Raw genomic sequence first — 72,089 nt, forward strand, 5'->3', positions numbered from 1 at the left:
AAATGATCTCAAGATTCAGATTTAGAATACAGCTTAACAATTCCTGCAGGCCAGAAGATTTTTGCTAAATCCCAAGGCATTCTTCTCCAGTTCCTTCCTTTTCCATTTAGGATAGACTTCAACTTGTTTTTGCAGACCTGCAAGCAGCAGCTCCTTTTAATTCCAGTGACTAATATCCTTCCTTCAGATCTCTGCCAAACCTCCTGTCTGCCAGATCTGAAGTATCTTTGGCCTTATTTTCTGCTTAACTAGATTGCACATTCTCAAGACAAGCACTCTCAAGTCCATTTGCTAAAGGTGTGATGTTGCCATGTTGCTGGTATGAAACACTGTAATTGAGCTTTATAGGTTTTTTAAACTGTTTTGTTTCTGTTAGGTAATGCATTTCTTGCATTTTTCCATCAAAAGTTTCTTAGTAGATACTAAACAACAGACCACAAGAAATCAAACTCAACAGCCTACACTGCTGCCATTTCAGCCAGGCAGTTTAGAGGAAGAACCAGGAGAAAATTACCAGATGAAAAAAAAAAACAAAACAAAAATGTTTGAGAGTCTTTTTTAGTTTCCTGCAAAGGGAGACATACAATTGCTTGACCACAGCAGGGTCAAGCACAGCATAGTAACAGCCTCTGCAGCTGCTATTTTGGAAGATGACAATCACTCTCTGGTGCTGGTTAAACCTGAGCAAGAATACATGTGCCCACCATAAACGGACTGCACCCCCAAACTGGGAACAGCTGCACCCAATCGACACCCGCCATAGTGACCAGCCTGGGAGCTGAATGGCTTAGGAGGAAAAACCCTTCATGTCTACAAGGGAAAAAATAAAAGTAACATGCACTGAGGAGGCCTAGTTAAGAGAGGGTCAGAAAGCAGATGCAGCAGAACTCACACAGGTATCCAGACTCCAAAGCACCTCACAACCCTTCCACCCAAGGAAGGCAAGCACTTAATTTGTTAATTCAGATTGTTAAACAGTGTTCCTCCTTACAGGAAACACAGAGCTGTATTTCTTTCCTACTTCCCAACATTCAACTGTGCCACATTATTTCAACCTTACATAAACAAGGGCTCAAAAATATGTTTGTGCAAAACGCAAATGACTTCCAATTCCAGGATGCATCAGTGGACGCATCCTCTCTCCTTAGCCCTTGCTGAGGGACACTCCTGCTGCGAGAGGCTTGCCTGTCACACAGGTCATAGCCCTGGTGACACAACTCTTGCTGCTGGGCCATGGTCTGTACCAGGAAAGGCAAGGCCTGACACCAGTGTAACCCTCCTGGCTGTCCATGAAGTGCCAGCACAGCTTGGGACTGTGTTCATTCAAGGCATGTCCCACCCACATCCAGCACTGGGGTCTGGCTCACAAGGAATTCTCTCCATTAAGAATCTTCTTAAACCAGTTGTGGAGTATTTTCTGCTTCCTAAATGAGCCATTTCCATGTGGAATTCAGGGCTGTGTGTGCTCTTCATCAATTGGTGTTGCTCCTTTTTTTTCATCTCTGCACTGACACAACCCCTGAGGACATCTTCCTTCCTTCCTAGACTCATGTCCAGTTCACCATATGGTTTCTGCTGCTCTAATACTCTAACCCAAATTCAATCTATTCAGATAAAATAATACTGAGGTAAGGGAAAATTCTCACTGCTTGCACTTGAATATTTTGTAGCTTCTGAGGTGCAAGATTCCAAATGAGTGAATGGAAGTTACCAGCTCCCTGCAGCTGATTTGGCAGCCAACTGCATCCCACCAAAGAGCAGATTAACACACTAACAAGGTCACTAGCCAGAAATATGGCCCCTGCTCAGATACACTATGATCAAGTATCTCTGGCATCAGTGATGAAAATTAAACAGCCATTAACTATATGGAAGAAAGCTGTCTCCTCTTATCACCTACTATTTCAAGAATAGCACATTACATGCAACTTGATGCATTTAACCAGGCCATTTTACAATGAGGTATGCACAGTATATCTGACCCTCTGTAAATAAAATCCATTATAAGAGTCCAACATTTGGCATGGGAGGTCCATCACAGTGACAAACAGCTGCCATGTGAAAGTTGAAAGAGTAAATTCCCCTTTGTATCATTTCAAGGTATTTGTGGGGTTCTTAAAATATTCAATTTTACTCATCTGCACAGATGAATAAAAGTTACTTCTAAGAATCAGGGAACATTTATAGTAATGCCTTCCCCTATGTCACTTCATTCATATACACTGTGACAGAGATTTGCTGTTGCTGTATTTCATTTCCTTCTTGGATTTCACTGGTGTCATTCCAATGGTCAAACTGCATCTTCCAAGGAAACCAAGGCCACTGCTTCAGAGCAGATGGAAAAGATATCTCACAGGCTGGTTTGTACTAAAAATACCATCAGGAACAGAGAAGTACAGGCTCACCACGAGAATCTGTTTCCCTGCCTGGCCAGTCCACTGGAATCCCTGAGATATTTCCCATACGAGGTCAAGAGCACAAGTCAGCATGAGCACAACTTTAACCTGTCTTTTAAACAAAGCTGTTAGAGGATCAGAAGAGGTTATGAGCGAACAACTGAAAACACACACTCATCCCAGGAGCCACTTAATACTGGCACATTATTGGTACTGCTTTAGAGAGAAAAAAAAATTACATGCAGGTGGCTTCAGTCTTCTTTGTATGTTCTGTCATATATGGAATTGCCTTTGGACAAAATAGTTATGAGGAACAGAGGAGAGGATACTAGCTCAGGTAACCAAGGGTTTGGTAAACTGGAACTTATGGCCCTCAAAACTGAGTAAAAATGTGCACCCCAAAGGCCAAGCTGAGTGACACCTCGGCAAGTCCTCCAGGGTACAAACACATTCTGCAGCTAACACCACAAGCTGTGTTTGAGGATGTGAAAGACCAGGTTCAGCTGGTTTTACAAAAGTATCCTCAGTCTGCTGGTAACAGACAACTGGAGGAACTCAGTGCTGCCCGCTACAGACTCCTCAGATTAGCACTTCTTAAGAATTAATAAAATGGTTTATTTTCTATATACATATGTTCAAAAAAAATTATACAGTTAAAATATCAAATTAGTGATCTGGTAACAATACTGTTCAAAATAATCTCTTTTGTATGAACATTAAAATACATGTTTTTAAAAGTGTTTCCTTTTAGTGCTTCCAAAGCACAGCGTGTGCCAAGGCCACCTGAAGAATCTCCGTCCTCCTCACAGGATGAAAGAGAACTGAAGTCGGGGACCTGGGAAGCCTCAGATGCACTTTCATAATGTCTGCAGACAAAACAGAAGAGAGTCTGAGGTAGATTGTTTAGTGACCATCAGGTGGTAACAGTCACAGGGCTGTCTTTAGCTTTCATTAACACAATAGCAGTTTCTTTACTCTCAATCTACACTGAATCTCAAGTTTAAAGGCATGGCTAGCAGTTCTCGGGAACAAGACCCTTGTCTCTGTGGTGGCAACATGCAATTTTACCAGTGCAGGTGTTTCTGGGAGGGTTTTTTTGGGAACACACAGGCTCTCTCCACGATGCAGACTGCGTGTGCATTTGACAGTGCCCCATTTTAGTGCAACCTGCTGCCTATAGCACGTAAATGTCTAATGACAGCGTTCAAATGAGTAAATTCTCATCACCTGCAGGAGGGGCAGCAATGGTTATTTTCTTCTGCCTGTTGAGCAAAGAGCACCCTCCACAGGAAAAAGCCACACCTTTCATAGCAAATCCTTAAGGTTATAGCCCAGCTTCTTCCGAATCAGGCTCTTAAAGTTAAAGCTCCACTGCTTCTTCTCAGACTGTGACAGTAAAATCACTTGACTGCTGAGATGGTGAGGGCAGCAGCTACATCCTCTTCCACTCTTCTGTGGCACAGCATACTCATCCCTGGTCCGCATTTGTCTGGCCAGTACATTATTATCTACTGTTGACATGATTAACTCTGTTGGGTGGGTTGGTGAAATCTAGTTCCTCTAGTATTGTCTCTAAGTGTTGTATTAAGACCCGCTTTTTAAACCTACAGAAGAGAGGGAGAGCAATATAAATTTCTTCTTCCAAAAATACAGTTGAACAACTCAAGAATATTCAGCCATGACAAATCGTATTACCAGAGGCTCTGTTTCCAGTAGGGAAGAGCTTTTTTTATTTCTGGCATTAGAATGGCTAGAAAATTTAATTTAATACATCTGCCCCATCCCAACCCACTCATATTTTGAGTTGGTCTTCAATAACAACCTGTTATCTCTCTAATTCATATTTAAACTTTAAGTAAGGACCATTTACTACATAAAAATGTAACAGTAATTTGACCACTAAAACAATTATAATTTAAATATATCAAAACAGAAAATCAAAATACTAGCACTGATAAAGTTTATTATTTACTACCATGATCTAAGTTAATATTTAATTTATGACTCCAAGTAATTTCTATCTATACAAACCTTGCCGCTTCCTTGATAGCAAATTCAATGAAATACTTCTGAATTTCCATAGGTCCTTGCACCTCCTCAAGAAGAGAAAATATTTTTTCATAATCTAAAAAAGAGATAAAAATTCAACCATGTATTAAAAATGAATGCTGCAGATGCAGTTTCAGAAAAGTTCAAGAGCCAAAAACGAAAAGTGAAGCCCAGTTTCATGTATCTCTGTACGATAAAACACATAAGGCAAGAAAAACACCTGCATTAGCTTCAAGAGCAGAACACAGGTGATAGAATAATTTAAAGTAATACTGATGATCTGGGAATTCAAATGTGGCACCAAAGATTAAGGTTCTCATTAAAGAGCAGCAGCTAGGAACATTTATCCTCAAAAAATGCAGGCTGGGTAGAGAGAAGCCTCCCATTTCCATGATCACAGTTAACATGCACAGGGCCACCAAACCCTGATCTGGCCTGGAGCCACTGTTTCTGAAAGTAGAGGTTGCCATTAGATCTCTAGAAAGACAAATTATCAACCCTTAGTGTGAACACAACATGACTGTCCCATTGGTACAAGGTAAATATGTCCACTGCAAAAAAAAAAAAAAAAAAAAAAAAAAAACCACAAAACAAAAAACTGGACATATTAAATTGGAAACAAATTTAAAACCAGCATTGTTTCACTATTTCCCATAACTGACCCCAGTATGAATACATTCATGGTGGTGTGACCAAGAGTCTGCTCTGAGTGATGCAGTAGGCAGAGGGAACAAATGGTCAGACCTCTGAACACATGTACATATTCAAGCCACTACAATTTAGCTTCTTTCTTTGATGGCTGCTTGAATTCTGCAGCAAGACAGGTGACTCACACTGAACACAATGTTTTACTCTACATGACCATTTACTAGGCATGAATTTGGAATAAAATTGGATGAGCCCACTTTGCAGAATGTCACTTTTAGTCTTTGGTTCTTACAAGTTTGCAACTTAGTCTTTCATCACTAATTAGTCTCACAAAATTAAAAGAAAAAAAAATCACTGCTAGAAACTGTTACTACTCCCTTTCAAGCATATTCCAAGATGCACCCTTACAGAGATGTGCCTTTGCCCTGCAAAGGGAGTTTTGATGGACACAGAGCAACAAATACACTTTGTGTACACAGGAGCAGCACAGCCTAAGGCAGAGCATTCAGTCTCATTAGATCACTGGTAACAAAACCAAAACCTCAGAAAGGTGCTGCTTTCACAAGGCACCTCTTACACCAGTTAACCTGTTTTCAAGGGCAAACAGGGTGACTTGGTACTCAGCCTCCCAAGCACAAGTCTAAACTTCAACTCACCTGCCCAGCATTTGCTCCTTTTTTGCCCCTCCATTGCTCATTTATGAGCAACCAGAAATTACTCAAAATCTGAAGTTGTGTTTATACTGAAAATAGCTCCTTCCTTCCAGGAAAAGTCTTCTCTCTCACATCACATATAATATATACTACTAAAATAAAGAAACCCAAATAACTTACTTCTTCCAGGCTTGCGAACCTCTTTCATCACTTTAATTTTGATGTCAGCATTGTTCCCCTCCAACATGGTAGGTGTTATTTTAAAGGAATTTGGCACAGATTCAGAAGTAGACTCCATGGCCCGCTTTTGGTCATCTCCACTTACACTGTAATTCACAGGCCCTCGAACAAGTGCATTGGTACAAGGTTTATGATCCAATCCATCTTCACTTAAACAATTGAATTCAACAGGTAAGGAGTCTAAGTCGTTGGGTAACATCTCATCCTCTCCCACAGCAGCTGGAACCACAGGAGCCATTTGCACAGGTAAGCCATCAATTTGCTTCTCCATTGACTGACAATTTTCTGCTTTCTTCTCTCTATTGCCATCTTGGACAACATTGTTACTGATATCTACAAGTGAAAAATACATATCTTACTGGTGCATAAGTGCAGCATCAAAAGAACCAAACAGAAGTAGTTCTGTATCCTTTTTATCTGAAGTGCTGTGTAGCAATCTGACAGCACTGGACAACACTAATACTTTTATTCAACTGTGGATGTGACCAAGAGAATATTTCCCCTTTGGACTGTTACATCTCCTATCACTATTGTGAAGTCACCATGTTCTGTATTCCTAGTGCAATGTCATGACTCCTAAGTAAACTCACATCTTCCTTCTCTTCCCCAAACCCAGCTAATGGAGTTTTCTTCTGACTCCATTTGCTGCAATAGGTGGGCATGAAAATTCCTGTTTGTGGGAAATGAAACAACCGTATTTTAATTTGCCTTCTTTGCCAGAGAATACACAAAGAAAAACTAAAAGCTGATCTGAGATACTTTCTATCTCCATACAGTTTTTTTCATTACATATTTCATCAGCTGTAGCAGCAGTCTGTTTATCTAGGCCAACAAAAGAAACCCACTCCTACATAACAGTGAAGCACAGATGTGCTGGTAGAACCTTTTCCCTTCCTCCCCAGACACCTCCACCACCCGAGCTGCTGTACCACAGGTCAGTATACCTTGATTTGCTGGGACACCCTTGAGGCTCAGGTAGGAGGGGGAGCCAGGAGCAGCAGGTGGCCCCTTGCCACCCACGTGGTTGGTGACGACAGGTGGTGACTGCGGCCGCTGCAGCAGGGGGGACATGCTGCGCCGCCTCTTCAGCGACGCCGGTGTGTTGGGCTCCCCGGGACGCTTGATCTTGTTCTGGGGCCCAGCCACAAATTCATCGGCTTCATCTATCATCATGCCCTGAAAAGGAAGGAATAATTTAAATAGCAGTACAAAACAGCAACTGTTTCACCAATCCACTGATGAGTCAAGTCCCTCTGTGTTCAGACTCAAGTGGCTTTCAGAACACTTGACAGCTCTCAGAACAGATATTCAATGTAACCAGAGAGAGCCCAGTGCCACTCTGTAAACCAGCACGATTCCATACACATTCCTCTTGGATCACATGGGAGACATCCCTCGTTTCCATAGGCTGCACAGGTTAGCAGGATATTGTAGTTGTGGGGGAGAAATTCTACTCACAAGCTATTTCAAGTTGTGTTAAATATAAAGGCACAGCAGGCAGCAAGGCACTTCCTACCTTCTTGTCCTGTTTAAATGGATTGCCAAATGTATGGAGTCTTTTTGGTTGATCTGGGTCAATTTCCCGAAGAGGTGAAGGCATCATTTTCAGGTATTCCTGGTAATTTCCCATCTGAGCAACAGGAACACTATGAAGGCAGTCTGCAACAGAAAAGATATTTTAATTTAAGTCTTAAAATTAAGGCAATACAAACTTCTCACCTCAATTTCAAGCGTTAGCATTTAAGAACTAGAACTGATTATTTCTTTTGACTACAGAGAATGAGCTGAAGACTACGATTGTGGAAATAAGCCTGGCAAGAGCTGAGCTTAATTGGCAGAAGAATAAAGAATAAGCAAGTTTAATGTCTATGCCAACAACTGCATCTTTAGACCACCAGCACCTCACAAAAAACAGAGAGCTCCTCTCTGCCTTAAGCCCCCATCACTTTATAACACTTCTACTAAACCCTGGTGAACGTGAAAGCTCTTGCATGAAACTTATTTTAAATTTCAAAGCAAGCATGACATCTTGCATGACAGAAGGCAGATTTCCTTCCTTCCCCTTCAGAGCCAAGAAAAGGACATTGTCTGACTCAGCAAGAGATGCAATGGCCACTTCTGCTCCCATACCAGAGACAAAACCCACTACCTTAAGGAAATAACAAAAATAGCTGTATTCTCTTAAAAATATTGATGAAGAACTGTGACTCCTTACCTTCATCCTGCCCCAAGATAAGCCTGTGTGTTTTCAGAAGATTGGTTCTCATTCTAGTTAGCTGGTCTAGAAGACTGCAACGAGGAATATCATATGCATTTCTGAATGCCTGTGGCTTCAAAGCCTAGTTTTGTAACAAAATAAGTAACTTTCAGTTAATCCATCAGTTTTCATACATGGAGAAATTCCACTATGAACTGTAATACCAATAACTTAAAAAATATATTCTTAAGTAACTTTAGAGCTTTATAGCTGGCGACAAGCAGCTCAGTGGCTATCTTTTCAACACAAGCTTGTTCAGCATTAGTGCTTTCAGTTCCATTAAGAGTAAGCACATTAATTCGTGGATGAACAACAATAGCTGTCTTCTGCAGAGATTAGCACTTAAAACAGTAATTTTCATTTACTACCGTGGGGTTTTTAAACAGTGTCCCAAAATCAAGTGCAAAAACATTGCATTTATTCTTCTCCCTCCTTATGTCTATGCTGTACTCATCACAGTTCAGCAAAGGTACTTCCTTCTACACTAAGTCCATAAAAGTTACCCATTTAAAACAGATGAGATTAACTGCTTAGTCATGCAAGATCACAGTGCTGTTTACCTTGTTTAAAAGTCCAACGTGGAATCCAGCAAATTCTTTAACATTCATTTCTGACAGTCTCAGAGGAGATTCCCCAGTGATCCCTTGCAGCAGTTGTTTAAAATCCCTACTGTGTACCAAGGAGAGGCCACTGGAGTGATTTTTCACTTTTATTCCAATTTCTTGTGGCACTTTCTTACCCACTGAACCTATTATCCGTTCCGATTCTATTTTTGTCTAAAATGGAATCACACCATGAGTTAAAGAATCAGCAGGCATTGCACATTCCCAGTACAAAACAAACAGTACATTAGCAGAATAAAACTACAAATTTAGTTCCCTACTACCTACCCAGGGATATATTGGATTACATAGATTAGATCAAGCATAAAGAAATACTAATGTGCTAGCACATGGAAAAATATTTAGCCAGTGTATCTAAATTTATATGCCAGTAGGAGATCTGTGAATATCCCTGATTTTGCTGCAAGTCTGTGACTCTCTTGTGTCCCTGAAGAACCATCTTTAAAGGGAAAGAAAAACCAAAATGGAAGGTAGGATGCCTTAGGTTACAATAAAGTTGCATCTAAAACAACAGTATTATTCAGGTATAATATCATTTCAGTTTTAATTTTGAAGCAACCTATGAACTAAGGTTTGCCCTATATGTTTGTAACAATATAAGGAAGAAAAGTTGCAAAAGAAATCAGTTTTACGAGTTCATTTCTAAAAACATATCACTTCTCCAATTAGCACAGATTTCTTATTACAGCTACAGAGAATTTTACTGTATTAAGCTCTAACTGTATTCAGAGTTAAGGATTTTTTACCCACTAGTAATACCTCCAAAGGAGAAAAAAAAAAAAAAAAAAAAAAAAAAAAAAAAAAAAAAAAGCACCCAACCAACCAAAACCCCAAAACCCACTCTGATTGCAAGCCACTTCCCCCAGATCTCCTCCTCTGCAGAGTTTGCTTCATTATCTGTGGGAAACTGAATTTAAGGACAGCAGGAACACAGCAGAATTCTGGAATCGCCTGTGCCTATATCGGAGCTTATAATGCATTCCATACATTCAAAATATTCCATAGGCTGAGAATGTCTATGAGAGCCACAGCAGCCATCTCAAGTCATTCCAACTCCACAGTGCAGATAAATCATATGAATTTGCATATCATTAGATTACCAAAATACCACATAAAGTTTTATGTCTAGTAGATGCTCAGTCATTTAGAGGCTCTGGGTTGTATTTTGTGCATTCTTTAAGGTGGAGGATTTTTTTCTTTGTAATTTTAAAGCCTGCACTGCTTCCCCACTGCCTTGTAGATATTGAACTGCTGTTTTAAGAGTCCCTCATGCTAAGGAAGAAGAACTTCCAGGCCCTTACACCTGGAATGGCAGTCTTGGCAAAGAGAAAAAAGATATGTGGGACTATTTCCCACCAGGTCACACTTAACACATAAAAAGACTTTGACCTGAAGGAAACAGGAAGCTCAGATATAAAGCTTGAACTGTGATTTTACTCCCCATGGACAAGAACACACTTTTTTTTTTTTTTTTTGGAAAATACACATTGCCAAGGGACACGTGGAAATAAACATGAGACTGAAGCAAGCTTCTGACTTCAGCTGTGAAGAACAATGGCAAGAGCAGCCACAAATCCAATTAGTGATTATCTTTGGAGTTTAAAGTCTAGTAGATATTTAAAGTACAGCTGAAGAGATTTCATTTGCATTCCTCTCCACCACTTACAGAAAGCACAATCACTGGCTACAGAACCATACTGGATCCATCCATATTTGCAGTGGAAATGCTCACCAATCTTCAGTTATAATATATGCTGCACACCCATATGAATTCCCACAGGGATTAACTGCTTTATAATGAGATTACCACAAACTAAATAATCAACACACTTCTAATTGCAAAGGTTTCATCAATACTACCTGTTGGCTGAGTTTTTTAAGGTAAGAGATAACACTGTAACTAAGTCCACAATCTAAATTATCTGATATCAGATTTGGAGCTCCCATCATCCTTAGGGCTTTCTTTAATGGCTATAAGGAAAACAAAATACACAATAGTAAGAGAATAAGTATTTAAAAAAGAAATTTAAAAGCTCAATTATAGGAAGCTAAGGCACATAGATTAGTGCTCTAGCTTTTCCACTTTTGGCCACTAAAATTCAAGTCTATTCAAATAACATGTGACATGAGTTTGGTGTCTAACTAGCTCACAATGGACATTATGCCACATCACCAAGACACCACACAGCGTGGTGCCACTGGCAATTTCCACTCAAAGGCTCAGGTCCAGAATAGCCGGGATGATGCAAGTCCATATTGAGGTGCATTGTCCAAGCTACACGTAAAAGGTGACACAGTGCCTCCCTCCACCCTTTATTTGGCCCAGTCAGCATCACCTTCCCAAGTCCTAGCACTGCACCCACATTAACAAATAACCTAATCTGCATTTTCCTTATCCAGTTACAAAAATAATACCAAATTCAGCTTCTCTGAATGTTCTGAAGTACTTTTGATCAAAATTCATTTAATATTTAATGATCAGAAAACACAATTATTAAACACTTAATATCTTAACATAGCTACTACTACTACAAAACTACTACAATTTTTTTTTCATTCTTAAAAACATTTGCTCTAATCTACATACCTCTGAAAGGCAGAATGTTAACTACCTAAAATGCCACCATAATTATGTAAAAAAAAATTACTAGGAAGAGGTATGATGCAAAGGACTCTGGTCACACCAGCCATTATACCCCACAGGATGAGATGTGAAGAGGAACATACCAGAAAGTAGTAAGGAGGCATTGTTTTTAAGTAGTTGTCAAAAGCCTGTCGCCACTTCAGATTTGGCTTAAGTTTGTGAACCTTAAACAAGTCATCTGCAACAAGGAAAACAAAAGAAGGTGTCATTTATACAGTCCCAGACCTTTAGCTTTGTCCAAAATCGTTTGTGCCAGCTTTCCCCTCCCATTTTCTCCCCTCACCCATCTCCCAATGGGGCTTCCCCCCAAAACTGCTCTTAACCAGAGGTGTGAAGGATTGGGTATCCCCAGTCCTAGCTGCAGTAGGCAATCCAGAGCAAGTCCCCATTACAAGCAAACTCACAAGGTACACCAGACTTAAACACTGCACACAACTACCAGCAGCATGGAAGGTGCAACAGATCCACCTGTTAAGAGTTTCACCTCCCTTGCCTCTTTCTTGCACATCAGGGAGTCCCTGTATCTGATTTAATCAAACAACATTAATTTGGTTCAATGTCCATTTTCAAACCAGCTTTCTTCTGTTTAACCTGTATGATGAATTCTGGTCTCCAGTAAAAATATTCTTTGGCATCAAAGGGAAAGAATAAAAAAAAAAGTCCAATCAGGGAATCCTTCTGATCAGCTTTGCTGGACTTGCTGCCAACAGCAGCAGCTGCATCCAGCAGACAAGGGGCTACCTCCAGCCACAACACCTGCCTCATGCCAGGGCAGCAAAGTCTCCCACAGGTATAGACAAGAGACAGAAATTAGCTACAAAAACTGCTGTCCTTCAAGAGAGGGGCAACCAGAGATTTCTTTCCTTTGGGTACTGTTTTAGAAGCACTTTACTCACTCCGGGTGTGCACCTGGCCATTTAGGAATGGCTGAGGTGAAGCATGGGCCTATTGTACACTATGAACTGTGACTGTGGTCTCTACACCAAACACAGCATCCTGCAATTTACTATTCGCAATCATGAATTACCCACTGAAATAAAGGTTCTTCTTAGTAGGATTGTAGCATGCTGGCAAAGTGAAGCTAATGGAAGGATATGCAGGTCTGGAGAAAGGGATGTCCAAAAATTAGCTGGGGAGAGCTGCAGGAGACAGAGATGCACAGAAGAGGGTGTGCAAAAGACAGATACAGCAAGGAAATTGTTTTATCCACATTGAGTTTTCAGGAAGATATATTTGGAGAAGAAAATTTGACTTGCATAGTATTATGCACAAATTGAACAGATGTTATGATACTACTTCCCAAGTTCTCATAGACAAACCACACTCAATTGCAAGTATTTTCCAATCTAAATGAATTCTGGATTACATATAAAAACCATACTACAGATGCTACTTCTTCCCTGGCCTGAAGAAAGTGGGCTGGAGTTGGAGAGGGCAAATCAAAATTCCATTTAAAAAATCTCAATATACTTCAAACTTAGCACTAGTATCCAAAAGAACCTGAGATTATATCATGACATATGGCAAATATAAGATAACATCCATTCTTATCTCATAGACCTAGTACCTTTTTGCAGCAAAACACAAGTTAAACTACACCTCTCCCAAAATTCAACATAAAAACAAAAAAAACTTAAAAATCAAGATGTTCAGTATTATAGTATGTCCTAATATTTTAGTCTATGAGCTGGTTGAGTACAGCTTGAACCTTAAACCCCTTATCAGCACTTGATTAGTGTCTCGCTGCACTGTGAGGTTGTACCAGTAAGAGCATGGCACTGTGACACGGCACAGCCACTCCTCAGCTCAGCCAGCTGGGGTCCTGATCCACAGCACAGTTCTACTCCCAGACATGAAATGCAAAAGCACCTCCCTGATCTCTGCTATCCTAGGAAAAAATTCTCAAACCTATGGAGAGCTTCAGCTTTTTAAAAATCAGTCTCCCCATAGCACAAACTCATTGCAGGAATTGCCACCCTCTCAAAAGGGTGGTAAACACAGCCACAAGTTTCAAAGAAAATTTCACCATCATCATCTTACCTGCCTCTATCTCAAGAGTTTGAGAGACACGCACTTTCTCCCCTGTGCCCTGGGCCGCACATGATGATTTATACAAATAAGCAAACTAACAATAATCCAGTTACCTGTCTTTCACAGATTAAACCCCAAACTTTTGCAGATAAAAATCAAAAAGTATTGAAAGAAATCCTTACATAATTTAGTTTTACTTTTACCTAATTATTTTCAGATACTCATTTCTGTATAGTCCACTTAATGCAGAATTCTTTTTACTTTTGAACTCAGAGGGAGTTAAAAGCACTGTATAATTTGGAACATGGTATTAAAAACCATTAAGAACAGGCTACAAGCTGCAACTCAAGGAATCAGATAAATCCACACAGACCAGTTAACTGAAAACTGTATTTCAAAGTCTTTATCCACTTCAAATTAATGCACAAAACAACCAAATTGTGACAAACAGGACAACAATACACACTTTTAACACTCAGTACTATAGAAGGGGGCTGGATGCACCTTTTAAGATCAGTGAACAGTTAAAAAAAAGAGCATGAGAGGAGAGTCAGCAGGTAATTTAAGTAGTTCAGCTGGAGCCTAAATTACAACAGTTCATGCACCATGTAACCCAAAGTATTTTTTTTTAATCACCACTCACATTAAATTCCACCTGAGCAAGTACACCACCATTCCCTGTTGACTCCTGTAATTCCCCTAATTATGCACTAATAGAGACACTCCTCTATTCTAGGTAGTAGATTAATGATTTTACATTCACAGAAAACAGTATCCTTCCCTGCAAACCATCTAGCCAAAATTAAGGCACTGCAATGGAAAACAGCATCCATCATTACCTAAGAAAGGTACTGTGTCACTGTTTCCCCATTGATACAAAACGTATCAAAATGTATTTGGCTGTCCCTCCCAGAGCCACTGCATGCTGTGTTCACACTGGTGAGAACATAGCCCTTAGTTTCCAAAATATAAAATGATTACTTGCAGGTTCTCTCACAGACCTTGTAAAAGCATCAAAGGAAACTGCTCATGCTGCAGTCCCTTCACAGGCAGACATTTTCTAAGTGCTCATTCTATTGCATATTTAGATCCACAGAAAAAGGGTATTGAACCACCTTCTCAATACATTTCCTGCATGGCTGTTTCACTGCTGCTTCTGCTGACACTCCCAATGAACAGTCATGCCTACTGCCCAGCAGTGCTTGCTCTCCCACCCATGCAGCTAAAAGGAGCTAAGAAAACATCTTAGGCAAGGCAGAAGCATTCAGAAGTATACCTCATCTTTACTTAGCTCTCCCTAAAACCCCTCCTTCAACTTCTGCTTCATGAAATTGGCTGTACAAATGTTTTTCAACAGAACAGCACCTGAAGTACAACAGCTTTGCAACAATCTTTCAAGAGGAAATTTCTATCATCTGTGGGCCAAGCATCCAGCATTGAAGCATGTCAGCATCTGCCTTCAGCAGCCTCTCCCTGAACAGAAAGAACTGCACCCTGCCTCCTCAGTTCTGAGAGCAAACCACCACCAAACTAGTCAGGGCTTCTCTAGCTTTCTGAACACAAACTGGAGCTGCTCATCCCAACATCCATCACCACTGGAAATGGACCAGAGACCATTTTTGTAAGACAACCAAACACAGTGCATGAGTCCATTAACACACAGACTGTGCAGCTCCACTGTTTCATCAAGTCCTATTAATTGGCTCCTTTCCCTTACAAAGCTTCTGAATGCAGGCTCTGAAAGTTAAAAGCCAGGAGAAGCTACAGCATTCCTAAATCCACTCTTGCAGAAACCAAGACATAAAATCACCAAAGCTATAGGATGTGGTACAATTTACCTCTTTCAGCCACGGACCATTACAACTTGTTTCAGTTTGCTTGAGTATCACATGCAAGCTGGCCTCATGCCTAACTATTTTACCTGTTTTTAGGACCGTCTTACACTATTTTTCAAAAAGAGAATTAAAACTTTGCCTGCTCAGGAATGCAGGAGGAAAACAAAAATGCAAGCAAAAAAATCCTGAAGTATCTTACTATCTGTTTATAAGGTTGAACACATTTGATAATACAGTACAAATATACAGCTGTAAAGTAGTTTTGTCTTTGAAAGAGTCACCAGAAGGAACAGAGGCAGATTATCCACAGTACTGTCCCAACCAGTCCTCCAACACAATATTCTACCAGTAGGGCAGGAGCCACTAGAACCATACTGATGCACCAATATGGGAGGTAGTAGCTGAATGGAGCAGACTTCTCCTGGTCTTGGGAGTTCTGGGTGAGAGTTGTTACTAATCTTCTCAAGGCAGGAAGTCATGATTTATATCAGAACTTTGAACTACCCTGACCTGAAGCCTGGCTGAGGCCTGACCTGAGGCCTTATTAGGGCCTTGAAGCCATGACGCAGTTAAAATTCCTTTAAGCTTGTAGTGCAGTTAGAAATAGCTATTAAAGTGTTTAGGAAAAGTATTAAAGTTTAAAAGTCACTGAGTGAAGTAGTTAATAAGCATGTGTTAAGCCACCTTAACTGTAAGTAAAATAATATATGTTTGCATTCTTTCCCTTGCTGTGTGCCAATAACTGAGCTATCCAAAGTGTAAACTATATAAAAATGTATAAATAACGCCATTTCAGTTAAAATAAAGGAGTTGCAGAGTTTTAATCACACTGATTGGACCTGTGCTGTCTCTGTCCAGTCCTCCCATTTTTTATCTTAGTTTCCCTAGCAAAAGAGAGTAATGAAAAACTGGTTTTACACACTCAAATCAGTCCTCTGCTGAACCATCAGTATCCACTACTAGCGTGTATGAAGGGAGACACAGGGGGAGTGTTCCTACCTACCTACAGCGCCAAATACAGAGTCAGTATTGCTAAAAGCATCTACAAATAATTTACCAGGTATGCTGCTTATCATCTCACTCATTTTCTATACTGCTGAATAAAAAAGGGCCCAGATCTACTTTTGTGTTGAAGGTATATTTCACAGAACTTAATTCTACCATGCCTTAGAGACCAAGGATAAACAAAGTCCTGGAAGGAGATCTGAAGGTAACACTGTGTGTGTTTGTATGAACAATATGGAATGCATGGGATTCATGCCCTCAAGAAAACATCCGCTTTACAACTCAGGCAATGTGGAAGCTCTGCACTGTCCTTTGAAGATCCTTCAGAAATGTAAGAAATGGATTACCAGGTGAGTAAACTGCAGAACAGCACTACACACACTGAAAAGTGCCTTTCTTTAATGAGAAGGAAGACCTTTACACCCCTGTAAAAAAAAAAGCAGGGGGAAGACAAGAGCTGCCAGGGAAGACATAGCAGAACTGTAAATGTCAATATCAAAATGAACAGGGAAGTTAATTTAGGATCAGTGATGGCTTTTCAGCTAGTGGATCTGCTGCAATATTTCAGGAACCACAAAGTCACCATAACTCTCATCCTCCTTGCACACTTTGGGACAATTATCAGGCTACATAGATAACTATAAAAGACACATCATCAGCAAGCACAAGTTTCTTCTTTTTTGGTTATGACCAGGATTATGAAAAAGCATTCCTGAATTGTGTTCTGATCTTTTTTTTTTCCCCTAGAAATTAATAGAAAAATCCTATGTAAGACAGTAAGACTCAATTCTCTTGGTCACTGTTCTTCTGTATCACTAAACACACCCACAAAAACTAGAACAAAAAAGCCTTACAGCATCTGCAACTGAAAGGGTTAGTGGCACCCTGGAAACTCCTCTCTGCCATTACCTTTATGCCAGATCCCTACCAACCACAATTACTGTGGCAGTTACACAGCACCTTTTCATCTTATCTTTCCTTAGAAAATAATTTCATTGTGGAAGTAAAACAACAAAACCAAAACCTGGTCCTTTGGGCAGGAAAGAAATGCAGACTGCTTCACTGCTCAATTCCTTCTTACTGCTCTAAACTGCATTAGGGAATTCCCTCTTCCCAACACCCGTGACAAACACTGCATCTCATCTTCCAGTAAAAAATAAGCTGCTACAAGAGCAACTGCAAAACCTGGATACACCACACCCTAAATGAGGGAAAAGAATGGAGGTTGAAGCTTACTCCAGGTTAAGGAAGAGGCTACGTGTCTAGGAGGTGAACAGCATCAAACATGCACTGGAAGCAGGTAGCTCTCCTCCTCTGCTGGAGAGAAAAAAAGGGAGAGGGGGTATGAAAATCCTCTCCTCCCAAAGTATGTTAAAAGAGTTTGCAACATTCTCTACTCTCTGATCTCCATTATTTTATAATGTCTTAAACTAAGGCAGAACACCAACCATTACTGTTTTGCTTTTACTCTGGAGCAGCTGCACTGGCAGTCCAATGCAGATGTGTTACCTACCTAACAGTGGAAGTAAAGCAGGGTAGTTGTAAGGCATCACAAAGAGGTTTACACAGGTTAAAGTAGTGCTTGCTTTTAAATACCCAAACGGGTGGCCAAGTTCGCTGTATTTTCCACTGCTACTCACAAATACCTGACAAAGAATAAGAGAGATCACTGTATTAGAATGAAGAATATTAAGCATGGGGCATTTAAAAATTCAAATCTGAATCCAACCACATTAAGACAGTAAATTATCAAGCACAGACAAATCTGAACACATCATGGTGAGTATGGACTTATATTCCCCAGTCACAAAACTGAGACATGCAACATTTAGTGTACACCCAGTAAGTGTGGAAATGCTCTTCACAGAGTAATCTTTACTGCTTTAGTGAAACTACTGTGAAGTGATACCCTGAAGAGTTTTTGAAATTATTTAAAATAGGATAGGGGACATCTGTTGGAGGAATGTTAATATAAAGAAGCTATTTGAAATCAGTCTTCTGACTCAAAAATAGCACAACTAATATTTACAACACTGATAAAAAGAAATGCAAAACGTTTTTAAGCACAGAAATTAAACAAAACAAACAACTATCCAAGAAATATCTTGATTATGCCCAGTGCCAACATTCTTAAAATTGACTTTATTTTTTTAAGTGCACATATATGAGGGTCTTAACCCTGAAAAGCAATACATGTAAACAATATTTGAACAGGATAAAAATGGTAGATGTTCTTGACTGAAGCAAGAAAAATAACCCACATGTAAGTCAAAAATAGTTTTCCTAGGAAAAAATAAACCTTGCAGCAAATAGCAAGTGGTTTTCCTTTGTTTTTTCAGGGCATAAGGAACTGGGTTTGTTACATGGTTTCTATGACAATGAGCCTATTTCTCTGATTTGTAAGGGTCTGATGTGTAGCTGAGAGAAAAGCAGTTTTTTAAAAACAGCAGAGTAATTTTAGTAACTCAGGCAAATAATGTACCTATGAATGTTTAAAGGACAATTTTGAAATTAGTTTTTTAAAAAGTAACTTTAATTTTTCTTCTGAATATGCATGTCATATTTTCAACTAAGTTGTAGTATTTATTAGGGGTACAAAAACAGACACCTCCAAATTTGCCTTTACAGCTGAAGTATCATACTAAGCATACTCCTGGTGTACACATTAGGCTAATATTTAAAAGAACACCACCAAGAAGAGAGCTTGATTTTACAGAGGACACAGAAACTTATAAAAAAATTACAAAAGGCACGTGACAAAGGATTTCAGCAACAGAATTTAGACCTCTTCAAGGCCAATCTAGCCAACAGGATCAACAGCTTCCATTCAATTCCCATTAGCAGCTTCAACCATCAAGTGAAAATGATTTGCAGCTGTTTGTTAGGTAACATGATGGAAACTAGTGTTGGGTTTTCCCTGTAAGCAAATGGAAGCCTGCAGAGAATTTCAATTTAGCCAGAAATAGAACCTGGGGGGCATATTTCTTAGCAAAATGAGATAGACCTAGAAAGAGAATTAAATGAGATTATAAAGCCTGTGGAAGTAACACTCAATTCTGACTCCTGATAATTCTCTTAGAAAGGAGGTAAGTGAAACCTTGACATGTTTCTATTATCTGCTGCAGAGTTTAAACCAGACCCCAATTCTCCAGGCTTGCAAAGACTGAAGTACCTCAGATTACCCACTACATTTCTAGAATCAAATAAAGGGCAAGTACCTGCCAGCAGGTATGGGGAGACTTTCGTTCCAGGATGTACTGGGTGAGGGGTGAAGGCTCAAGCTCATACTTGTCAAAAGGAAGCTTGTCTATGACCATGGGCTCACAATCCACACAAGAGAACCTCACCACAGGGTGAGCTGTGCGTGGAGGCTGAAAGGGAGGCAAAAGGGTATCAGTTTTCACATATTTATGGTAAACAAACCAATTCTCTTAAAAACATCCATAAGCAGGTTTTTCACCATCCTATAAGTCTTAAAACACTCAGTTTCCACAATATTCCTTTGAAGAGAATACAAGCTCCCATAACAGAATATAGATTAACTGTTTCTCTAACTGAAAAAAAAAATGCTCACACACTTATACATTCTTCCCACTAAGAGAAAAACATGGTTAATATACCACTATCTTTATATTTAAAAGCCTTCATGTCAATCAAGCTACAGCAACACTGACAGGTTTAAAGGAAAGTTCAACTTTTCTTCCCAGCTTGAAATTCACAGAAAAACAGATATGAGACAGCACTCAATTCACAAAGAATCTCTCAAAGAATTCTCTACAAATCTTTCTCTTTTTTTTTTTTCGTCTTTAATCAGGAGGTGGGAGCAAGGGGAATGGACAGACAGTACCTTGTGCACTTGCAAAGTGCAGGAACAGAACATGCCTAACAAAAGAGAGATGTTTAGAAAGGCTAGCGAGGCATGCCAAATGTATGATCATTTCAGTAAGAAAAGGAGAAATTAATACTGTTTTCTCCTCATTTTCTGCAGGGAGTAGCTCCTCTGTTTCAGTTTTAATTCTTCCTGCTAGTGAAAGAAGAGTCCACACATGAAGTAATACCAAGGGAAAAAAACCCATGGTTGATCTTCTTTCAAAAACAAATACTCCTTTTTCCATGTAAATTAATTTTATAAAGCTTTGATTAAAATTTAATAGGCTTACTATGATTCACAGTACATGAAGTAATTTACAGTTCAATTTTATAACCTTTAAAAACCATTCAGCAAACTAACTAACCATATACATGGAAGTGAATTTTCTAGATACAAGAAATGTCAGGTTACAGTATCTATATTAGATTATACCACTCTGTTAAAAACAGTTTTAACCTTTTAAAGCAAAGTCACATCATATTATAAATAGAGAAAGTAAAAACTACTCTATCCATTATCTATATTCAGTCTGTTCAACTATTAGTGTAGAATCCTTTTTTCAGTTCTTATTTTACTTACCAGTGTTGGTGAATTCTGATCAGGCCAAAAAGATTCTGGGATTGGCCAATGCCCCACAGGAACACCCGTTTTAGGGTTAGGCCGTACATAAATGAGTTTATGACAACTATGCCACGGTTGAGAAGCAAATGAATTGATGGGCCTGGATGAATCAACAAGTCCATCTAAAATTTAAACAAAGCAAAATAACAAACAAAAAGAAAATGAAAAGCTACACGCATGCATTTGTCTGCTAGCAAAATTTCTGTATTGGCAGCCAATAAGGCATTTCATTACTACTGTTCCAAAGACATACAGATCTTTACGTCAGAGGCTGAAATAACCTATGCATCCAAGTGTATCACAGAATCATCTGAGAAACAATTACAATATTTGCCCTGATCTCCCTTCTGCTCCTGTGGCACAGCCATTACACAGTGAGTGCAGCAAGGCATACTCACATATTATGGAAAATGTATTTGCTTAAGCTCAGTGTCTGACACAGCTCCCACAGGCAGCACCAGCAAAGGCTGAGAATTGGCATTTTCATTTTTACATGGGTTGAAACACTCACTGACTGATGCTGCTACTAGTGGAAACTCAAAGAGGAGCAAAGTTTCTTGGAGAAGTTGGATCCATCTTGCAGGAGGCAGCTTTTGCCACATTTTTAATTATAACAATTCACAGATCACTTAACCTCACAGCCTGCTACAAAGGCCAGCATTCCCTGCCAGTCCACTGCAGTGCACCAGCACAGACACCCCTGCATGCTGAGGACAAAGAATTTTGTAGCACTACAGATGTAACCAGTAGTTTTCAAAGACTGCTCTTCAAAGCAAACAGCACAGCAGAGATCACCCACTTAACCAATCTTCCTTGTTTTAAAAAGATTTTACATTACTAGTTTTCCTTTCTTTGCAGAATTGGGCAGTAATACTGTGGAAACCATGTTTCAGTGACACATCAGTTTGGTTTCTCTGCATTATAAAAACAGTGATTTTTACAGCTTGGGTAAATCCTATTGCATTTCTCTCTAGTTTAGGACTTTCTCAATTCCCATAGAGATGAAAAGTCTTGGCATTTTTATACATTCATAGCCACAGTCCATCACCATTCAAATGTGACAAAATGAAGTAAACAAAAAAAAAAAAAAAAAACACCCACAACACACAAAAACAACAACACCCAAATTTTACCAGTCATTTTACCACATAAGAGAGAACATTTGGGCCACCAGAGACACGGGATTTTGCTGCTGTGCTGTCCAGCACAGTGTTATAGGAAAGCCTTTTTTAAATAAGCAAAAGGAGAAAACAAACATAGAAAAAGCTGATTCCAGAATGAAAGCAGGAATAAAGCTGGCCTTGCTAGAATGTTCAGGTGATGCTAAAAGCTATTATGTTTTCTGATATTCCAGGATCTTAACTTCCTAAACTGGAACTGGTCAGCCCTTTCCTCTTCCTTTAAGCCATGAACTTCAGCAAATCTGAAGAACTGCTTCATATTTGGAGTGCACTTTCCTATCTTGCCCTTGACTCACAAAAAGCAAAGTAATTCCTTGTTCTTTGCAGTTTTTCACTTGTCGCTGAGAACATTCACCTGAAACTTACTGTTCTGTGATTAATTAGCAAAATGAAAATGTACAGAAAATTAAGCATTGAGATTGCTTTAGAGGTGTTTAGGTGTTTAAATACACTACTGTTAGATTTAATTATTTTAAGTACAGTCTTTACAACACCATAATACAAACTTAAATGCTTCCTGCAAACATTCACTTTCCTCAGCCATCCAAAAAGAGGTAAAAGGAGTAACACAGAGCCAGCCAGCAGTAGATGATCCATACAATCATGTACAGACATATGGCATCATTTAACTTAGCAAGGATCAAACTAACACTTGTAAAAGATGCATCCTGTACACTACAAGGAAAAGCTGGCAGGAAGGACATGGAAGACACTTAAGGACATCTACATACAAACAAAACATTTTGTCTTATGTCGTCCCTGCATTTCTTGGTTTCAAGTGTTTGAGTCTTTGCAGCAGCTTCTCACGCTGCTTCATGTAAACAATATTGTATTCTTAGAATTTATCAGTATGTTTTGCATTCTTGTTCTCTGAGAGAGAACTTGACTGATGGTCATATTGACCAATGGAGTCAGGAGGTTGTAACCTCTTTGGGCCAATCTTGGCCCTCTGTACAAAATGTATATAAGCTAATTGGAGTCAGATAATAAAGAGCCTTCCATGTTTCACCAAGCTGCTGCCTGCCGTCCTCTGTGAAGGTCCGCTCCCACGTCGCAACGTGTTGCCCCTCTAAGGGCAGGGGTAACAGTCTTAAACATTAGGAGCAGGGAAAAAAACCCAACAATCACTGTACCTTCTCCAATAGGAGCTGGGTCTGGTCCTGACTTCTCAAAGTTAATAACAACTCCACTTTGGACTTTTTGAACTAAAGATTCTAAACATTGATTCAACATTCTTTGTGTCCGAACGCAGTATGAACGACCTATGCAAGAGAGAAATTACATGGGGAAACAGAAAAGCACATTTTGAGTAATCTTACTTAAGGAAGATGTTTTATTATCTAAGTCACACTGCCAAGGCTTGCAATTTTATCCAAAAGAACAGCAACAAACTCTGTACAAGTTTATGTAAAAGGCAAAGTACTTTGCAAATGCAATACAACTAAGAAAAAGCACCAAAATCCCACAACCTGCTGAGATTTTATTGTTACTAAAAAGAGGCCATTAAGGCTTTATCAGGCTGGACCAAGGCCAAGTTTATAGAGGCCTGATTTCACCAAGACTATGTAATCTATCTGCTTCTGTCTACCCAAACCACCTCCTCCCACACAACAATTTCTCTGAGCTCCAATTAAAAAAAAATTCTAATCAACATATCAAGCAATAGGCTCCAGAATTTAAGATTAAATGTAGCTTATCACCCCTGCATCAGAATTAACATCTCACTAATAGCAGTCCTGCTCAATTCAACACTCAAATAAAATAATAAAAAAAATAAACCCCCCTCATGATGAGAAAAGCCAACCTCTAGAATAACCAAAGAAATTTTCCAAAACCTCCTGCTGCATTTAGAAAATGCTCTCACATCTAGATCTGAAATAGGAATATTGCTTTATTTTAAAGTTCTCCTGTGCTACTGGAATCCAAGAAAGCACTACATGGATTCACATGGACACAGAGTAATTCAGACAGAGAAAACAGGAAGAAGTGAAGGTGAATTAAAGGAAAATAAATATTTCAAGGCAAATGCCAAATGTGAAGCAAAGCAAAAAAGCATCCAGTTACCTCCTGTAACCTCACACATCTGTGTGATAGCAGATTCATCAGTAGGCACACTCCCAAGTTGCTCTGGTTCAGCAGATGCAGCTCCTGGCAAACGCAGTACCAGAGCAAACAGCCTTTGATCCCAACGGAACGGTTCTTTGGTTAGTTCACTTCCAGGCAAAGGAGAATTCAATGGAAGATGAAGCTGGTAAAAAAAGATTTAAGAACATTTTCCAGTATTTAACAAACAGCTAAAAACATCTTATCCAAATTCCTTCATTTATCTGTAAAAGACTCCATTTCTCTCCAACCCACTAATTTATCTGAAGTTCTCATCTCAAGACCCTTACAGACTATGAATTTGGGGGCTGGGCAGTGACAGGATAGCTGGTTTCTATTCTCCATAAAACCAGGTCGACGATGAAGTACAATTAGCAGGAAAAAAACAATTAATATTCATCTCAGCATAGCACCAACTTGCACAATCATAACCTGAAAGAACTTAATTCAAGTTTACCTCCTCCTGGACTCCAGCTGTATTTGTCAGTTTGTTTCCATCTGTGATGGTAATCAAAATAGATGGCTCCAAAAAGAACGGATTCCTTCCCTACGGACAGAAGCACAAGAATGCTAAGAGCAGCCTTAACACACAGGCTTAGAGGCCTGTGCTTTTGTCATTATAAAATAAACAGTAAGATAAGCAATCTTTCAAAATAATCCTGTAATTTTTTTAATAGGTATGGAGCCACAAAAGATGGGCTACTCCTGTGTGTCTACAGTTAGGGTATTTATACTCTGCTTCTTTGTACTTCAGTAAGGAACAAAAATGCCAGCATTTTCCAGGGTTTTTTCAGTAACTATAATAAGAAAAAAAGACTTCCCAGTTCAAGCTCTTACACAGAGCTATCTAACATTAAAAAAAGTTAAATGCAAAAATGAACTTGAACCACCAAAATTCCTCACCAACTATAATTTAAAAAAACATAGAAATATAAAAGACAGAAGACTATAAATAGATTTGTTACCTGTCCATAATTGTCTATTCCAGACACTAATCTATTGAGATTTAACAAGTCAAACGATGACCTGAGTGCCTGACCAAGGGTTGTTAGTCCTGAAGCCTGAAGGTTTTTCAGTTCGTTCATGAATGTTGCATGGTTTTCCTTCCATCCAGCCTGTTAAATAAAACAGAAAAGCTTATTAGTTATTCTAGCAGCAAACTGCAATCAACTGCAAGTTGGCATTTATCTCTCTTCCCAACAAAAATTATTTATATTCCTGATTAACAGATGCACCGCACCATTTATATGCTGCACACACCTAATCCAGGTATGCATAACTTGATGTGAAACATGGTTACACCTACAGTGAGAGACTCAAGAAACACACACTGCCAAGCACTGGAAAAACTTTGCATTACCATGAAAATTGCTGTAGAGATGATGCTGTTAATAGAAGCATTTGGATTCAGCATGTGAATATTTTTTTAGGAGAAACTGCCAAGTTTGGAAATCAAAATGCAGCTGCCAAAGTAACAGCAAAAATAAAACCAAGATAAAAGCAGCATAATGTCACTGACTCTTCTGGTATATACTCATTCCCTTTTTCTCCTTTCTTTCATAAATTAAGTCTGGAAGGAAAGAAAGGAGTGGCTGCAAACACCCTATGTAAGAACCAAATCACTGTTTAGTGTCTCAGTGCAACAGCTTAAAATTTTGGAGGTCTTTAAAAAAGTTATTGCTGACAAAGCCTCGGGATCAAAGGAGCAGCAAGTGATGTGGATGGATCAGTCCAACCAATGACTCTAGACCCTCTGGTAAGCAGGCTCAACAGGTGTGATCCTCATACCCTTCCCTTAAAAGTGGCTTGCTGCACAGTTGGGAAGCTATTTTAGAAAAGACCAGCTCACAGGGAATAGGTACAGGATTTAAAGATGCCTCAGCTAAAACAACAAAAGCATAGAAGTCCTGGATATTCCCATAATTCTGAGTCTTGCTATTACACTGTACTCTCCAAGCCACTCCTGCACTCCTGCAGCAAGCAAGCAGTCATTCACCCAGGCTCACTATCATCTGGCACTAGACACATTCCCATGCTCCACCAGGAATCCCAGCTATGCAGACATGGAGAGGATCATTTCAGACAGCCTGACTTTTGCTGGGACAACCTCTGAGCAACACATCCTCCAGGTGAAGCAGGTTCTCCTCCCTGTGCACTGGGCTCAGCAGAAACCACCTGCTGACTGTGCCAAGCTGTGCGAGAACATGAGAGGACAGGATTTTCCTGTGCTTTTTTAAGCAGCTCTATCCCATTGCCAACCTTTAGTACACACTGAGGGCTCTGTAAATGGTCTTAGGACAGACATGTTCAGAACTGTAAAAATGTAAGAATCGAGTGGAAAGGACATGTGATGATCAATACTTCTGTTGACAAGCCTAAGCTGGGTGGGTTTCTTTTCAGAATGGAGAATTATCTTAAGATGATACAACAAAAGCATTTTGGTCAAGTTTAGCTCCCTTAACCAGTTCTTCAAGCTTGAGATTAATGCAAGGGATAGAAGAGAGAAAACTCTGCAGTGGGGCAAAGAAAGAACAGGCTTTCACCAAGACTGGTTCAGCTTTATGATTAAGCTGCCCTGGAAGCTCAAAAGAACCAGGTAATTCTCAATAAAACACCATCAACACTCACACACAACCACAACTTAAAATATAGCATCTCATCCACAGAGCCACAGCAACCTCCCACACCTGTGCTCAGCTCAAAGCAAAATTAAGTGCAAGCATAGGGTCACTGTTTTGGAGTAAAAGTGACTTAGTTAATGGTATTTTTTCAGAGTGAAATAGCACCAAATCCCAACAAGATGATTTGTCTTATCCTAAAAAAGCTTCTCTTAAACAATTTTAAGTGAACAGTTACCAAAATTGTTTTGCCTGATTTCTATGGACCCATAAATGTAGGTGAGACTGCTCCCTTTTGTCTGGCAAAAACATCCATCGATGAGTCCATCAATGTTCTTGGGAATAGCTAGGCTGGAGTTCAAAAAGTGTTTTCCAGTAAAGACCATTTGCGTTAGTTGTTACAAAAGCACATGGGGGAACAAATAATTTACAAAGGAAACACTATTCCCACTCTACATTTCTTGATTTGAACTCCAGTGAATTCAAGAGTACTCTTTATAAAATAACAGTAAGACTCTTCCGTGATATTTGGAGATTCTGCTATTTTCCCGTTGTGAAAATGTTTGCTCAGCTTCCAGCTCTCTGTTTGATCTTGCTGCAGTGTGGTCAACTGCCTGCAAAATAACACATGTACCATTTCCCCAGGCAGAAGTAGGGATGCTGAAGGTACAAGAAGCAGCTGGTCACCAATGGTTGGCTGTCCAAGAAAACTATTTTTCATCTTACAGCTCTTCACAGGATCTTTAAAGATAAAGCCAAGGAGAATTGTACCTTTGAAATAAACAGAGTAAAATGGAAGAACTTCTCATAATGAGAACAAGAGCAGCAAATGCAAGATTTCCATATCCAGCTCTAAATAAAAGTCTGATTAGTTAATGTACTGCATTTTCTACCTTATCCTCAAAAAGATTCTTGAATCAAAAACATTTAAATCAATGACAAGAAAGTCTATTTCTGTAAAATGTTTTTCTCCATAAAGACTCAAGCCAATGTATACAATGAAACATGTATTTCAGGGACAGAAACTCCAGCCCCAAAGAAGCCTGTACATTCTCCTTTCCATATATATAGTAGGAACATTCTTAGGGCAAAACAGAGTCAAGTACCCAACACCAAGCAGATGCACAATGAATTCACGTTAAAGTGATTAAATAATCCTTCCTAAATTCAAAATACTACCACTAATGATGCATACAAAAAAAAAACAAAAAACAAAAAACACTGGCTCTATTTGCCATGAGAAACACTAATGACCAAAAAAACCCCAGCCAAAACCCCACAAGCTTAAAGGACCAAACACAAACATATTCCACAAAACTATATATCCTCTACAGGTCAGTAACTAAAAAGTCAGAACTGAATATTAGTTATTTCAGTTGTTTATGAACCAATTTGAACAGTGAGAGTAGTTTCTTCTAATCTTCAATATTACCTTCCGACTTAGTCACTTTTATGCCCAGAATTTATTAATAGCAATCTGAGCAGCCTTTACCTTGCCAGTATGTTACTGGCATTTGCTTGGATAATTTATATGAACAAATAATTTTAGACTCTAAATACATACCAAAAGACTTTCAAAGATAGGAAAAAACAAGTACTAAAATCAAAAATCTCACTCTCCGCTTATGCCAATAACAGGCAAAAATGCACTGCCATTTGGCCTTCTGCAAGCTCTGGATACCATCCTACAAACCACCCAGAGATTTGGAAGCATCACACCACCTTCCAGCTCCTAGCTTTGGCCTTTACGAGCAAATCATGCTGACAAGAAATAACATACTTAAAAAGTAACATTTTTCTCTGGTGACTTAGTTTTCACATAAATCCATGCCCTGCTCTATATTTCACCACACAGCTACAGAAGTATTTCAGCTGCTTCAAGAAGCAGGTAAGGTCAAAACAGCTTATTTCAGCAGGAGAAAGGCCCAGATTAACGAGAATTCAAACACCAAGGTGAAAAATCCAGTGAAGAAAAGGAGGCCTTATTTAGACCATGCAGAATCAGGACTAACTGAACATCAAAAGAACAGAGTTGAGCAGCAAAAGAAAATCTTGGTCAGAAATTTAGGAGACTTAGGAGACACAGAAGATTTTAGCTGCAAGAGACTAGAAAGAAAATCTTATAAAATGCTGTAGCAGGAGTTTAGAAACAAAAACAAAGCAATCCACCCCACCTTTATCATATAAAAGGGAGCAATATCAACATACAAGTAAAACAGTATCAAGTTTTGAACACATGTAACACACAGATCTTGAAATCTCAGCTACACTGGCTTATCTGTCAGGTTTACTGGTCTTATTGTAGGTTTTTGTTGGGTTTTTTTTTTGTTTTGTTTTTTTTTTTTTTTTTTTTTTTTTTGTTTTTTTTGTTTTTTTTTAATTGGTTCATTGTTGGTTTGTTCTGGCTTTGGTGCTGTGTTTTTTCTTTTATTCTTTCCAACTATTTCTTGGCACAGTTTGGTCAGCTGGTAAAAAAAAAAAGGGGCAGAGACAAAGGCTGGGCATTAGAGCACAAGAATTCCAGGTCCAAAGCAGTTCCCACTTTCACCAGCTTCAAGAAGTCCAGGGACATGGTTCCTTGGAGGCTGCAAGTCTTCGTCTTTAGAGCTTCTAATAAGCAATGCCGTAAGACTGAACTACATAGCTTATTGTTCACTGGATTGCTTTCAGATCTAATTCAAAAACTGCAACATTACTAAAAATAATCTTTGAAGAAGACAATTTACAATCCTGCATGCCAATCACAACAGACTGTGTTACAGTAAGTACTCAATATTTAGTCAAACATACAAGTTTTTAAGAATTCTGCTAATGTTTCCCTAGAAAGAACAACTGCATTTCAGATATTGCAACTTGTTTGAAGTATTTAAGTTTCTCATTAATTCAAACTATGATTAAATGCACCCATCTTAGGAAAAATGACTACCTTAAGACAACATGCCTGTGGCATCCTAGCTTGTCAGTGGCAATCATTTGGAAAAATTAAGGTAAGAAAAAAAATCCAGCTGTTGAAATCTGAAACCACTCCTGCTATGGAATTTCCAAGTACCATAGGAAGACAGTGAAACCAGCAGAGCATTTTGCCTCCCAAATCACCAGAATGATTCATTTTTAAATTACCTTTCTGTTCACTGGTGACTATACACATGATCACAACTCAGACCTGCTCATGTCTGAGCCGAAGTCAAGCAGGTGTTTCTTTTGTACAGAAGTGAATTATTCTTTTGGACACCCTACAATGCAAGGGGCTGCTTCCCAAATGCTGAAGTGTCTTCACCTCTTTGTAATCTCCTGAACCCAGCCCCAGCACTGCTCAGTGGGTTCTGCAGCAGGGAATAACCTCCTATGTAGCCTTGAGCTTCCATGCCTGAGCGTTGGCAACTTTGGGATAGGAGTTTTAGCAAGCAAAGACTGTCTTGGTCATCCCCAGTCCTGCCACAATAAAACTCAGCAAACAGGGAGAGGGAAAGGTGCTGGCATCATGTGTCCCCCTGCCCATGAAGGACAGGGTAAGGCCGCTTGTCTGTACAGAGTGGCCAATGCCCACTCTACCCTCACATGTTTGATTTGTTGTTTAAAGATTTACTAGCTAAAAATAGCACACAGGAGAAGAAAGGCACTGACTACACTATGAACACCAAATACATTTTTATTTAAAAATTTTCATGTTCTAAAATAATTCAAAATCATATGACCTATTAATCACCTACTAATTTTATCCTCACAAATGTATGTGCAAATGGGGAAGGAAAACAGCTCTAAGAGACACTTACAGACATTGACTCCCCTCCAAATACTTATGAATGCCATTTTCAAGGCAACAGAGCTCTCAGGTTTTCTGTACCTTTGGCTGCAAAAATCTTCTCTTGTTTCAGCACTTCTACTTTCTAGTTTGTTCTGTGCAACACACCAGTCCTGTCACTGCACAGCATTAAACAGTTCAAAGCAAAGAAACTCCCAAGATCAATTCTTTTTTGTTCTTGGCACAGGAGAGCAGCACAGCACCCACCTCTTGTGTCTGAGATCAGCACAGAACGATACTGGCACACAGGTCTGGAATCAGCTTATCACTGGGGGGTGCTGAACACAGGGTGCAGCCAGGGCTCACTGGCTGCTCCAGGAGGTGCACACTGCTGTCTGCTGTGAGACCTGCCTAACAAAGACCCTCCTTCTCAGTTCTCATCTGAGGAGTATTTTAGCAGGTAACCAATTCACAGGTTTAAACTACTCCCTCGATAATCCCACAGAGCAGCCAAGTACAGTGAAGAGTCTACAGAAGCATCACTTGGTCCTCCTTACATCAGAGCTAGTGAACACCAGGTCAGTGTCTAGGCTAAGTATTGTAAATAGTAAGTTAATTGTTTCTGTCTGTAAAGTTATTTCTGCTGCTTTTGTAGGACACTCAAACTGAAAACTATCCATCAAAAGTGCTTCTTTAAATCCAGTGGGGACTTTTTGAAAATTTATTTTTAAAAAGCCCTTAAATTCCAGTCAAATAAAACAATACAAATGTTTAATATGCATAAAATGTCTCCAAGAGACCAGAGATGCATAAACTGCTTTAAAACATCTTTAGAAAAAAACACATCTTAAAAAAAGAAGACCCTGGAGTAGACGATTCCTTTGATCCCACACAGCTGATACACTCTGACACCAGATTTTTAGCAGAAAGCTGTTACTTTGCACACCCCTCTATCTCCATCCAGCTCCAGGCACAAGTCTTCATTTTTCTCTGGAACACACTATGTACCTTGAAAAGAATCTCTCCTCCCCTCACCCACACTTTTTTTCCCTACACAGCTGGAAACAGTGCAGGGAAGGTGTCATGCACCTCCAGGCCCATGGGCAGTGCACACAGACAGGGCAGCTGTCCCTTGGGACACAACAGCCACACTACGGCCCCTCCTGGACATTCACCACTCAGTGCCTGGGGAGCATCCTCCAGTTTCACTTCCCCTCAAAGCAATCTAGGCCTTGCACTCCAAGGAAGAGCTGCAGTGTGAACTGAGATGCCCAGATCCCCTTCAATTGCACATTTTTTAAGTCCAACTCTCCTGTACCTGCACCCATCAGACTAAATAATTTCTAAAGACAGATCAAACCAGTTGGTTTTCTAAAGCACATTAGTGAATGTGAAGAACTGCATTCTAGCACAGTATCTAAGTGCCAGTTTTTATTACAGGCAGTCAGCTACACAGAAAACTATTTCATCTTCTATAGAAAGAAATATTTCTCCATGAAATCTTAAAATAAAAAAAACCCAAAGAAAGCCCAGTCAAACTACACCATGTGGTTCACTGTCCTTTCAAGATGACTTCACCATTAAATAAGACACAAATGCTTTTCCTTCAAGAAGAATTCAAGATGTTTATGTTAAGAACAACTCAAATAATCTTTAAGCACAGCACCCCTGCAAAACACTAGCAGAGAGGTTCTTAAGCTCCAGTTACAAAACAAGTACTGGGGCCTTTTGTTAATATCAGCATTTACAGAGAAGCAGCACCTTCTATAGGAATGCCAAATGCAGATGCTGTATGAACAACTCAAAGCCGGAAACTGCTTGGAACCAAGGGATAACAATCAATTCCAAGCAGAAAGAAAAAAGTCTACACTACCTTTTTATTTATTACCTGCTGCTTCTGCTTCAATCCATCTCTGGAATTACCTTTTTGGTCAACAGCATTTTATATATTTTGACGGTTACTCTCACTGTACTTTTTCCTGTACAAGGATAAAAGGAAACATGTGAAGAAAGCAAAGTATAAATACCCAAGAGATCATGGTATCACCCTGTTCCAAAAAGCATTCTTATTTAAATAGAAAAACACTATCCACTTAAAAAAGCACCTATTTCTGAGGAACACTTGAGAAGCCAGGATACAGGTACAGAGCTGAACCAGAACAAGCTACATTTCACACAACAGCTTAATGGAGAGGGAACACAGAAGTAATCACAGTTTGCACCGTTAGCACAGTAAGCATAACAAGAGGCTCCATGCTCCTGTTCAGCAGCATAGCACTCATTTCAGAAACACCATTATAGGTGCATCTTATCCAAACACTGTAGAGAGGGCAACTGCTGAAATGTGGAGGTTTCAATCAAAGATTTTCAGCTACTCACAGTGCCTGTTGCTCTTTTAGTCTATCAAATACGCTTTCAATATCAGTCAGCCCCAGCTCTGTCCTTCTCCTGGTCCCTTCCTACACTCAGCATGGCTGGAGAAGTCACAAGGAATAAAGACAATAACTAAGAGGTTACAGAGTAGGTGCTATCAGCACAAGGGATTCCTCACTGCACATTTTTGGAAATCAAGTGGAAGAGCATTACCGATGATACTCTAGCTTTACAGCCCAGAGCTGAAACAACACAATATGATTAATGTTTATTTTGCAAACTGCCACATTCCTTCCTCCTTCCTTCCAAAAGCACATCACAGAACTAGAGCAGCACACCAAAGTGCCAAAAATGCTACAGGTATTGCAAATTTACTTCAAAACTCAAGAAGGTAAATCTAGAAGGAGTCATCTAATCACCAGCTTTCCTCAATTCATGTCTGAAATGCTGTTCAAGGCACTGCTGAGGAAAAGAAATACTTTAGATGACCATTAAATTAATATACTAAGTGAAATATCAACTAGCCAGCCTAGCAAATAACTTCACCCCGATACAGCTAAAATTACACTGGTGGTCCTGGGACCATTATTATTGGTCAGATTTTTATTTCAGATGATGGCAAGGTTGGACTTCTTTTTAATGCAAGAGTCACCTGGACCAAAAGTAACTGAGCTTGAGCTGTTTTGATTAGAGAAGGCTCCCCCAAGCCTGGCCCTCTGAGTGCAGGTCACATGGTCCCAATCCAACCCTCTGGTCCCAGCACATCCCAGCCTGGGAGCACAGTCGGGAGGCCTGGCAGCAGCTAAAGGCACCAAGTGTTCTGCCTCAATAGATGCACATTCTCCCACAAAGCAGAGCTTAACTTTTTTTTTTTTTAATTAAAACTCACTGGCTGAACCATTAACGAGCTATGAAGACCAGTGCTAATGCATTATACTCACTTAGAAGCAGAGCATGGCAACACCAGCTTAACCACACTGTAGATCTTTGTTTTGTCCAATTAATTGCTCGACAACATCCATCTTACCAAGATTCTTACTTTGAAAAACATTATTTCACATGTTTAACATTTTAAAAGCATCTGTGAGAACACAGACAAATCAACAATTGCCTTATCTTTAAAATGTAAAATTAAGGAGTTCTGAACTGTTAGCTTTTTTAGTCTAGAATAACATTTAACAAATCTAGTGCTGCTTATCCTGAAATTTGCATAGATACACAAGGAAAGAATCATAACTGGGTAAATTGTGAGAGAAAATTATAACAATAAAAATAATAATAGCTATTTAAAAATAAGACTTGTTTACTTATCTGACAATAAGCAGTTCAAGTTTCAGAGATCCTTGTCAATCTCAGTTCTTACACTAAAAGAAATTTTGTTTTTTCAGTGCTCTGCAGAGTGAATATACAGATCAATACAAGTCTATGGGAAACTACAGATTCTGATCTGTACAATAGCAGTCTCTTTACAAGAATGTACTTTTTTCTTGGCACATTCCTAAAACCTTGATCCTAGAACATGCTGCTTACAGCTGAAATTGATTGCTACATGTTTTTTAAGTATTCCGAAATTAGCCAGAAAAAATACAAAGCAAAAAAATTCCTTTCAATTATTGCCTGCTATATTTTTGGGGGGTGTAAAAGCACAGGAGTTACATTACTAAGAGGTGCACTGTAAGAATAAAGTTTAAGAAAAGAAAAAAATTCTAAGTCTCAATCTACAAGAGTGCATTACTTAAGTGACAATCTGCATTTAAAATTCAGAACAGCACCAGCTGCTCTTTCCATTGTTTTTGGTTTGGGTTTTTTTTTATTGGTTGGTTGGTTTTTTGATGGGGTTTTTTTCTGTCTTTTTTTTTTTTTTTTTTGGTTGTTTGTTGGTTTTTTGGTTGTTGTTTTGTTTTGTTTTTTGGGGGAGAGGATGGGGGTTGGTAACCTATATTATTAAATAAAATCAAGAATACAGTCATTCAAAATACAGACAGTAAAGAGAATCACTAAGGCTGAAGCCATCTGGAACCTTCAACCTTCAGACAGGGCCCTTGGAGTTGCACTGCTCCCCCCTTCAGAAGCACTCAGCTCCAGATCACAGGTCACATGGTACAGAACGTGCTTTTTCCCACTGGATCCAGCTGCTTGAGGTATGAGAACACTGTAAGAGACAGCACTGAGTTACATCTTTTCTAGATCACAGCAAGCTCAAAACATCATTGTTGCATTACTGCTGCAAATCACAATTCATCCTGGCAAGCTGTTATAAAATATGCAAGGGTGAACAGGGTAGATGTATCTGAAATTTAATCACCTTTTTCCACTGTTAAAATGCAAGTCAATCAGCACTTAATGCTATATTAGTTCTCAGCAAATTTAAAAAGAATGAATGCCCATTCTCAAGGTATCACAGATGTGCTTTGTGCATATTTTTAGCCACACCACACAGCCAGGGTACAAGGCTCAGGCCCTCTTACATCTATATACCAACAAAAAAGACATCTTTTGAAAACCTCCAAAGTGAAACTCAATAACAGCACAAAAGGGGAAGAGGCAGACCATAAAGATTCCATGTAGCAGGAACCACCAACTTCACAAAGCACCTTCCTCCTTACAAAAATACAACTAGGGAGATCCAACTCAACTGTTTGATTCCACATTTTAAGCTTCTATTTTTAAAATAAAAGTGACCTTTGCACTGAGGATGAGTTAAGCCTCTTAATGCAAACATATCTACTTTTGTCTAGTTTATCCTGTAGTCTTAAGGGCTTACATCTTTGAATGTGTCCAAGCTCAAATAAAGAACCAAATAAAAGGATGAAAATATAAACTGGTATAGTGGCTATGAACAACAGATGATGGTTTCCATTCAAGGCCTCTGGCATCTCATCTTTTGTACAGTACAAAGCAGAAACCCATCTCACATGAAAAAGCAAGCTTTTACTTTGCAGATTCCTGTAGAAGCAGAACAAGTTAAAATATTTTCATTAAGAATTAACCTAGCAACACACACTCACCCTTCCATGAAGAAAGGCAGCAGGTGAAAGCACAAGTTCAAGTACTTAACTACTTTAAAATTATAATAATAAAAAGGACAGCTAAGCAGAGTTCAGTCCCTCATATCTATCAAGAAGTTAATTTCTGAACTGTCCTTCCATTTAAATCAATTCCTCTCAAAAATTTAACCACCACCTTCAAGTTCTTGCATGAATTTGATTTTTTACAAAATACCTCAATGTCAGAAGGCACACAACTATTCCTTTTAGAAGAATGAATCACCCTGATTATTACTGCTTTGGTTTTTTTTTAAAGCAAAAGGTACATTACCTTTCACAAAATTCCTCATTATAATGTTCTGTCCTCATTACACCAGTTCCTGGAAGAGGATGCTCACTACAACTCACAACCAGAACACAAAGAAGTAAGACAGCATGCTTATGCACATTTAAAAGCATTTTAACATGTTTTACACTATCCAATATGATGTTTCTCAGAAGTGGGAGTATGCTTTTTAAAGGACTCTCTATAGGAATCAATTTAGTACCTTTATAAGCTAAAAGGGGCTACAATACTTCCTTGCATGCTGCAGGGATGCCAAGTGATGATTCCTAAGATTTTAGTAAAATAGATTTTTAGATGTTTTCAGATTCTGAGAGACATGCACTGCAGTGTGTAAAATACAAACCTACCACCTGCACCAACAAGAACTTTCTGCCTATGGCCTTACTTATCCAATTTCAAAATAGATGCCTAACTAACCAAAAAAAGGAACATTTTGTACACATTCTTCAGTCAGACTTAAGTGATAAAGCAGTTAAATCAAAAGGAGCATGTAAAAACTGTTTGATGGTTATTCCCAAACAGTATTAAGTTAATTTTGTTTTGCCTTCAAACAAAACTAGACAATCAGGATTTGCATGAGTGTTCCTTAAACAACTGACTTCTGTTTCTCTTCCTTAAGTCGTGTTTAACAGAGGAAAAGCAATTGTTGGCTTTAACCTGCCAGTCATTTCTGCTTGAAGACAGCCTTCTGAAAACACACAAATTTCACAACAAAACCTCAAACAAGCACCATGGAAGACTGGGAGGTGAGGTGTGTGTGTGTTGTACTTCCCAGACAATGGAAGATGTTGGTGCTCAGAAATAAAAATACTTCTGTAACTGACCCAAAAAGTGTAGTGGTAGAATAGGAATGGTTATCTCTCCACTGAACAGGTACAGAATATAGTCTTGTGAATTAGTTATCAAGAACAGACTGTGTGTACTGCTTACATTTCATCCAGTCCCTCGGTACTACATTCAGCACCTTTTTTCCCCCCTTTCCAACAATGCCGGGCTAATGAGTTCACTAAGCATGTAAATCATTAACAGGATATTTGGAGAGAAAGACAGGCCTCTCCCACTGACCTCAGCTTTCTTTCCCTTTTGCACCTCTCGGATAGCAGCTTCCCTCTTGCCCCTGCAGCTGCTATCTGCCTTGCACCAAAAATTCTGCCTGTACACCCCACTGCCAGCTTGCAAACCTCCAAGTGTATTCCCAGCTGTTCACACCACTCCTTCCACAGCACAGACCAGACCACCAAGTACTCGTGCTTGCCAAAAGTCAGACCTTTTACATATAAAACCCGATGATTTTCAGTGTCTCAAGGTTCCTGTAAAAACTTAATTGACTTAGGCTTACTCTGTGGATCTGCTACAGTTAAGCTTATAAGGTATTCCTCTGGTTTTCTTCCTTCACAAAAGTGAAAAAACACACTAATGCATTTCCTACCACCTCAGGCAGCATTCCTGCAGATCTTTGCTTCGAACCCAACAGGTTTCATGGTTGGGTTTCTCTTCCTCCCTGCAGCTCAGGGTCAGAAGCCCCGATTTAATTTCTTCCAGGAACAGACAAACAGATCTCGTATCTCTCTTTCTGCAGCCCAGCCTATTCATTTGCCTCTGCCCTGTGCAGAGTGAGTGGCAATCGGTTCAATTCTGCAGCAGCACAGGTTCTCCATGAAAGCAAAATTTAAAAATGCTGGCAGAAGCTTCTGTGCCACTGAAATAAAAGACAGCAAAGTTAGTCTCCTCGAATGTGACCTTATGAACTCCCAGTTTTGAAGCACTATTTCAATATCATAAATGAACAGGTTATTTACATACAATAAATACTCTTTGACAGATGTTTAAAAAAGCCTACAAATTCCTGCTCCAGCCTCTAAGATATCCCAATCCAACTCCAGAATTTCAGGGGGAAAAAAGAAGAGGTTGCTCAGAGTCCATCATGAAAAAACTACTTCCACAGGGGAGCTCTTTAGCACTGAAACATATGTTCAGGCTAGCAGGGAACAGCAGCAGAACTGGAAGGCATCCTATCCATCAGTCCCAATTTGCACATCTCAAACAGTGCAGTGTTTCACACACAGTGTATAAAGTAATTTGAGCTACTTCTTAGACAGCTCTGTACACATTTCTGCACTCAAATTCATGGAACCTATTTCTGCAGTGCAGCCACAGCTGACTCTTGAATTCAGTATAACACAACAGAAGGAGGAAAATATGTATTTCAGAATGTAACTTGTTCTCTCAGTCCTCTGACTTGTGACCAGATCATTTACAAAGGTCAGATGATAGTCTCACAAGAACATAAAACAGAAGTCACATTTCTGTGACCAGATCATAAACAATACTCCTCAAGCCCTGAGGAAAGGCCGTATCACTGCCAGCAGCCAGATATCAGTCACAAGGGAACAGGGCAGTCCAGGTAATCAATAACTTCACATAAGGCCACCATTGTGTTTTTGGTCTGGGCCTGAACTCACCATTTGCAGCCCAAATACACAAGCAAACCACAAACTGCAGGATGTGAGGTTTCACAAAAATCGAGAATGGAAAAAATAAGTGAAGAGTTAAGCCTTGCTTTCCTTCTCAAAAACTCTTTAGGTTAAGATTTTAGCATGAGCTCCATTCTCAGACAAATCTAGACAGATCTTGATGAAATATCATCACTGGAGAATAGGAAAAGCTTGGGGGAAAAGGGCAGGTGAGAAGACTGTTCTCTGTTCCCTGTACTTTTACTCTAGCACCATTACTTCACAAAAAAAATTAAACAAAATGGCTTAAGATTCTGCCCACTTATACCACAGCATGTGCTTACATACAGAGAAACATCTATGTTTGACAGAGGATGCTGAAATTTATGACTTAAAAAAAAAAAATCAACTGGGTAAATATATGAAAAAAGTCACAGAAGACCATGAGGGCCATACCAACAGCTCATCACAGGCCCCTGACTGCAAACCATGGGAGCTCAGGAAGCGCTGTGCAGAACTGTCAGTCAGTAACATGCCTGCCCTGCTCCCACCCCCCTGCCCAGGCACTCCGGATCAGCCACGTTATGCAGGAAGGGATGAGAAGGGTGGGGCAGGCACACAAGGCTTGGAGGTGCTACAGCACCAGCACATGGCTGGCATGGAGCAAGATCTGGGTTCTAGCAATCCATGGACATAAAGTCCTCAAAACAAGGACACATCAGGAACTGAGTTCCCTGAATAGGACAATGCACTTCTCTTAGCCAGAAGGCCAGGAACGTCAAACACCCTGGCAGGCAGCAAGGCTGTTCTTGAACCCAATTTTTCTTGCCCAACTGGATACACACTGGGAATAAATTCCTTCCATACCTAAATTTAAGCACTACTGTTTTAATAGTAATAGACATCTTTTACAAAGGTGCTTTACTATACATATTATCACCTTCTCATGCGTGCCAAATACCCAAAATCAGATACCAAATACCACAACAGACTGGCTCACTTCCATGTTAACATGCCACTAAGACAGACTCACTTGAGAGCACCCTATCACAATTTTAATCTAAAAAATTCACTAAATACATTAGGCTTTCTTACTTCATGAAATAGCGTACTAATTTTCCCTCCTAGTTCATAAAATGAGTTTGACCCAACATCCAATGGAATGTACAGGTATTTTTCCACTGACCTATACAAGATCACATCACTCAACGATTACAAGGTTAATACATTTCATAATATGTTTTTAAAATATTAAATATTTGTCTCTTACTGTAGAGTATTTTGGAAACAAAATAAGAGTTATAAATGGTTGCACCATAATTGCTGTCACAAATCACCACCTATACATTATATAACAAATAGGAGCCAAACGGCTGACAAGGTTCCAGAGGCATCTGCTGCCAGACTGGGGCTGAGCTTCCTGCCATCCCCATCTTCCTGTCCCCACCATCCCAGGACAGTACCCTGACTCCTCTTTAGACACTTGTCACCATAGCTCTTTGCAGAGCCCCACTGCAGACTGAGAGACTAAATAATTTCATTTCTAAAAAATGGCACAGAGAGCTATAAGTAGTCAAATAGAAGCAACAGGTCCTGTAAATTTCAAACCATCTATACTAGACAGTTTCAAAAACATCACCTTACTTTCACAGATTTTGGCAAATAATTTGTGCAACAGCATGATCCTTCCACTTAGCACGATACAATACATATGCATAATACTTTCTTGATATATTCTTGTCCATCAAAAGTGAACCAGTGTTGTTGGTTTGAAATACTTTAATGCTACAGGCAAACAAATTCTGAAGCAAACCAACCTAAAGCACCTCTCTCAGCTACTTCAGCTCCAAAGCTCAAGTTCCTGTAATTCCTCTGCCTCCTAGGTGGTCTCAACTCCACCACCAGACTATTTTCCTCAAGTGCTTCACTGGTAAACTATCTGAGAGACTATTTAATTTAATTAGTATAAATCAGAAAGAAAACAAGAGGATAAAGCAGCCACTGCTGCACATACTTGGAAAGCAAGCTTGCAAAATACATTCACTTGCCAAGTCTGTTTTCACCTTCTCTAAATCAAGAGAAATAAAGTATTTAACTGCAGCAGCATTAGCAAAGAAACTATATTTTATGTCTTTTACAAGCATGTTCTGTAAGACATAGAGAATCTGCCCTAGACCAGGAAGTTTTCCTGGCACAACTGTAGTTGTTAGAAAACACAATGGAGAGAACATCATAAATACCAGTGCAGGTCTTGAGAACAAGTCTTTAAACAGGGAGCCATCACTGCTGTGAGGCTTTCTCTGTTCAAGGAACAGACATGATGACAGCCCAATAACACTGATTTATGCCATGAAGTTTCTATACAATAGTTGAGCTGCACTTGTGATCACAATTACTATAATCAGATATTTATTGAATCTGCAGCCTGTTCCTAGAAAAGTTACTATTTTTTGAAAAAATATTTTAAGATTGTTTAAGGCCCAATTTAAAAACCAGTGTGCTAAAGGCAGAAACATGAATTTTTAAGAAGAGACATTAGCAAGTTACAAGAACCACAATACTTTTCATTTTCCTTGGCTATTTAATGTATATTAAATATGATTGAATGCTATGACAGGTATCACAGTCCCATTTATTTCAATTACAATTTACTAAAACTGTGAACAGTCAGATGCTCATTAGCACATCAGAATGTACACAGATGCTCATTAAACACGAGGATCTTCCTCAGCAAATCCGAGTATAGATGTGGTAATAACCTGTAGCATTACCACACAGACCTCCAGCAGCAAAGTCATTTTTTTATTAAATCACCAGTATGCTTGCTGTCACTGCCGGCAGCAAGTTCATTTGCCAAACACAAGATAGACTTGTAAAATATTTAACACAAAACCAGGAGAAAAGAAATCTAGAACACAAGAAATCCAGTTAACACTGGCATAACAAAGACTTGGGGTTTGTGTCCAGCCACAAACATGGATGGGGCAAATGGTGCATGCATCATGTCTAAAAAACACTTCTCCTAGGCAGATGTAGGTTTCTTGACAGTAAGTTTCTGTAAGTCAAGGATGGTTTCAATTCACAGAAGTTACTTCCACACCTTCTTCTGAGGAAATGAAAGGTGCAACATGAAACAATAAATACTTACTCTATGACTTGTCACTTCAGAAAGCTGTGTAAATTTATTAATGATGAAAGGAGCCAAGATTCATAGCTCATGATAATTACATTTCCTCATTATTTAAGATGTGAATAAGTGAATAAGCTCACAGCACCAGTGAGCCCACTTTTAAAATGTCTCAAGAAGTTCTAGCTGGGAGATCTAGAGAATATTTCCTTCTTCTCTAGGATGACCAACAATGTATTTGTACATGAACTTCTTTGGCCTTCATAGCATGGGTCTACAGCCCAACAGTTATGATAAGTAGTGTATTACTCTAAGCAAACATAGTTCTAATCCAGGACTATTCAGGAGGATTCTAAAACTCCCATAGAAATGCTTTCTGTGACACACTTTACCTAAGTATTTTAAGTTAAGATCTTTCTATCAGCAAGCTGCAGCCTACAGCATAAGGGATGCAGCACCACGATTTTTTTTTACTTTTGCCTAAACCTCATGGTGCAGCCAATGCAGTGAGAATGGCATGGCCGTACTTGCCTCAAACTCGAGGAATAAGAAAACAAGGACAAGAGGAGCCAGCCAAGCAGACTTGCTTATTTGCAACGAGGCTCAGGGCAAACTTCATCATTCTCTACAACTCCTGTACAGGAGGCTGTAGTGAGATAGAGGCCAGTCTCTTCTGCTGTGCCTGCAGTGAGGACCAGAGAAAATGGCCTTAAACTGGGACAGAGGAAATTCAGATTAGATATTAGAAAGAAAATTTTCATTATTCAGGAGGTCAGGCTGTTTAGGGAGGTGGTGGAGTCACTGTCCCTGGAAGTGTTTAAGAAGCTGGCACTGGATGACATGGTTTAGGAATTACAGTAGCAGTACTGGGTTGATGGCTGGACTTCGTGATCTTAGAGGTGTCTTCCAACCCTGATGATTCGATGGCTCCACAACCAGCTCACCACAACAATGCACGGAGTGGCAGCTGCAAGCACCTTCCACAGAACTAGTGTAGGCTACCGTGCTCAGCAGGATGAACGGGGAGGGGGACACACAACCCCAGCACTGTGGCTTCCTGAATCGCAGAGGCGGAAACAGCCGCGGGTGCTGTCCCACACCCACAGCCCACGCCAGAGCCAGGGCTCCGCGCTGCCCCTGCCCCGCGGCCGTGAGGGGTAACTCGGCCTGCCCTTCCTGCCGGGGCCGGGCACTGCCTGCCCCACCCTGTCCGCGTTCCCGGGGGTCTCAGGGCTGCGCGGGGCCCGAGCGCGATGATGGCCTCGCCGGAGCCACCGCCCCACAGAGGGCGGAGCGCGGCCGCCCCTCGTTGCGCCGGGGCGGTGAATCACGGCCTGTCCGTCTCCTCCCTCCCCCCCTCCTCCATCTCAGCAGCGCCCTCAGCCTCTCTCCTCCATACAAAAGCAAAATGTCCGCCATCTTCACAGGCTGCTGCTGCCGCCGCCGGGCCGGACGGGGCCGCGCCGCGCCAAGCCGAGGGCGGCCCCGCCGCGGAGCCGAGGCGGCCGGAGGGATCATTACCTTAATACAGTAGGGCGGCTCGTCGAACGTAACCAGCATGTACCTGTCGCCGCGGCTGGCCGGGTCTCGGGCCCGCAGCTGCGGAGAGAGCGGAGAGAAGCGGCGTGAGCGGGGCGAAGGGGGCGAGGGGGGCGGCGGCTCCCCCGGCGCCGCGCACTCACCTTCATGAAGATCTCCACGGCGCCCTTGGCGATGTCCAGGTAGCTGGTGCCCAGGTACGCCCGCTGGTTCATGGAGGCGGACGTGTCTATGAGGAAGAGGAGGATCGGCATGGTCCAGGCAGAGCCCCGGCCGGCGGGCTCCCTGCAGAGGAGGCGCGGCGCTCGCCAGCGGCTCGCTCGGCTCTGGCGGCGCTACCCGAGCTCGCCCGGACTCAACTTCTCTTCCCTGAGCCTCCACCAGCACCATGTGACCAGCGCGCACGCCATTGGCTGGCAATTATACGTACATTTGCATATTCATGGTGGCGCGCGCGCGCGCGCGGGGCGGGGGGGAGGGAAAGGAGGGGGGGCGCGGGGTGACGGCGGGCGCGCGTGCGCGCGCCGCATCTGTCACACGCACAGCGCCCGCCCTGCCCCTCCGCGGGGTCCCCTGCCCCGCGCTCCAGGGGCCGCCCCGCCCGGCTCTCACGGTCGGTTCCGGTCCCAATCCCGCTGTGTGCCCCCAGTACCTCCCAGTACCCGCGGCTGAATCACCGCGCCGCCGCCTCGCACCTCCCCACCGCCGCCTCACCTCGGCCCGCGCAGCCCTCGATGGCTGGGCAGCCCCATGGGGCTGAGAGGAGTGTGCAGGAGCTGTGTGCTGGTCCTGGGGAGCCGAGCGAAGCCTCTCAGCTGCTCACCCGGTGACATAATCGCCCCCGTTCCTGGTCTCCAGAGGTTTCACTCAAGCACTAAATCCCCAGCCTCCCACGTGCGATCCTTTCCCAGGTCAGGTGACAGCCATATCCCACATGCAGTGCCTGGATCTGAGCATCACACACTGACAGGGCACCTCAGTGTACCTGGATCAAGGCAGGATGGCAACAAATTAATTGTGGCAAAACTGAAAATACATAAACTGCAATATTTCCTACCACTCAGATAAAAATAATAAGTATTATCTGAAAGGAGGGATCACAAAATCAATTAGCCTGGAAAGTCTCTGAGATCAAGTCCAACCGATGGCCCAACAGCACCTTGTCAACCAGACCAGGGCACTGAGTGCCACGTTCAGTCTTTCCTTAAACACCTCCAGAGATGGTGACTCCACCACCTCCCAGGGCAGCCCGTTCCAATCTCTAATCACCATTTCTGTGAAGAAATTCTTCCTAACGTCCAACCTAAACCTCCCTGTACAGCTCAAGGCCATGTCCCCTTGTCCTGCCGCTGGTTGCCTGGGAGAAGAGCCCAACTTGCACCCGGCTACAACCTCCTTTCAGGTAATTTTGGAAAGAAATAAGGTCCTCCCTGAGCCTCCTCTTCAAGGTGTCCTGCTCCAATGGGCCTGGCAGCCACCACTGACAGCAAACAGATAAGGGGAAGGAGATTGAGGAAGTATTTAGCACTATGTCCACTCAAGAATGCTTGTTTGCTTCCAGGAGTAAATCCAAAACACACAAAAGCAGCACTGCCATTGTGAATCTTACTTTAAAATGATAAATAAACTGATAATATTTTACAGTGCTTTTAAATTCAGAGGCTTTTTCCACATATTATTTGCCATTCATTTCAACAGCAGGCAGAATCAGTTTCAGTTCTCACTCCATTTTTGTGAAGCACTTGGACAATACTGTTGTTGCACAACATCATAGGTGAATTCTAATGCCCCATTACAAAGCATGATGAAATACAGATGTTGGTAAAGATACCACTGCCCATTTTGATCAGAATAATCAGAGATGTAAACTCATTTAATTCAGGCATGTACTCATCCCTTTTGTCACCAGAAAAAGCCCAACACCTGCACACAGGATCTGCAGTCTCTATACTGGCTTTAGAAAGAAGTCTGTCTTTTAAAAAAAACTTCTGCAGATATTTTTCAAATAACATTATCTCATTAACTCTACTGAGCCAAAAGTAAGTAAATTAATAATTGAAAAGCAGCTCATTTTGAAAAATAATCCTGTCAAACTTGGAGACTCCATTCCATTATCCATGCCCTCCATAAGCTGTGCATGTGTATCTGCAATTAAAGTTTCTGAATTTTAACAATCATACCAGAAATGCCAGGAGGCATAAACAGATAAATATTTTTATGCAAGTGATTAGTGCACATGAATGGAGCCAGACTGAAACAAAGGGGATTTGAATCTCTATAGATAAGATAAAAATACAGATATTGTATTTTTGTTCCATTCCACATTAGTCTGGAAAGATAACTCCTGGACAGGAATGGATTTGCAAAGGCCTAAATGGAAACTGAACTATTGGTAGAAGATGCCACATAACACCACCAGATCCTGGCACCGGGAACTCGATGAGGCCACCTATACATTGCTCTCATGTCAACCAGATGAGGTCAGAGACTCTTTTCTGCCTCCAGATGACCTCAGCCAATTCCAGCTGGCAACCCAATGGCCCTGTGTCCTGCAGCCTCCTTGACTGGCTGTATGAAATGCTAAACAATTACAAGTTCATATTCTCTCTCTCTTTTTTTTTTTTTTTTTTTTTTTTTACTTCCAGACCACTAGATACTTAAAATCTACTTCTTTCCCATCCAAATATATTATTTAAAGGTCAAGATGAAACTCTTGTTTCCCATTTCACAGGTTGACCTTTGCAAGGGCAGCAGCAGACAAGGTTCACATACTCTCCCTCTCTCTCCTGAGGATCTTGTTTTTTGGATCCTGCTCCAGCTGGACACCTCAAGAGCTAAAGTCTAGCAATATTCTAGTCACAATGCAAGACATTTATTTAGTTTAATGAGACACTTTATTCCTGAAATTACAGACACCATGGTTGCTAACATGCATGAATGCAGCTAGAGTGGCTTTTACTCCTCCTCTGTACAGTTTGTGTTTGCAGTTCTGACTATCTGGCAGCTGTGGCAGCAGACATTCATCACCTCTATAAAGTTTAAACTTTTCTTGGTTTTTAATTGAAAATACACTCATCTACATTTTTTCAACTGCAATAGTTAAAGAAATTGTCTTTATGGGGAAATTAATCACAACAGCTACAGCATGTTAAGCTCTCCTATAATTAAATATTTTGAAATAGTTTCTGTGTAGATATTCTATCCCACAGTAAAAAGGAAAATAATTCTGGATTAATAATTCCAGTCAATTTTTGAACCAAATGGATCAGTGGTATTTTTCCCTGTTGTGCTGATAAAGTATTATTTTTCTGTTTCTTGTCCTAAGAGTTTAACATCTAAGCTGTTGTCTCTAACAGGATTTTAGCACTAACAGTTTGTTACTTAACACTTTTATATTGCTTCATCTTACTTTTTTTCTCACCTAGCTGCTTTCTGTCCTGAACAAGTAATACACCTGTGAGACAGAAGCCATGCTGCTTTAGGCACCGAAGGTGCTCAGCTTTGGCTCTGATTAGACACCTGAAATTGAGGCACACTGGATACATTAGTCAGAAATTATCTACTTAAAATCTGGATCAACAGCTAAACCGTTCAAACCTCCCTCTGCTGCTGTGGCTCCCTATCTTGGCCATGAAATACAGCTGCCCTGATGAGTTTCCTGCTTAATTTAAAACGCTTCCAGCCAGAGCAGAAATGGTCACTGCTAAATCACTACAAAAATACGGATTAATCCATGCCATGAGCTGGGAGGTATGATCCCTACCACACAAAAGAAGGGGCTGCCACCAGAGCTAAGGGACTTGCTTGGCACCACACAAGGTGCATTTTTCAGTACCACAGTGAGAATTCAGAAGGATTTAGCTCTTGGGCAACCATAGATCTGTGCTGTCCCTTTCACAAAGGTGAAATCCCCTGTTAACTTAAAGAATTTGTGTGCAGCTGGACCCAGGTGTGGAAGGTAAGAAATTGTTCGAAATAATAGCTCCTTTACAGTTATATTCAAGATGGCAGAAGCTGAGCAAATTCAAGTCCTGTGATATTGTGTGCTGCATCAGGGCAAAATATTCTCCCCCATCAGCAGTTAGCTGCTCTTAAGCCAGACTCTAGAAAAGGCCAGGCTGCTTCTGCCAGTGTGTCACAAAGCCCCTTCTGGAAAAACAAACCAGAAAAAAAAACCCAAACCAGTATTTTCCAGGATATTGCTCAGCAGGACCTTTTTTCTTTTTTCTATTTTGTAACTATGCTACAAACTTCCACAAAATTGTAACTCACCCTTAAAGATTTCTGCCCCTTTCACTTGCTCCATCTCCTTTCTGCAATGATTCCACTCAAGATCTTGGGAGCCTGATCCAAAATTTGCCTTTTTGCTGCTTTTTAGGAATCTGGATTTGCAGATGGGAGGACAGTAATGGAAGCTGAGGAGCAAACCCTGGTTACTGTGAGTCATCAGATTTTGTATGAGTCTCCGGTGGAGATGTGCACCTGAATTTCTTTTCACAGGCTTCAGCAAATTCAGGAACTTCATTTTCAGCTAAAATATAAAGAACAGACTATGGATACATGCCCTGACTGCAGCATGTTTTCTACTGATTTATTGACTGTGCATAAATACTGCACTATAACTGTCATATTTAATACTAAGAGAGAGCTGTATGCTCAGGAAGATAATTCAGGACAACTCTGAGGCTTTTCATCTGTCTTCCATGTACTTCAGAAAAAGCAGCCACTTAGCAAAGGGGCAGAGTCCAGCCATCCTGATTTTCTCCCCTTCTCCCTCAGACATGTGTTAACCCTTTGCTATGCACAGTTCAGCAAGGTTTCTTCTTCCTGCAAAGTTTTTATGCAAGCACGGCTAATACTGCCCACAGTCCAAAGGTGAAAGCCAGTTCCACAGCCTGTGTAACAGCAGAGTTTAATTTCCATTTTGCTTTGAGAAGTGGATAAGGGAGTGGTTGCCTAAGATGGGGGATCGTTTTGCAATACTGGTAGATAAGCAAAATTCTGACAAAATGTCTCCGAGGAGACATAAAATGAACCCATGAAGCAGCACTTTGAAAAGCAAAGCAAGCCAGAACAGATTTCCAGACAGGCAAGGCTTTCCATATGAGAACAGGTTTCAAAGTCCAAGAGTCTCTCCAAAGAAGAAACAACATTCAGAATAAAAATTTGAAAAATATTCTGGCTGCTGAAAAAGAAACCGAAACCTTCTCCTGTTTAGCAAACTGGAGAATTGAGTTACTGTGAACCTCAGAAGATAAGAAAAATAAATCAAAATTGTGCACATACCTATGCAGGGAGATACAAAACCAAAAGCGTGTGCTTCAGCCTAGTGCATGTTTGTGATCCAACAGCAAATAACATCAGATTAATGGCCCCAGCCCCAAGCCCCCATATGTCCTGCCAAGTTCTCCTCTAGGAAAGATTTATCATCTCTCGCTGATAAACACTGGGAGACAACAAAGCTTGTTCTGGGGGGTAAGAGAAAGGGAGAGGGATTTGTGGCCAAGACAGGAGCCATGCATCAGGCAGTCACAGCCACGAGAAGCAGGGGCTCATGGGCCAGGGATGCTCCAACTGTAGGTGCATTTGAACTGACAGCCAGCCAAGAACTGCGTAAAATTCCCTGTTACTTCCTTTTACTGGTCTTATGCTAAGTGTTGCTAAGCTGTACCTAGGAATCAGGCCAAACCAGCTTGGGATCTTTGGATGAAAGGCATTAAAAAAAAAAAAAAAAAAAAAAAAAAAAAAAAAAAAAAAAACCAGATAAAAAAATCCAGAGTATTACCAATGTGGAAAGCAACAATATGAATTAAATGAATGTGCAAGTGGCAGGATTTGAACCTTATTACATTCTACAATGTAAAATATAAAGACAGACTAAAAAATTGCCACTTCTGAGGAAAACTACATCCTTCTGCCTGGGTTCCTGTGAGGAAGAATCATAAAAGCAGCATATCGTTACCAGAACTGAAACCTGAAAATACGTATGTTTAAATAGACTGTAGTCAACAGGGACTGATTAGGAGAGTCGTTTTCCCAGGCTATGCTACACAGATTTGTGCCACCAAGTGAGAAGTTCACACTGTTTCATCTATTACCTATCAGCATTTATTTTATGGCAAAAAATACTCATGGGCTGGGGACCTGCTCTGAACTGACAGGATTTATCATAAAGCAAAAGCCACACTTGGCTGTTTCATTTCTGGATGCAGTTATAATTTTTTTACTATATACATGGCTTGCCTGCAACAGAAATTCTCCCTTGCAGAGTTCAAAGTATCTCCCACAGAGAATGTTTAGCTAACCTGACTGCACTCCACATACTACTTGTGCCTGATCCAAAGCAGACCAGACCTTGCTGGAAGCCTCAGGGAGCCTCAGCCCTCTGATTTCAGCTCAGCAAGTCACCTTTCACCCCTCACCATCATTTCACTGCACTGGGAACACCCACTGTCCCTCACAGGCATGGCACCTTGTGTCTTAAATAAAAAGTGAGGGACAGTCTCCAAAATATTGATGGGACACCACTCCATGGGATGTTAACTCTGTGCTGAGGGCACCTAAAGTAACTTACTGGTCCCAAACAGGAAATATTATTATCATTTAGGGATGAATATTAATATTTCCAACAGATCATCATCTTACTGAAACTAAACACTTCCATGAGTATGCTTATCATTATTTAGTTCCTCCAAAACAAGCAAAAATGATACAGAAAATGCTGTGCCATAAAATCATTGCATTTTACTATAAGCAATTTTCACAAAATATTTTTTTCCCCAAAGGAATCCCATATTTAATCCTAAAGACTATTTGTCATTAAAGACAGTTACAAAAGCAGACAGAATGATCTACTTGGAACACAAGGCTCTGGTGTCACGTGAGCTCTCACTGATTCTGTTATAGACCTTCACCAGCACTTTCCATGGGTACTTGGCCTTCCTACCTTGGTTTCCCCAGTTGCAGAAGTGCTTATTTTGCTGTTTTCACCTTTTTAAATTTTTTTAAACAACTTAAAACCAATTGAGCCCTTGCTACAGTGGGGAGAGGAATCAACCCTGCCCTGTAGTTCTCACCAGCTAATTTCAGCCATGATCTAATGAGTAGATGGTAACAAGACAACGAGATGGGACAGGAGGGAAAGGCCCAAGCAGCACTGAGAACTTAGCAGGAAACTCAGCAAAAAGCAAGTGCATGTGAAAATAAGCCAAAGATATTTCCATCCTTCAATATTTTATTTTTTTAGATAGGTAATGAAGAAGACGAAGTGAAAGCCCATCTCCTGAGGTATCTGGTAGGTGTTTGGAAGAAACAAGTTTCCAGGAAGACTTTAGGCAGGGACACAACCTCATCTTGTGAGAGCAGCTCTCTGTGTAGGGGCATGGAAAGAGGAGATGGCAGGAGGAGACAGTGCAGGGCAGCAGCACTGCCAGCAGCACACAGCAGATGGGAAATCCAAACAACTGAGACACAGCAGGAAGCAAGTAGGTGTACAGAGTCTTGAATAGTCAGCTCAAATGCAACAAGGTGGGAAAAAAGGGCACAAGGTGGAAGAGCTTTGCAACTTTGCCAGACTAAAAGGACAGCAAAGTGCTCCCTGCAGATGGTTGTGCTCAGATCTGGAGACATTTGCATTTGCCTCTTTCAGATGAAGTATTTGTGCCAGATAGGAACACAGAAACTTAAAATAAAAATGTGCTCTCTTTTACTCCTCTGTCCCTTCAGATTTAGACATAATAGAAGATACTATGCTTATTCTGGACCAAATAGAATAAAACAGCCCCACTCTCTCTGGAGCTGCTGTGTCCTGTTAGTGCTGCCGACCTTGCTCAGTACAGACTGAATTACTGAACTTCCTGAACTCTCAGGTCCCAGTTTTGTCACTTTCTTGCACTCACTCAATTTTTGTGTATTAAATTGGAAGGTTTGTTTGCAACAAAGGAAAACTTCAAACCCAGACACTTCTGTTTATTTGCTGTATTCTCTTACCTAGTTTTGGATACGAACAAAATCTCAAGCTGGAGGGGGTTACAAGAACATTTTCTCTTCCTTTCAGAAGCTTTTGATAATTTCCAAGAGCCAAAAGCTAATTATTTTGGCACAAAAAAAGCACCAAAAAAACTTTTAACCATGGCATTCCTGTATAGGGTTTCCTTGACACTTTTGTCTGAGAGGAGAAAAAAAGAGAGGGGTAATAAAAAGCCGGCATTTATCTTTTTTTGAGATATAGAAGTTTCACTGCAAGAAGAAATGAAATAGACAAAGGCTCTTCAGGTTGGGAAAAAAAAGATGACTTCATAGGGAAATGACGGCAGTCTGTAAAACACCAAATGGAGGAGGTAAATACAGAGTAATTGTTCACTTTCTCTTGCAGCACAAAAGCTGAGGGGGCATCCAACAAAGGCATTTAGCAGCAGGTTTGAAACAAACACACCCAAAAGGAAATACTCTTTCCTACTATCCATAATTGCATTGTGGCAGTCAGTGCCTCAGGAGGTTGTGGAGACTGAAAATTGATTTTAAAAGGCATTAAACAAATTCATGTGGGAAAGTGTGATCAATAGCAAATAAACACTGTAGCTTTGGTGAAACTTTTGTGTTTTCAAACCCTTACCCAGAGCTGGGAGGAGGCACCAAGTCAAGATGATTCAGTATGTGGCCTTTTCCTCCCTCCCTGAGTGCTGCTGGCTGTTCCTGGAAACAGCGTGGCAGTTCCTGTTGTTCTGTGCTGAGCCATGAGCCCTGGTGTTGCACATCACTAAGGAGCAGCAAACGTTCTCTGCATTCTCCTGCCAGACTCTATCTTCCAGCAGACTCCCTCAGAGGGCAGGAGATGCTTTTGACAGAGTTTTGCAATCCAACCCTCCTCCCATTTTCCCTAGAGCAACCACACTTATAATTGTGCAGAGAGAGAATATTGCGTTAGCTCAGGTTAAACCAAGGAAACTTCCAATTCTATGTTTTGGCATTTAATTGCAGCATTTATCTCATATTTAAAGGGTAGAAAATGTAGCTGCCCCCATTATTGGTCAAAATGTTCATCAGTCCCCAATAATAATTCAGTACTTTCTAAAAAAAAAAAAAAAAGAAAGCCAAAGCAACCAAACAACTGGTCTCCATATCCAAGTGAAAGTAGTGATTTACCTCAGACAGCAAGGAAAACCAACCAAACAAAAATAAAAACCAGAAACTCCACCCTTAAGTCACTCAGTTTAATTTTTAAAAAATAGTATCTGCAATAAAAGATTTTATATTCAACATTCATATAAAAGACAAAAGTCACCAATTGTGATAAATGTGACATTGGGTAAAAATTTGTGATAAAAGAATATAGTAAGATATGCTAGATTGGTGTTAATATAAAACATGAAAAGAGTATAGTCTGTAGAAACTTTTCCCCAGCCAGGTTTCCACCGTCCTCAGTCCTGAGACAAAAAGAACAGGACAAGGGCCATCAGGAGAAACAAAGACACTAGCCAACCCAGATAAGAATCGGCATCGCACCCAGACAGAGAAATTCCTCTCCGAACGAAAAAGAGAATTCTCCGACGAGGAATACACATTGAAATAACCATGGGCCGGCGAGCTCCATCCGCATGTGAAAGGACCTTCCCGGAATACGGTCTGCAAAGTTCGACAAATCCGGGAAGCCCATCTGAAAATTATTTGGACTATTTGCTGGACTATCCTGGGCACCTGTTTCACCTCGGGACATGAAAACCCCTTTAAAACCCCGAGCTGCGATCTGCTCCATGTGGATTTGGGAAAACCGTGCCTTAGAGTGCGGTCCCCTCATCCACCCGGCGCTGCGCTGTGAATCCTATTTGTGGTTTTCTCTTTTTGTCGGTGATTGGGATTGTTTTATTAATAAATTGTTTCTTTGTTAATCCGATTTTTACCGTTGCGTTTATAACAGATTTGGTGCCGTGACTCGGATTCAGAGAAGCTGTGGGGACCTGCTGTCCAGGAGGCTACCCCTGCTGATTTCGGCGGCCTGGTGAGTCGGGAAACCCCGTAGCTCCCTCTGAACACCCGAACCAAATTTAGAAACAAGAAAACCACAAAAAGGACAGAGGGAAAACAGATCCAGGGGCAAAGAGAGCTTGGGAAAGGCAGAGGGCCTTCAAAAGCCATGGCTGATTTTGCTCATAAAACGTCTAAGTGCACAAAGACATCCACGCAGGAAAAGGAGCTGTAAGTACTGCTGGTTGAGCGGGTGATCAGGCGAGTGTGTGAGACATGATCTGATCACGAAGCGAGTGTGGCCTTCAAGGTTGCAGTTCCGTGTTCTCACGAGAGAAGCGGTCGGCCGCGAAGGAAGCAATTCTGTGTGAAAGTTTTCTCTCATATCGCTCGTCAAGCCTGGGACTAGGGAAAGTCACAGGGGACCGATCACGGGGGGCTAAAAGGGGAAGGGTACGTCCTATTGAGCTCAGGAACTGGTAAACCCTTTTAGCCAACGGACTAAGGTAAGGGTCCAAGTATAAATCCAGAAGGAGATTGAACGCCGATCAGGGGACCCCTCGGCACAGCTCGCTGGAGGGGCAAGTAATCGGCAAAAAGCCCCAATCCCTCAGAGAAAGTCAAAACACAACGCAAAGGCAGAGAACTGACTCAGGAAGGAGTTGAAGACTGGTAAGAAATCACATACACAAGAAGCATGGGACAGAGAAAGAGTAAACCTCAGAAAAAGACATCAGGGAAACCTCTCTCCGAAAAGGAGGAGGGAACGCTCGACATCCCTCGAACTAGCCCCTTGGACTGGATGTTAGAGCATTGGGGAGATTGTCCCCAGATGAGAGAAAAATCCAGAGAAAAGATGATATATTATTGTGTTGATGTGTGGGGAGGCAAAGAGTTGAGAAGCCACCTTACGTGGCCGGTGTTGGGAGCATTTGAAAAATGGACGTGCAATGAATTAAATTTCTATGTAGAAAACAAAAGCCCCTCAGACTCTGAGGAGAGGGAATATACTCGGCTCTGGCTGAATACCAGAGCGGGGTTGTTCCCGATAAAACAGAAAGGGCGACCCGGTACTGGGACCGAGCCCTGGGAACCTCTAGACCATCTCCCACCCCCTTACAATGGGCCGGACTCACCGCCCTTGCTGGATCAAGTGGTGCCTACGGCTCCCTTGGACCCCCGAAACCAACCTATGGGGGCACAAGTATCCCAAGCGGGAAGCCCTATGTCCGTAACGACACAGGCTTCCCGTCCCTTGTCCCCACTGGCATCTTCCCTGATGCCACCCCCTCTTCTTCCCCTACCGTCCGGTCTGGGTCTGTCGGCAGCGCCCCCGCCGGCGGACATCATGGCCACCGGAGTCCCCTTCGAGATCCGCGCAAAGACGGGAACAGCCTTACTCGCCCTTGCCGGCACTGCCGCCGCAACCAGGGTCTGCCCGAGCGGAGGAGAGAATCGCCTCCGCCCCACAAACGGCGGTTCCACCCCTGCAGCCCACAAAAGGGAGACAACCCACGGCCATCAGTTCCCCTCCTGCTAGCAGAACACGTCTGAAAGCGAGGCCAATGGGTGATGAATGGGGAGAGAGTGAAAATGAGGGACATAGTTTACTTCCGTTAAGGGAAGTACCGATGGCCCCCGGGGTTATCGGGTTTGTGAATGTTCCTCTCAATACAGGAGATGTGAGAGCTTTTAAGAAAGAGATGGGAAGGTTGTTGGATGATCCTTTTGGTGTGGCAGAGAGGTTGGATGAGTTCTTAGGAAGCAGTATCTATACCTATGACGATCTCATGGCAATCCTAAGGTCTTTGTTTAACAACGAGGAGAGAGAAATGATAAAGCAGGCGGGTATTAGAGACTGGGACCGGCGCAATCCGCAGGGGACGCCAGGCGACCAGAAGTGGCCCAGCACTAGTCCAAGTTGGAATGCGCAAACAGAGGATGGGAGGCGGAATATGGTAGACTTGAGAAATATCATAATTCAAGGTGTAAGAGAAGCGGTTCCAAAGGGCCAAAACATTAGCAAAGTTTTTGGTGAATGTCAAGGGAAAGACGAATCTCCCACTGAATGGATTGAGAGATTGCGGCGAAGTTTGCAGATGTACTCTGGAACCAATCCAAATTCTCCGGTGGGGGAAGTTCTGTTAAAAACTCAGTTTGTTGCTAAATCCTGGGAGGACATTAGGAGAAAATTAGAAAAGATAGATGGGTGGCAAGACAAAAGCTTGCAGGAACTCCTAAGAGAGGCCCAGAAGGTATACATGAGAAGGGAAGAGGAGGTACAGAAATTACAGGCTAAGGTCCTAGTGGCTGCAGTAAAGGAGGTTCAGAAGCAAGAACAGGCACAGGGTAAGTATAGAACGATGCCCCGAAAGCCTCAGGGTTTTCGCAAATTAACCCCGGCCACCCCGAGGGAACTTCCAGAATGTTATTGTTGTAAAAAGGCAGGACACCTTTGGCGGGACTGCCGAAAAAGGATAAAGGATGAGAAAATTTTTCAGGAGGATTAGGGGTGTCAGGGGCTCTTCACTTTGGGGACCAGAACATCCAGAGAGCCCCTGGTAAAATTAAAAGTGGGCCTCCAACGACAAGAGGTGATTTTTTTGGTAGACACTGGGGCAGAAAGAAGTACTTTGCAGAATTTGCCGTGTGGATGTGAGACTAGTCAGGAGAGAGTGATGGTGATTGGTGCCAAGGGGGATCCCTTTAAAGTACCTATAATAAAGAATGTGGAAATTGAGTCTGGAAATAAAATCTGCTTGGGAGATTTGTTGCTGATAGAAGAAGCTGATTATAATTTATTAGGAAGAGATATGATCATTGCATTAGGAATTAGTGTGATTGCAGAAAGTTCAGAACTAGTGGTAAAAATGTTTAGGCTCACTGCGAAGGACGAGGAAGAGATTAATCCGGAGGTTTGGCACTCGAAAGGAAAAGTAGGGAGGTTGGAAATCGAACCTATTCGCATTGAGATTGAAAACCTGGAGGACCCCATAAGGGTCAAACAGTATCCCATCCCGATGGAAGGGAGAAAGGGGTTGAAACAGGTAATAGATGATCTCCTGAAGGGAGGTACTCTAGAGCCGTGTATGTCTCAACATAACACCCCCATACTGGCTGTGAGAAAAACCGATGGAAGTTTTCGACTGGTGCAGGATTTAAGAGCTGTGAATGCCAGAACCCGAACTAGATTCCCGGTGGTAGCAAATCCCTATACCCTGCTAAATAGACTCTCTCCTGAGGATGTATGGTACAGTGTGATAGATTTGAAGGACACCTTTTGGACTTGCCCTTTGGACGAAAGAAGTAGAAATTACTTTGCTTTTCAGTGGGAGGACCCGGATACAAACAGAAAACAGCAGTTAAGGTGGACAGTCCTCCCCCAGGGATTTGTAGAATCCCCGAACCTTTTCGGACAAGTGTTAGAACAATTGTTGACCCAATTCACCCCGAGGGAAGGGAAAAAGCTTTTGCAGTATGTGGATGACTTGTTAATAGCTGGACCCACCGAAGAAAGTGTGAGGGAATGTACTGTAGCTTTGTTGAATTTTTTGGGAAAGAAGGGTTTGAAGGTCTCAAAATCCAAGCTGCAATTCACAGAGCCCGAAGTAAAATATTTAGGACATTGGCTAACCAGGGGGAAAAAGAAATTGGATCCTGAAAGGGTGGCAGGTATCATAGCATTTCCTGCACCAAAAACCAAAATACAAATCAGGCAGATTCTGGGGCTCCTGGGATATTGCAGGCAGTGGATTGAGGGCTTCAGTAAAAAGGTGAAATTTCTGTATGAGAGGTTAAACACTGACAGAGTGAAGTGGACTGAACAGGACAAATCAGATTTTCAGAAATTAAAGAATATCCTCATGACTGCTCCGGTGCTGACGTTACCAGACATAAATAAAGAATTTCAATTATTTGTGGATGTGAGTGGACAGACGGCACAAGGGGTCTTAACCCAAGAATGGGCAGGAAAAAGAAAACCTATAGGTTTTGTGTCCAAAATTTTGGATCCTGTCAGTCGAGGGTGGCCAACATGCCTGCAGGCGATTGTGGAAGTCGCTCTTTTGGTTGAGGAGGCTAAGAAGGTAACCTTCGGAGCGTCTTTGGTAGTTTATACCCCTCATGATGTGAGAAATATCTTGCAACAGAAAGCAGAGAAGTGGTTAACTGATTCCAGGCTTCTGAAATACGAAGCCGTTCTAATCAGCTCTTCGGGTTTGGAGTTAAAAACTACCTCTGCACAGAACCCGGCTCAGTTTCTATTCGGAGAAGCCTCGGAAAAATTATTACATGATTGTATTGAGATTGTGGAGCTTCAGACAAAAGTAAGACCTGATTTGGAAGATCAGGAATTGGAAGGAGGAGAGAAGTGGTTCATAGATGGTTCTGCAAAGGTAGTGGAAGGAAAGAGGAAGTCGGGGTATGCGGTTGCGGATGGTAAATCGGGAGAGGTGGTGGAATCAGGTCCCCTAGAAGTGAGTTAGTCAGCCCAAGCCTGTGAGCTTTATGCTCTTTTAAGGGCCCTTCGGCGGCTAAAAGGTAAAAGGGGAACTATCTATACCGACTCCCGGTATGCCTTTGGAGTGGTACATACTTTTGGGAAAATTTGGGAAGAAAGAGGGCTGATAAATACAAAGGGAAGAGGCTTAATCCATGGAGAAATAATTAAACAAATCCTAGAGGCCATTCGAGAACCAAAAGAAATCTCTGTGGTCCATGTAAGGGGGCATCAAACAGGACTACAATTCCAAACCCGTGGTAACAATCTAGCCGACAGGGAAGCAAAAAGAGCAGCTCTGCTTATGGTGAGTGCCCCTGAGGTGACAATGGAGGAAGCCCCTGAATTCCCTCTGCCCCCTTCTGAAAAGGAAACCGAGGAATTCAAGAAGATCGGAGGGGTCCTAGAAAGGGGGAAGTGGAGGCTGCCCGATGGGAGGGAATTAATATCAAGGGAAGCGGCGAGAAAAATCTTGCAGAGATTGCACAGACAAACACACTGGGGAACTCGGGCATTGGCAGAACAGTTTCTGAAGTTTTTTGGGTGCAAAGGGATTTTTGAACTTGCCAAACAAGAGGTACAAGGGTGTGTCGTCTGCCAAAAGGTAAATCGATCCAGATCCAGACAAATTACCTGGGGGGGCCGTCCTCTCTCATATAGGCCATTTGAAAGGATCCAGGTAGATTTCACGGAATTACCAAAAATTGGGAGATACAAATTTCTATTGGTGATAGTGGACAAATTGACTCATTGGGTGGAAGCTTACCCCAGGGCAAAAGCCACTGCACAGACTGTGTCAAAAATTTTACTAGAGGAACTTATCCCTCGGTATGGAATAATTGACTATATTGATTCAGATCAAGGGACACATTTTACTTCAAAAGTTATCAAACAAACCTCAGAAGCCTTGAGCATCAGATGGCAGTACCACACCCCTTGGCATCCTCAGAGCTCGGGACAGGTGGAAAGGATGAATCAAACCCTAAAGTCTCAATTGTCTAAACTTATGCTGGAAACAAAAATGTCTTGGATCAAATGTCTCCCTCTCACTTTGCTCAACATAAGAACTATGCCGCACTCTGAGACCGGGTTGTCCCCTTTTGAAATGTTGTATGGAATGCCCTACAAACATGGAATGCCGGTGGGACACCCTCAAGTCGAGGATGCACAATTACAACCTTATCTCATTGCTGTAAACAAAAATTTACAGGATCTCCCAAGGCGTGGACTTATCCCCCAAAGTGCTCCCCTGGGATTCGCAATCCATCAGATACAGCCGGGAGATAAAGTGTTAATCAAAGCCTGGAAAGAACTTCCCCTCACCCCACACTGGGAAGGACCCTTCCTTGTTCTCCTCACCACTGATACTGCGGTCCGAACTGTGGAAAAAGGCTGGACTCATTCATCAAGGGTAAAAAAGGTTGAGGACTCAAATACCTCGGATTGGAGGATCACCACCCCTCCAGGAGAGCTGAAAATTAGGCTTCAGCGTCACCATAAATGAAAATTAGGCTTCAGCGTCACCATAAATGACAAATCAGATAAGTTGTACCACTCCTAACTGTGATTGCTTTCCTTTTATTCATTTTGAATGTGTCTATTGTAAACAGGTTTGGGTAACTCATCGTTGGGGAGGGAACAGACCGAAGGGACTGTGTACCAATTGTCTAACCGAAGAACAGGAGAATACTGGCTGTCTCTTAATACTTGCCACATGGGCCGGACTTTTGGAACTAGACTCTCCTGAGTAGTACCAAATTTACAAAAAGGGGGTAAAAGGGAAATTGGATGCCAAGGCAGAGATTTTGGCAATTGAGTGCCGAAGGACTATCAAAGTACCGTGCAGAAGTGATACAATTAAGCTGTCTCGGTGGGCGATCTATAAAAGGAGATTCACCGTCAGGACAACAAGGGCCCCTGAAGCTTATCCCTGCTGCCGAGAAGATGGTCTTCCCCGCCATATGTTCACATATGGGTGAAGGGCGAGGCAGAGGGATACATCTGTGGGGAATCCTGACTGTCCTGAGTCTAGCCGTGTGCTTGACCAAGGGGGCCATCCCCGAAATGCCTCTGGGGGTGAGTTCCCCAGGGAAGTGTGAGCAGTGTCTGACTGCCACATTAACTGGACAGATAATCGACTGCCCTCCAGGGCAACAAAGAGGTTATTGTTGGTCTAATGGCACTCAATTCAGTCTCTGTGAATTGGAAGGGGAGGTCCGGTGCCAACACTCAGGGGTAAGTTTTAAGGACGGTCAGTCAGGAATTCGAGTTGTGGGAGGGGAAAAGGCTCCCCGTGTCATACGCAAACGTGAGATCGAGATTCTTTCCCCAATCCCAGCTTGTGACCAATGCAACAAAACTGTATGGGTAGGAGGAAAAAGACAATCAACCTTCCTGGCATATTACAGAGTAAACCCTTTATGTTATGATAAGACTAAATTAAGAATGTGCACCATGGGAGGAAAATTATACTGGGAAGGAAGAAACCTTAAACATGAGGAAAAGGTTTTCTTCAACAATGAGCCTATCATTCTTGATCTGATGAAAAATTATGACAGTAGCGTGTGTTTACAATTTGATCAGACCTTTTGCTTTTCAAGGAACGAGGAAGGGATGGACCCGGAGAGTAAGGTGAGACAAATAAATCTAGAATTAAAAAGGCAAGAAGCCGAAATCAGAAAAAGGAGAATCGAACAGGAGAGACTAAAATCTCTCAGTGAACATTGTGAGCAATTAGAAAAACAATACGGTGATTGGGGGCTACCAGCTCCTAACCAGAATCTCTTTATAGATGTGATACAGGAGATAGCTACTGAATTAGGATTATCTAATTGCTGGATTTGTGGAGGATTAAAATCGGCCGAAAGGTGGCCTTGGAAGGGAGAAGGACTTACCCCAGAGCAACTCTTAAAATGGGAAGGATCTAAAATATCAAAAACCATGCAAAGACCAGAGGGATGGATATTGGACAAAAGAATAATTGGCACTATCTGCATCAGCAGAGAAGGAAAAGAGTTCACTGACCTGGTGGGTTATACACCATGTATAAACATGCTTGCAGTAAACTCGAATGACAAATCGAGGATTTGGCAACCTGAACCACCTGCGGGTTATTGGAGCCGCAGTCGGGGAAACAATTGTGACTGGATCGAGATAATCGGGTTATGTTGGCATAAAAGTACTGGGGCTAATCCCTTCCAAGACCTACAGGGCCTGAAAGAATATTGGAATGAACCCTCAAAAATTAATACGGGATGGAAAGCTCCTGATGGAATATACTGGATATGCGGGAAAAAAGCATACAGTGAACTCCTCAGAAAATGGAAGGGATCCTGTACTCTAGGAATGATTAGGCCCTTTTTCTTCACTCTGCCTAGGTCAGAGAGTAATTTACTAGGAGCTCCCCTCTTTGAGACACTGGATCGGCACAAAAGAGAATTAAAAAGAGAATTACCAATGGCAGGAGGCAGTCAAAAATGGGGAGAAGAGGAGTGGCCTGCCGAAAGAATCATTGAATATTACGGGCCGGCCACTTGGGGCAGTTGGGGATATAGGACCCCCATTTACCTCCTTAACAGGCTTATCCGGCTGCAAGCAGTGGTTGAGATCGTCTCCAACCACACTTCAGATGCCTTAGAACTTCTGGCAAAACAAAACTCACAAATGAGGGCTTTTGTATACCAGAACAGATTAGCCCTAGACTATTTGTTAGCCAAAGAAGGAGGGGTATGTGGGAGGTTCAATGAATTGGAATGCTGTATTGAGATAGATGATTATGGGGAGACAATCAGAGGACTGGCAGCTGAAATTAAAAAGGTGGCACATGTGCCAGTTCAAAAATGGAATTCCATCTTGCAAGCCTCTTGGTGGGATCAGTTATTTGGACAAAGAGCTTGGTGGAAGAAATTAGTGTTCTTCATAGCTTCTTCTATCGCAGGTATTATATTCCTTCCTTGTTTGATCCCTTGTTTCATTAGACTAATCCACTCTGTTGTCCAAGGAATGCAGATCACTTCCCTGCCCATGGACCCAGAAAATGCCTCAGGAAAGCCAACCTCTCTCTCCCAAATATCAAAATTAATGAAACTAGAAGAGGGAGGAGAGAGTGGACGAGCAGCAAAGACCCTGAAAAGATTTGAAGGGAAAATAAATGGAGAAAGTGAAACACTCTAGGGATATGATGAAATTTCTCAAGAGGACTATGATCCCAATTGGTATTAATAGTCTTCTTCACAGGAAACAAATATAATAAAGAAGCACGAATTTTTAATTTAATAAAATTATTAGGTGGGGGACTGTGATAAATGTGACATTGGGTAAAAATTCGTGATAAAAGAATATAGTAAGATATGTTAGATTGGTGTTAATATAAAACATGAAAAGAGTATAGTCCGTAGAAACTTTTCCCCAGCCAGGTTTCCACCGTCCTCAGTCCTGAGACAAAAAGAACGGGACAAGGGCCATCAGGAGAAACAAAGACACTAGCCAACCCAGATGAGAATCGGCATCGCACCCGGACAGAGAAATTCCTCTCCGAACGAAAAAGAGAATTCTCCGACGAGGAATACACATTGAAATAACCATGGGCCGGCGAGCTCCATCCGCATGTGAAAGGACCTTCCCGGAATACGGTCTGCAAAGTTCGACAAATCCGGGAAGCCCATCTGAAAATTATTTGGACTATTTGCTGGACTATCCTGGGCACCTGTTTCACCTCGGGACATGAAAACCCCTTTAAAACCCCGAGCTGCGACCTGCTCCGTGTGGATTTGGGAAAACCGTGCCTTAGAGTGCGGTCCTCCCATCCACCCGGCGCTGCGCTGTGAATCCTATTTGTGGTTTTCTGTTTTTGTCGGTGATTGGGATTGTTTTATTAATAAATTGTTTCTTTGTTAATCCGATTTTTGCCGTTGCATTTATAACACAATTATGATTATGCTCACCCTTTTATTTAAAAAAAGCTGTAATAATGCCAATTCTCATCCAAACTGGTATAAATGTATATTATAAAATTGGCTTTTCGCAAGATATGTGCTATATGATTAATAATGTTGTCGTAAGAATATAGGATATAAGTTTTTTATTTCTGCTATAAGTAAAAGAAGATTAGGCATAGTGGTAGTAGTTGATATAGTATGCTTAAACTGTCTGTTTGGTCAGAATAACATCCAGTGAACATGTAAAGAAGACTCTGCTACTGATATACCAACTATCAGCATCTACCATCTGAAGAAAGTATAGACCAAGGCCCAAGCTGGAAGTGATAATAAAAAAACACAGCCACGAAACACGCATGCTCTAAAAAGGCAGACCCAAGGAGAGATCATGCAAAACAGTTCCTAAAATATGGAAATTAATTTATGGAAGTATATGAATATTCATAAACTAATGCAATAGAAAGGGTATTTAACAAGTGTCTCTGATATAGCAGTGTGGACTTGGCTAAATGCCAAGTCACCCGGCTGGCCATATTTTGCTTTTTTTGTATCTCATAATTGTCTTAATTTTTTATTAAACATATTTCTTAAAATTTAACAAAAAGTGAACCTCGTTTTTCACACAAACATTTTCAAACTTCAATTATTCCTTATTCAGCTAAATCCATTGTGTTTGCAAGGAAAATCCAGCTGAACTGGGAGTTTGTGCCAGCCCTTTCCCATGTCACAAGCTCATTTGTCACTCCAACACTTCTGTAGCCTTGCACAACACACACTCTGCATCACCACTGTTATAAATGATTAGAAGCCAATCCAAAATAAAAGAATTTATTTAGCAATTTTCCAAGATCAAATTAAAAAGGCCACAATAAAATTGGACAACATCGATCGAATGCTGAGTGGACAGGTTAACGGCAGCAACAGTGCCATCCAGCCTTGCCCACAAATGCTGGGTCTTGGAGTACAGCTTTTATACAGTTTTTCTGTCCGGAGGCTACGTCTATTGAAAGTCCGAATATTCATGTATTTCTTTATTCCCAAGTTAGGTTTTGAAAAGATTTCCCGTAAGTTTGAAAGAAGTCTCAAGAGTCTTCCGGGACTTCTCCTTTGGGGTGCTGATTTGATCATCCTCCGGATCCTTCACCAAGACTGATATCAGATCTTGAGTAGCCGTGAAGTAGAAGTCCATCCTTGATGAATGGGCCATCTCCAGTCAGGCCCTGTTGTTTCTGTTGCAAATTTTGTAGTTTCACAGTTGCACAGTGGGCCTTGGAATCCCGAAGATGCCCCTGGTAGCTTTTAATAGTCCAAACTTTTAATACAATATTTTTATACACGAATTTATATACTACATCTATCACACCACCAAGTCAGGGGCAGGAAGCTTGTCCCTTATCCCCAGCAGCCCCACCCTCTTGCCACCCCCTGTGTAAGCTCCCCTTTCCTCCCAGCACACACGTCCTGCTCCCTCATTTTACCATCCAGCAGAAAAGCAGAAGAGAGAAGAAAGCAGCAAACAAGAGGGAATGGAAAAGGTCATGATAGGTAATCAATGCTGGGTACAGGCCATATATATATATAGATGTATACAAGAAATGGAATTAAAATTCAAGGGAGAAGACCACAAAAGCCTAGTGACAGTCTGGCACAGTGGAAATCTGTGATGAGCTACTGGTGAATCAAGGTTTCCACAGCACTTGTATTCTCAGCAGAGGAGCAGGTTAAAATGAAAAATAGAGGGAAATGGTTACACTTGCACTAAGGCAAGGGGGTCTTGAGTTGTTTAGCACCCCTGGTGGTGTGAGTCTTCTGTGAAGGGAGTCACTAAGACTGGACTGTGTCCCTCAGAGGTTTGTATCTCAGCGCAATGCCTTGGGGTTTCCAGCTAAGTGCTCACAAAGCCTTTTCCCTTCTCCACTTGCTCAAGTCTTCTTGGTGCTCACACGTTAAGAAACATGGATAACAGGGAAAATAAAATGCAGGAAAATGGATGGATAGAGACAAAATAAAGGAACAGTCCTTTGAAAAGTAGTTATGAAAAAACAAGCATAGATCAGAAGGAAAACAAGTTCTACAAGGTTCCTGCGGTGCTTGAAGAGGAGCCACCATGATGCAAAATACATAACTTAATGCATTGAAACCATAAATTACCCTTTGATACACATAACAGGAGTGTTATAAGTGCAATGGCAAATATCGGATTAACAAAGAAACAATTTATTAATAACACTATATCGATCACCAATAAAAGAGAAAACCACAAAATAGGAAATTAGCAGTGCCGCGCCGGGTGGATAGGGGTCTGCACACCAGGGTACAGGTCGCCCAAATCCACCCCGAACGATTCTCAGTCCACCGTTTTATAGGATTTTTCTGCCCTGAGGCAGTCCAGGTGTCCAGGGTGGGCCAAATAGTCCAAATTTCTTCTCGATGGCCTTCCCAGATTTGCCAAGTCCCGTTGATCCATTCCGGGAAGGTCTTTTCTTATGCCAATTGTACCAGCCAGTCTTATGTTGATTTCAGTGTGCACATCGTGCCAGGGCGTTGATGAAATCTGCATCGTCGTTCAAGGAGGAATTCTCCTTGCATTGGAAAGGATGCGATTCTTATCGGGGCTGGCTAGCGTCTTTGTTTGGTCTGATGGTCCTTGTCCTGTTTCGCAACTGGAGCCGTGGAGACTGGGGATACAGATTTCTACCTACTAGACTTTACATTTTATTAACATCGTTCTTATTATACATTGGATTATTATTTTATACACGAATTTTTACACCAGATTTATCACAAGGAGCTTACCTGAATCATGTCTCAGGAAAACAATCACCCAATAAAGCTAAAATCACCATAAAGAAAGAAGTCAACTTTTTTTTCTTTTAAATTCAGAAATTACCACTAAAGATAGCATTTAGCCATCAGACTGCTTAAAAAAACAGAACAGTATATTACATCTTAATGTACTGTAGAGAGCAGTTTTCCCCCGGAAAAAAGAGAACCCTGGAAAAATGCCTTGGGAAACCCCATTCTCAGTGCCATAAGCAGAAAGCTGATTGACATGCTCTCTATGCTAATTGTTACCAGAAAGTTCTCAGTTCTCTGTGTTATCATAGGTTGATTTTTGGTGCAAGAATTTTAATATTCCTAATCACTGTTCCCCGTTAGACTGTTCTCTCAGACCACGCCTTAACTCTCCACCCACACCGGGGTGTATAACTACCCCTCTCTGCCCCTGGACTCCACCTGTGGCCTCATGCCTTTTGCCCCTTGTACTGTTTTTACCGGTTTGGTCCAATACAGTGGATGCCTTATTATTGTTTGGTTTTTTTGTATTATTAAAAGTACTTTTCAGACAACTGGATCGAAGTTGTCTCTCTCCATTCAAGTTTCTGTGGGGCTGAATCTCAAGTTGCTGTGGGGCTGAGTCCCAAGGAAACTCAAAGGGGTCTGATTATCTGGGCCAGACCCCAGGAAGTTTCAGTGTATCAAGGCATAACACTTCAGAATGGTGGCAACAAAGGAAAAATTACCCTCAGCTTTCCAAAAAGACTTTCAGTGAAACACAGACATTCCAGTTAATGGGCTTTGACTGTGGGTATTTTAGCTCAAGGCAGTCTCACCTGGTGCACTTTGAGCTTAATTCTCTGAGGTATCAATCACTTGAAACTCCAGATGAACTCAGGAAGATCAGCACCTAATGCTAGTCAGTTAGGCCCAGCTGTCCCAAAATGGTTAATCAAAGAGGCATTAAAAAATGTGAATGCAACAAGGTTATGACAACCATGGGTTCATGTACTAAGAGGGAAGTAGGACCCTATATCTGATGATATGGACTGTCATCATGGCAGAGTAAAAACCAGAAAATAGAAAGACTTCTGTCCTGATAGTGATATCCAAATATATTCTTTTCCAAATGCAGCACGAGCTGCAGCATGCAGCACTCCTGCCTGAGGAAGAGTAGTCCCTGGGCCTGAGGAGCAAGCAGGAACACACGCACCTGTAGCCATGTGGGTTGTGGCTTCTCCAGGAAATGCACTTAGGGCCAGTGCATTCCTTGCTAATTAAATACAGTCCTAGGCTGCCAGCCAATTGCCCCTGCAACCCTCTCAGGGCCACATTTGCAAACCTCTGGTTAAATATGGGACATGTGGAACACTTGAAAGGTATGTAAACTCAAATGTAAAGCCTTACTGCATACCGGATGTAGAGAATAAATTGTTCGAAAGTCGATACAAAGTTCCAATGTTATAAGTTAATGAGGATACTGAGTTGTTGGTTGAATGAGTTGTTGTGTAAATTCCCTTACCGGCAGGTATGGCCCCCACTACTCCCCTCTCCTCCAAGATAGTGAACCACCTGAGACCATGAGGAGGAGGATGATGTGTCCTGGGTTGCAGTGTAGGATGTACACAAAGTATTTATTCTATCACCATCTTCATGAACTGTTGAAACCAGGTGGGCTAGTGTTTTCCCAAGCCCCTGCCTTTGGGGTGTCTTCTGCTAATGGCTCATCAACGCCTGGCCCATGACTCACAGGTAACTCCCTCCAGGGGTTATCTCTGTTTAATGGGCCATCAAGGACCCACTTCACAACTCCTCATCTCATTGTGAGATGCTCTGCCCAGGGGGAGGAGCCAAGCATTCTCACCTGGATATAAGCTGGTATGTGGGACAGTGCAAGCAGCACTTACCTACTGGATTCCCAGAGGAGCAGAGCTACCAGACCTTTCTACAGGATCACTGCTTCAGGAAGACCACCTCACCTGGACTGCTTCCATCACCCTGCTCAGGTTGTATTCTGACTCTGTCAGTGGTCCTTTGTGTTATTGCATTTATTTTATTTTATTTTACATTTTTACCTTTCTTCTTATTAAATTGTATTTCTGACTTGGAGCCTCTCACTCATTTTGCTTTCAAACCATGACATATTTTTTGGTGCCCAACGTGGGGCCAGAGGCACTGAGAAAAGTCAGAACTACAGTTTTGTATTGGAGAAGACACCTGTTTGCTATGATGCTCAACATGCTTACATGTGTCTTATACCTATCTCTCTATATTTTTCCACACATGGAGCACTATCTGCCGGTCTTAATGCTCCTGCATAGACCAGGGTATGGTACTAAAATTGCCTTATTGGTCTATTATGTCCATTGCTTGATAAACTCCGAGGCAATGAACAGCATTCAAAATATATACCCAGTTTTGGATTAGTTTTCTGGTCTAGGATGCTACATCTGGGGCCTCAACAATCTTACCCAGCCCCTGTGGGGAGGAGTAAAGAATGATTTTTTCCAGCTTTTCAGGCATAACACAGCAGTTTTTGAAAATATTGAGTACCCTCTTGATACCAAGGACAGCATGATGTTGTTGTTAGTCCTGCTTTCTCTTCTCTGCACAGCCCGTACCATGCTTAGGATCAAAACACTACCTGGTGTGATACAGCGTGTTCTTAAGGAAGAGGGAAAGAGAAGCAAAACAACAGCATCAGCATCTACACAGACTGTCACAAAGAAGAAGAGAACCAAAGGCAAGACAACAGTGTCCTCATCTACACAGACCATCGCAGAGGAGAAAGAAGCCAAAAGTGAATTAACAGTGTCCACATCTACACAGACCGACACAGAGGAGAAGGGAACCAAAGGCAAGGCAACAGTTTCCTCATCTACACAGACCACCACAGAGGAGAAAGAAGCCAAAGGTGAGGCAACAGTGTCCACATCTACGCAGACTGTCACAGAGGAGAAAGGAACCAAAGGTACTGTCAGCATCTCCACACAAACCGTCACTGAACTGGAACAACCTAAACCAGTAGCAGTTGCCACCACTCAGAAAAAGAAGTCAAGGAGCAAATCAGTCCGCGTAGTGACTGACGAGAATGCAGCAGGACCTTCGCAGCCAGCAGAAGAGACAGAGATGGAGATCATCACTCGCTCTCTGTCCCTGGGTGAGCTGCATGACCTGCAAAGGGAATTCACCTGCCAGACCGACGAGTCCATCCTGACCTGGCTGCTCCGCATCTGGGACGCTGCAGCCAATGACACCATTCTGGATGGAATTGAGGCCAGGCAACTGGGATCGCTGTCCCAGGATGTGGTCATTGACCAGGGGATCGGGAAAACCCAAGAACCTCTCAGCCTCTGGCAGCGACTGCTAACAAGTGTGAAAGACAGATACCTTTGTAAAGAAGACCTCCAAGTGCACCAAGGCAAATGGAGCACAATAGAACAAGGTATCCAACGCCTGAGGGAATTGGCTGTGCTGGAGATCATTTTTTCAGAAGACGAGAGATTTCCTAAAAGCCCAGATGATGTCCAGTGCACATCACGGATGTGGGTAAGAATTGCACGGCTTGGACCAGAGATGTACTCACGTTACCTGGCAACACTGCAATGGAGGGAAGGTGAGGACAAGGTGGGTGTCTTGGCTAATAAATTAAGAATTTACGAGGACACTGTCACCGCCCCAATTCGCACCCATGTCTTGTCTGTGGAAACAAGACTGGCTGAGCAAGTCTGGAGCTTGATTGAAGAAGGCCATCAGAAATTAAAAGAACTTAAGGAAGAAATTTACCATATCTCACCAGAGCCGACGAGAGTCTCTGCCATTAGGAGCAGGTGTCCCCCAGCCAGGCAAAGAGGATACACACCACAGGGTAACCTCTGGTCTTTTCTTCGAGAGCATGGAGAAGACATGAAGAAGTGGGATGGAAAACCCACTTCCTCCTTGGCAGCCCGGGTACGTGAACTGAAAAGAGGAACACCTACCACAAGAAGCCCATCTAGAATCAAGGTTGCCCCAGTCTCTCATAACTCCAGACGGTTCAGGAATGATGATATGACTGATCCTCTGGAAGGGACCTCAGAAACATACGTACAGGAGGAGAACAATGTATGCCATGACCAGGAATAGGGGGGCCCTGCCTCTAGCCAGGAAGAGGAAAGGGATAATCGGATCTACTGGACTGTGTGGATCCGATGGCCTGGCACATCTGACCCACAAGAATCTACGGCGTTGGTTGACACTGGGGCCCAATGTACCATGATGCCATCAAGGTATGTAGAAACAGAATCCATCTCTATTTCTGGGGTGACAGGAGGGTCCCAGGAACTGACTGTATTAGAGGCTGAAGTGAATTTAACTGGGAATGAGTGGCAAAAACACCCCATCGCAACTGGCCCAGAGGCCCCATGCATTCTCGGCATAGACTATCTCAGGAATGGATATTTCAAAGACCCGAAGGGATATCGCTGGGCTTTTGGGATAGCCACAGTTGAGAAAGAAGACATCAGACAGTTGAATACTTTGCCTGGTCTCTCAGATGACCCCTCTGCTGTGGGACTGCTGAGAGTCAAAGAACAACAGGTACCAACTGCCACCACAACAGTACACCGCCGCCAATACCGCACTAACAGAGACTCTGTGATTCCCATACATGAGATGATTCGTAAACTGGAGAGCCAAGGGGTGGTCAGTAAGACTCATTCACCTTTCAACAGCCCAGTATGGCCTGTGCGTAAGTCCAGTGGAGAATGGAGACTGACGGTGGATTACCGTGCTCTGAATGAAGTCACGCCACCACTGAGCGCTGCTGTGCCAGACATGTTAGAGCTTCAATATGAGCTGGAGTCCAAGGCAGCAAAGTGGTATGCGACCATTGATATTGCCAATGCCTTCTTCTCCATTCCTTTGGCAGCACAGTGCAGGCCCCAGTTTTCTTTCACCTGGAGGGGCGTGCAGTACACCTGGAACTGACTGCCCCAGGGGTGGAAACACAGCCCCACCATCTGCCACGGGCTGATCCAGGCTGCACTGGAGAAGGGTGAGGCTCCGGACCATCTGCAGTACATCGACGACATCATCGTATGGGGGAACACCCCAGGGGAGGTCTTTGAGAAAGGAGAGAAGATTATCTCTGACTTGGAGCCTCTCATTTGTTTTGCTTTCAAACCACAACATGATGTCACCTAGTATGCAAATGTCAGATTCCCATGGGACTTAGGGGAGAGGGAATTGGTCTAGTGGAGACCCCTGAAAACAATGACCCACGACCCCACGTGCAGGTAAAGAGCTGAAGTGACACCTCTGACCAGAGGGAACATCAGATGACATCAAAGCTCTAGTTGGGATCCCTTGCCTTCGTCACCCTAACCCAGGTGAGGCAGGAGTGACATGGAGACCCTGAGCCTGAGACCAGCAGGCATCTTCTTGGGGACTCCTGTGAGGAAGGAAGACCCAGATCTGCCAGACAACAGAGCTGATATCCTCCTCCTCCATGCCATATTGGGAGCAGCAATGGTGTACACACACCGTACGGGCCCCCTTCCCCAGACTGTTCCTAATAAAGCTGAAATCACTAAGGAGCTGGTCTCCTAGCATTCATAACACCAGATACAACCATAATATTTTTCTTACTTGTTTACTATTTTCAAGCAAAAGCAGCATAGGCTGCTGGACTCTTAACTTCTCATTACTTGCACAGACTCAGAAAGCTCTCCCATGAACCCTTTGCTTCCAGGCTCTGAGACTGGCACATCCACAGCCCAGTTCCCTGGAGCTTGTGATGTGGCAAATGGGGTGGGCAATAAAATGAGGTGGAGCAGTGCTGCATTAACACCATGGAAAACTGCTGTACTTGCTGTGAGTGTAACATAGAGACTCTTGCAGTCAGTGCAGCTCTTTGTCAAAGTACAAAATGAGAATCTTATCTTTTCCAAAGCTTTCCTTGAAACACTATACAGCACTGCCTGTGTGCAAGCTTTATCCTCAGCTGCTCCTTTCCCAGTAGATAGGCAAAAGAGTGCAACCTGATTTCAGAGGCCAGGGCTACACTCTGCCTTCTGCCTCCAAATAGTGCTTTTCCTTAACACCGTTAAAACAAAGCCAGTTCATCTAAGAAATGGGACTCTGCAGACAGTGGACTTTAGGGGTTTGGTGACAGTTCTTTCTCACTGAGGTTTGGTTTCTGGTCAGAGCCTAATCATGAGTTTTCCAGTGGTATAGAACATGCATATAACTCAGCAAGGCAGCTGGCAGTGGCCACATCCTTCCAAAATCCAGTGATGAGGATTAAACAAGCTTGGTAAAAATCCCCGTTTTGTGATTACTCTGCAACCAAGAAAGCAGCTGGGAATGATTGTCACTACCAGATCTTCCCACACATCCTGCTTTCATCTTAATTTTTATACATTGGAACATGTAAATTTCCTGTGATATGGCCTGGAAATTGCTTCTATTCCATTTCCAAAAGACATCAGAGGATTTGAGCATCAGTCACTGTGTCACACAGGCCATTAAACAAATTTTAACGGACAATAGTGGAAAAAAATCCTGAACCAAGAACTAGCACAACAAACAC

At 41.9% G+C, this 72,089-nt stretch overlaps 1 protein-coding gene across 8 annotated transcripts; it reads right to left on the bottom strand.

The window, feature by feature from the left end:
* Positions 1-2,990: 2,990 nt before the first annotated feature.
* On the bottom strand, positions 2,991-43,684 carry LOC310922119 (integrator complex subunit 6-like). 8 transcript variants are annotated; one of them, XR_014592296.1, is made up of 19 exons: positions 43,486-43,677; positions 43,325-43,402; positions 25,123-25,272; positions 24,615-24,704; positions 24,119-24,302; positions 23,188-23,316; positions 20,832-20,995; positions 19,600-19,752; positions 17,895-18,027; positions 11,594-11,688; positions 10,727-10,837; positions 8,804-9,019; positions 8,202-8,325; positions 7,503-7,645; positions 6,931-7,162; positions 5,927-6,319; positions 4,428-4,521; positions 3,699-4,000; positions 2,992-3,262 (listed from the first exon to the last, which is right to left on the bottom strand). XR_014592296.1 is itself a non-coding variant. In XM_083882494.1 (18 exons), exons 1-18 carry the CDS (start codon positions 43,594-43,596, stop codon positions 3,901-3,903), a joined length of 2,700 nt encoding a protein of 899 aa, XP_083738620.1. In that variant the 5' UTR covers positions 43,597-43,677; the 3' UTR covers positions 2,992-3,900. The 8 variants fall into 8 exon arrangements, 6 of the variants coding, with proteins under 6 accessions (XP_083738621.1, XP_083738620.1, XP_083738622.1 ...); XR_014592297.1 differs by having other exon boundaries at positions 3,624-4,000; XM_083882494.1 differs by having other exon boundaries at positions 2,992-4,000.
* Positions 43,685-72,089: the final 28,405 nt, after the last annotated feature.

The sequence above is a fragment of the Zosterops lateralis genome, assembly GCF_965231275.1.
Source record: "Zosterops lateralis genome assembly, chromosome: W".
In the NCBI taxonomy this organism is placed as follows: domain Eukaryota; kingdom Metazoa; phylum Chordata; class Aves; order Passeriformes; family Zosteropidae; genus Zosterops; species Zosterops lateralis.

What these genes read in the sequence shown, in the direction of transcription:
- LOC310922119 (XM_083882494.1), bottom strand. Translation starts at nt 43,596, where the DNA reads ATGCCGATCCTCCTCTTCCTCATAGACACGTCCGCCTCCATGAACCAG. An exon ending in GAATAGACAATTATGGACAG is followed by an intron (nt 24,705 to 25,122) that starts GTAACAAATCTA and finishes TTCTGTCCGTAG; the next exon opens with GGAAGGAATCCGTTCTTTTT. An exon ending in TATCTTGGGGCAGGATGAAG is followed by an intron (nt 7,646 to 8,201) that starts GTAAGGAGTCAC and finishes TTTCTGTTGCAG; the next exon opens with ACTGCCTTCATAGTGTTCCT.